Source organism: Urocitellus parryii, chromosome 1 (assembly GCF_045843805.1).
Source record: "Urocitellus parryii isolate mUroPar1 chromosome 1, mUroPar1.hap1, whole genome shotgun sequence".
Classification (NCBI taxonomy): Eukaryota; Metazoa; Chordata; class Mammalia; order Rodentia; family Sciuridae; genus Urocitellus; species Urocitellus parryii.
In genome coordinates, this window is record NC_135531.1 from 135,446,346 (window position 1) to 135,516,561 (window position 70,216).

Consider the following 70,216-nt stretch of genomic DNA (forward strand, 5'->3'; position numbering starts at 1 on the left):
TAATACAAGTCTCAGGAAGACTACTCAGGTTAAGGTACTTCCTTATTTCTGTCTCTTCTTCTAGGTACGCAAAGAGAACCAGTGGTGTGAAGAGAAGTGAAATGTTGTACCTGACACTGTAACACTATAAGGATTGTTCCAAATACTAGTTGCACTGCTCTGTTTATAATTGTTAATATTAGACAAACAGTAGACAAATGCAGCAGCAAATCAATTGTATTAGCATAATATTGTCCTTATTGCATGTGTAGTTTGAGTACAGACTCCAAACCTATGGCTGAATTTCTTTTAGTGTGAGAGAAAGTTTCTTTTTTTCTTTACTCTGAATAAAACTGAACTGTGGGTTCTCTGTAGAAAGTGGCATTTTGGGCTTTCCCTCCTTTTGTAAAGCGATTTCTGCCTAGTTTATTGTCCAGTTAACTTTAGTGAGCTTTTAAAAGTTGGCGTTGTAAATAAAACAACTTGCAAAAAGTATTCTGAAATAGAATTAACAAAATATTATCTTTATTCATGAGTTGGAAACTGGAAAAAGGCTACTTGAAGTAAATGTCCTGAGTTGGGGTTGTTAGGATTTCTTCCAGCCTCCTGGAGTCGAGCAGTACCACTGGGATTGATTTGCCTGTATGTAGCAGGGTTCCCTTAATTGGACGGAAGGACTCGGGTTTTTTTTTTTTTTTTTTTTTAATCAGTTTTGAATATGTTGCCTAGAGACTCAGTTATTACCCAGTTTGTAGATTTGGAGGGGAGAAATGTAACTAGACAGTTTGATAGCTTTTCAATTAAAAAAGACACTTCATTCATGTGGTATGTCATCTTTTATAAATCAGTATTCCCATGTGGGGAAAACTATTCATACTACTTGCATGTAAAAAGTAACTTTTAACATTGAAATATGTGGCAAAATCCAGAAAACATCATAAGTGCAAGATACTTTCAATAAAAAGTAAGTTATGTAGTAGGTAGTAAATAGTTTGCTTTTGTGGACTTATATGTGTCTTTTCACTTACTTTAAGTGGGTTAAATTTGGTTTAGCTTGAAAAATTTTTTTAGGCAGTTCATGTTCTAGCTCACTGAAGGCTACTGACATAACCAGACAATACTAATGACTTCTGTCTCTTCTAATTGTCATTTATGTGATTAACTGGAGCCAGCGCTTCACTTCTTCACACAAAACCGCATGCCATTCCCTCTACAGTAGAAGGAAAATTTTTTGATGGCTTGAGATATTTCACAGATTTTTTTCCTTTCCTACTATGTTCCCTTTATCTTTACTAGTTATCATTATCTGTATTCATATGTAATTTTACTGTATTTTCTTCACACTTACTGTGAGTTGTTCTGGTGTAGGTTATCACGACAATAGCTTGTTTATTTCTCTTCCCACTTGTTCCAAATTCATCTTGCCTAATAAAATCCCATATGTACGCTCACGTAAGTTCCATTTGTTGTCTCACCTAATTCTCAGTTTATTTTCCTTTATCAGAGATCGAAAACTACAATAGGCATGTGGGTCATATCTGGCCCAGACTGTTTTGACCAAAAAGCCTGAAATATCTTCTGATATTTTGCAGAAAGTTGATGACCATTGCAATTTGTCTTAGGAAATAAACTTGTTTTCCATTTGCCCTGGGCAGTGGGAAGGTAACGAGTCCAGTCCAAGCTGCAGTGATCAACTCCTACAATAGATTTTACCATCTCAGGTAACCTTAGTAGTATCTTGACAAGCCCAGGTTTTCACTGAAGGTCTAAGATTATTACTAGCATATGCCATGTTGAATTTTGTAAAGGAATTTCAGCTTCTAGAAAATGGAAGCCTATTATCATTAGCTCTTGATCTGCATGCATGACACTTCAAGTTAGAATGACAGGCATAAATAACATCATTATTCATATTTAAAGGATAATGTAGTCTTTCAGAAAGATGAATGAAAAGACAACATGGTAGTTTAAATTATTGTTCCATTCTTGACTTTTAATTATGGCCCTAAGTCTTTGTGTGTGCATGTATATGTATGGTATGGGGATTAAACCCAGGGAGGCTCTACCCCAACCCTTTTTATTTTTGAGACTGGATCTGGCTAAGTTATGAGCTGGTTTTGAACCTGTGATTCTGCTGCCTTGGCCTCCCCATGATATAGGGGTGATTGAAGGCGTGTACCACTGTGCTCACTCAGCAGATAGCTTTTTGTGGTACTGGAGATTGAACCTAGAATTTATACTTGCTAGGCAAGCATGCTACCTATAACTGAGCTACATATCCAGCCACTCTCAACATTTTTTTTTTTTTTTTTTTTGCCTCCTAGTCTTTAAACAGAAGATCCTGGTAATCTCACGGATTAATGAGAATATGATAACTCATCCTGGGAAAAAATAGGGTATTTGTGGATATTTATCCAGATAAATCCTAGGCATGGTATTAAGAAACCCTTTTCAATCTGGCTGCAGTAATATTTTCCTAACCTTTTTTCCCTGTTCCTTCTATATGCTCATTATTCCTTTAATTTGTCTACCAGGAGTGTTCCAGGCTCACACCTGTAGTGAGTACCTCTTTCCTATTATCTTTAACAGATATACCTCAGTCTTCAAAGGTATATTCATGGTTATATTTTTATCTATTATGCTAAACAAATGTGGCATGAAGATTATACTTTAAGGTTGGAGTCTCACCTCTGCTGCTTAGTGCCTACATGGCCTTGGACAAGTTAAAAATAGTAGCTTCTATGAATTTCAGTCTGATGCAGTCTGCTTTATATTCATTGTTCCAGGACTTAATTACAGGCCCTTTGCTGGCAGGACTTACCTTTATTTAGCAGCACTGCTCCATGTATTTCTGTATAAAGAACATTAGTGATAAAGAGTCCCATAAAATGCAGGTATGGAGCATAAAGAAATTGAGCAGTTTCAGTGCATGAGAGAGGAGAACTGGTTAATAGCTTTGGTTTGGAAACTGGTTAGTGGTGATGAATCATAAAGCCGTTCTTCAATTACTAATATACATAGGGAGAGGGGAGAAATCCTTTCTTGGTTAACCTCAAGGCTTAACTTATTTTGTCAGGAAAGAGAATGAGGGGTAGGTATTTGGCAAATTTGGGTGACTGCCAGCTAGTACCAAAGAACTTTGTCAATTTTTTTCTGTATCATAGAAAATGCCTCCTGCAATATGATGTGCTTTTTTAAAGGTAATTATGATTCCTCTGACAATTCTTGGGCTTATCAGTTTTTCATTGAATGTCTTTGTCACTTAGGATCTAAAAGTAAACGGTATCCTTTCTGAATGTTACTTTATAACTTTCTCCCTAACACTGTCATAGTAAGGATATACCCCCTCAGATTTAATAATTCTTATGTTGTAAAAACAAGTTATTTCTTTTGATGTGTTGTATTTTATTGGCTCACTTTCTTGTCTGTCCTTAATGTACAAAGTAGGTATTGCTTTATAATTTTTATACTTCAAGATTCATGAAGGCAAAAAAAGATTCATGAAGGTATCTCTTTAAATGAGAGAATTCAGGAGCCTGAATTTTTTAAAAAAAGTTCAAGAAGACTAAGAAGAGAGCTGGGATTTTGGCAGTTCATGCAGCTCGGTGGTAGAATGCTTGCCTAGTATGTGCAAGACCCTGGGATCAGTTATCAGCACTGATAAAAAAAGAACTCTGAAGAGACCTAAGAGTCAGTGCAGACTTTCTAAAACTCAAAAGCAAAGCCAACTTGGCTTTTATATAATTAACTAGTTTTGGGTTAAAAAATTTTGGCAAGCAGGTGTTTGACATGGCCTTGTTACCTTTGCCTTTCTGTTTTCCTAGAAATGGATACAGAAACTGATTCCTTCCTTTCTGGAACAGAATGTAGAGACCATTCATTCTGCTTCCTTCTGGTTGTGGCCTTCCTAGCCAGGCTTATTTTGCACAGAGCTGGGAAGCAGTACTTCTATGCCAGCCTGGGACTCTGCAGCCAGAGAACTTAAGACCACAGGAGTCCTTCAAAAGATAGTTATAAAGATTGGGAATGTAGCTCAGTTAGACTCCTTGCCTAACATGCATGAGGCCCTAGGTTATGGAACCAGCCCCGCCCCCCCCCCCAAAAAAAAAGCTCAAGGGTAGTCACTGGGCTAATTAGAAAAGAGGAAAACACCTTCAAATTGGGAGACATGAGCTGGGTGCAGTGACACACTTGTAATCCCAGTGACTCCAAAGCAGGAGGATCTTAAATTTTGAGGGCAGCCTGGGCAATTTAGCAAAACCCTGTCTTTTTTTTAAAAAAAAGTGGGGGTGCTGAGGATGTAGCTCAGTGGTAGAACAGCCCTGGGCTCAATCCCCAATTTAAAAAAAAAAAAAAGATGGGAATGCCCTGCTTAACTTGCTAGGCTGAGCCTTCATTGAATCCACTTAGCACAGGATGGGGGGCAGTTGCAGTAAATGGGAGCAGTCAATATCTGTTTCAAGAAAGGCTTAAGTCTGTCAGTTGTCTGGGAATGTATAAGGGTATCCTGTCCTGTGATGTCTCAGAAAACATGGTTGATTCTTGGCTAGCGGTGAGGGGAAACTGGTATGGTATTTGAAGTTGAATTTGGGTTTGCAATCTCAAGTCATTCTCTGGCTTCATAGGAACATGGTGGAGTGAGTTAGGATTTGAATTTCCTTTTGGAAATCAGGTGGTTTTTGTGTTTTTCTTTTTTCTGGTCTAACAAAGTTGCCAAAGGACGCCCCCCCCACCACCACCACCACTATACAAAGGGTGCATTGTTTATGTATCCAGTGTACTCTAAATAAGACACCAAATCAGATGCAACAACTCAGGCTTGCAAGAAGCCCTGTTTAGAATGTATTTTTTGAAACAACTAGGCCAGTAGCCAGAGTGGAATTCTTTAAAATGGGACAGATGTCCAGAGAATGGTTGGTCTCCTGTAGCACCCCCCACAAAGAAGTAAGACTGGGATTACAGCTTCCAGTGGCCTATTTTAAAGAAACACTACTCTAGAAGATGGCTTTATAAATATTTTTAAAATATAAAATCCAAAAAAGTTAAAAGAAAAAACAATGCATAATGGTGGCTTAGTGGCTGTGCCTTGTGAAATTTTTTGCCCAGCATTTATGTAATGGCCAACTGATCAGAGTGGTTTTTATGATCTCTCACATTCACAGTAGGTCTTAGGAAGTTAGCAGTGTATTTTAGCATGGTAATTGCCTTGTAAAAAGCATACTATAGATCAGCAATCAAACTAAACAGGTATTTTATGAAAACAGGAAAAATCCTTTTTTTTTTCTTCTTTTTTTGGTACTGGGGATTGAACCCAGGGGTGCTTAACCACTGAGCCACATCCCAGCCCTTTAGAGACAGGGTCTCAGTTGCTTAGGGCCTTACTAAATTGCTGAGGCTGGCTTTGAACTCTGTGATCCTCCTGCCTCAGCCTCTTGAGCCTCTGGGATTATAGGCTTGGGCCTACCACACCCAGCAGGAAAAATACTTTTAGTACCCTAATAGACATAATCGTTGCCAGCAAAGAGTGCTATTAAAATCTTTTTTGTAGGATTTTATGATGGACAGTTGTAAGAGATTGATCGCTTTTATTTTCCTTGAAAACAGGATATCTTTTTTTCTGCTCTCAGGGAAAATGCCTAGTGTTCATATGCAACCATTTTGTTTTCAGGGTCTATAGGATAGCAGTTTCCAACTCATCACTTTTCATAAGGGCACTGGAAAACAGGCTTTGCTGCATCAGTTGTGGGGTAAAGGTCTGTAGTCTTAAGCTTATTCTCAGCATGAGCCCAGCCTTAGGGGTGGGAGTCCACGTCCTTATAGGGTAAATGACAAGGGTGATCTCTAGTTTCTGTAGGTTGGAAGTCTTGGGAATATGTACACCATATTAGGCAATTAACCCCCAAGTTTTGTGACTGGAGAAGGAAAGGTAAATGTCATGCTGTTACCCAAACATCTTATTCCTCAGGGTCAGACTCTGAAAAACAAACCCAGTAAAAAGTATCTTTATTCTCATGTTAAAAAAAAAAGTTTTTCTTTGATGATGCATTAACAATACAAAAATATTTTGAACACTACATTGGTCCTTTTTTCTCAAGACTTTTTGCAACACTACACAAGAATAGGTGATCTTTGGATTCTGAGAAACCAGTGGCTAAAGTATGTAACTAAAGGCTTTTTGTAAGGGTGTATATGAGTACACAGACAGCCCTTTTTCTTTGGATTCAGGCTATGTACAATGAGGAGAATGCAAAAGGAAAAAAAAAAAGTTAAATTAAAAGACTTGTTTCTCAAGGCTCAGGGTTGAAGCTTGGCTCAAAAATTGATTAAAGTAGGCTGTGGTGAAAACCTATGTCCACCACTAGAGGTTTCTGGGCTCCTTTAGTTTTAACAGTCCTCTTTCCTTCAGCCCCAAAGGGAAAAAAAACACGCTGGCCTGGTCTGAATGCTAGAAGGCAAGCTCTGGCTATTGGAGGAGGTTTTGGGTTTACTCTCTTTAAATTGCCCAAGAGCTGGCTCAAGTGACATGGATGAGTTGGAAATGGAACTCTGAAAAAGACTGAATGGAGAGGGATACATACTAGATTTGGGCCATGACTTCTTTGAACTATTTGCCTGCATCATCTGGTGCCTGAGCTTTGGTGTCAGGGTTTCTTAAGTTGCTCAGGAACCCACATTTGCCTGATAAGTTGTTAGGCCTAAACCTATTCTATTCCCTCCTCCTCTTCTAAGCTCCTGAGAATATACTAAGAGGCTTCCTCTGGTCCAGCTTATGAAGAGCAGCTGGTTTTCTGTAAACAGCTCCTCCATTCCCTTTGGAGAAGCATAGTCATCTTGAGCTTTGTGGTTGTGATCATGCTCAGATGTTGTTTGATAAAACAGGTTATTCTTGATCCATGGAAGTGTCTGGTGTGGGAAGGGTGTGGCAGAGGACAGATGAGGCATTTCTGTAGAGAATGTAGCTGAGCTTAGTCCTGCCCTTCTGTGACCTATAGCAGAAAAGCAAGGGAGACAAGGGTATCTGGCTAGTAAAGCACATGGTTTGGAGCAGGGTGGGGGACACCACAATGTAGGCTGCCACAGGCATCAGGATTCCCTTAATGAGACGACACACTGGCATTAATATGGTCCCACCACTTGAGAAGTTTGAATTGATGGCCTCACGTTCAGGCAGAAGTTTTTCAGCCTCTGAAATCTTCAGGGCATGGACCCTACATGGAGCATTGGGAGGCCTGCTGGCCAGTTTCCATATGACTAGGGCTTCTTCTGCTTTCTCTAAAGGGTTAGACCTCTGGAGGAGGCCAGGAGTCCTGTGCATGCTAGGCCGCCTGCCTCTGAGATTCCTGTTGCTGTACTTGTGTGTTCTGCAGGGTGCTGTGAGGGGCCTGTGGTGGTCCAGGGGCAGGGAGACTGAGAATAGTGGAGAGACATGGGGATGTTGGTGCCGACTCCACTGGGCTAGCAAGCAGTTCTGTGGGGAAGAGGGGCAGAAGGTATGAGGGTGAGTCTTGGGGAGCTGGGGACCTAGGGCAGCCTAGAGCACTGTCATCGGAAGGAACGGGGCTGGGGCAGCGGCCTTCTCCGGGTAAGTACCGAATGCATTTCTTTTTCCTCCTAGGAATAGTGAAGAGAGTTATCTGTAAACAGAGGGTGAATTCACAGTCATACACCAAAACCAAAAAATGCTGTCTTTGTACAGGTTGGCTGACCTCTTGTCCTTTCCCATGACTTGGGTGATGGATGTGCTTATGTCCTCAAACCTGAATCAGCCCTGCAACTCTTGGGTTTGGCCCAGACTAGGTCAGGTGCAGTTTTCAGAACAACCACAAGGTGGGGACCTTGGCCTGTGGGGGCCCCCCTCCCCCCAAGGAAGCCATCTCCTAGTGTGGATCTTTAAGCTTCTGTTTCATGTTTGTGGGGACTCAGATCTACATTAAGGCAAAGGACTGCAATGCCTGTAGTTCTTGGCTGAGCAATCCATGTCTTCAGAGCAGGGCTAAGGGGAGAAGTAGTGGACTGGGACTCTTGTATATTACAACCTAGAATTCTCAAAGCCACAGTTGGTCTTTTGAGTAGAACAGAATGAGGAGGACCTCATGTATGCACACATGCCTCCACCCTCAAATTCCTTTCTCCTTGCCCTTGAATAGTGACAATGATAGGCATACCAAAGGGCTGGACAAGTGTTCCATAGAGCCAGTGACCTTACTGTCTGAGTACCCTCAGCCTTGGCTCTGTCAGGTATGGCCTAAAAAAGGCATCTTTAACCACTTGGTGGATGAAACTTTTCATACCCATGATAAAAAAACAGAAGTTTAGTGCCACAGGGCTCTCTGGGTAAGACAGTCCAAGAGTAATGCTGCTTCTCTCTCCTAACCTCTCCAGCCCTCTGATCTCAGTAGGTATGAGAGAAGAAAATCATAGGCTGCCTGGCGACAAGGTTGTCTAGGTGGTTGTCTGATGTTATCATTTCGTTTTTCTCAGATTTAAGGGCTTGGGATCGAACAGGCATGGGTCCCACTTTGAAGAAGTGGAAAGCCATAATGATTTAGGGGCTTAGGCTTCCTGAGTGATAGGTGACAGATCTGTCTGCTAAGGACCTACTAGGCCTGACTGGCACCAGAGCAATCTCTTTAAGTCTGCTTTCCTTTCTGGAACATTCTGCATGTCCTCCTCCATTGCTTCCACCTAGACCCAAGTGCTGTCACAATCTGTGTTCAATGTTCCCCTATTTATCTCTTGGGTATGCCAGGGGGCTGAGGGACCAGAGGGGGCTGCAGGCCCAGCAGAACATGTGTAGTCAGGGAAGCAGCTTGAAGCAAAGGGAGAATGATGGTGGGGACAAACCCACCTGCAGGGACCACACCAATCCGTCTGCTGGTTGAGGCCAAAGCGAGCACGACATTTCTTAGGCGAGCCAGTGTCTGCTCACAGCCATGCCAGAGGGGCAGAGCAGGGCAGAGGGCGAGCAGGCAGGCAGCAGGGCAGAGCAGGGCCCAGAAAGAAGAGGTAATATCAGTGTTAGCCAGTTATAGACATCCCACAGCCCCCACAAGCAGAATGGACCTCTCCATGGCACAGCCCTAGGCCCCAGAGCAAGGTTTCAGGAAAGGAGGTAACCCAGCTGGGCAATAGAGTCAGAGGGAAGAATGGTGAGGTGGGGTAGGGGTCCTCAGGCTGGCTCCTCTCTTTTGCTTGTGGGAACCCTTCTAACCTGGAGACTGCAGAGAAGCCCAGGGAGGCTCTTGGGATCCAGCCTTTTCTGCACTGGGGCTGTCCATCTCTTTCCCGACTGCCTTCCTATTTTATCCAGTTTTTCTTCATTCTTGCCAATGCCCAGTCTTTCTGACCCAAATTCCCTTAAGGGCTAAGGCTACAACTTACACTCTGTGTAGCCTCAGAGAAAGAGCTACAGACTTTGTCTGCACAGTCCCAATCCTAGTTTCCAGCTTCCCACTGTAGGGGCAACACAGCTGAGAAAGTCACGCATGTGAAGCAGGAATTCACCCACAGGAAGGAGACCTGCAGAGTGTGGGTTTCCTGGGATCTCTACACAGAGCACTTTGCATTGCCATGAGAAACCAGGGTAAGAGATGGGGATATGATGGTGGAGAAATTGCCAGGCACTAGCTAGCAGACTGTGTGACCTGGGCTGGGCCTGGGCCTGGGCCTTGGTCAGCTTCTGCCCAGACAGCCTGCTCCTCCTCTCAGCAGAACTAGACAGCCAGCATACTCTGGCTTATTCCTGGAACCACACTGGTAGAGTTTAACCAAAGGTAGGGCTGACAAAAGTGGAGGATATATCACCTGCTAAATGAAGACCCCTCTCCCCTGGGTGTCAAGGGGAGCTGGTCTTCCCTTGGATTTAGTATAGCTGTTCCTTGCTTGGGAATTTGACTTGTGAAATGCAGGCCTTCATTTCCAGAGGGCCCAGGCCCTGAAGGTTCCTGGCTGAATGCTCTGCTAACCCCTCTGGGCCAGAGCAGAGCTGCTCTTAAAATGGGAGCATGGAGAGGAGACTACTGTTGAGGCAAGGCCTCACCTGTGGTAGATTCTTGATGCTTTTCCCTTGACCGCCTCTTCTTTTTCCCCTGCAGGGAAAAAAGGAAGGATACTTAGATTTGGGAGGTAGACACTGGGCTATCTGCAGCTACTGCCTAGCCTAATTACCCCTGGAATTCTGGACATTCACGCTCCTCCAACCTGGGGGTCCTATAGTTTCTTGATTGCAGTTCTTGCTAGGCTGCCATGGAGTACATTTAGGGGTTCTTCCCTCTCCCAATCTGGTCTACAATTTGAATGGCCCCTTCCCCTTCTTACCATGTGGCCCAAATACTGGCAACATCCCATGTGCGAATGGATTCTAGAGTGCAGAACAGGATGTGTGGGCTTGGCTTTAGGGTAGCTCCCCAGGCTTGCTTCTTCTGAGCCTTGGACTCTCCATGCCCCTACCTCCTCTATACCACATCTGTACTGGTCAGGACAGTAGCTGTTTTCCCACCTGAGATTGAGGCCTGAGACACAGTATTTTGAAGGTTCCCCTGCCCACCCTTGCTGGATGTGTTTGGCCACTCACATAGTTGTCCCGCGCTGACCAGCCTGGGTATAGTTGCATGTGCAGCTGCCTCTCTTTACGGGCCAATTCATAATACTTGGCCTGTTCTTCCCTTGACAGTGCATGCCACTGCAGGGGTGGGGGAGAATGGGGTGCATCACAGAGTCAGCAGGGTGAAAGGGATCAGAAGTCCCCCCAACCCACTTGCCCCATGGCCTCACCCTGCGACCTAGAATCTGGTTAATGGCGGCGCTCTCCTTGAGTGTGCACTCTGCAATGACCTTGGCTCTCATCTCCTTCATGTACAGCATGAACGCGTTGAGGGGCTTCTTAATGGTTGGCTTCTTAGCCTCCTTCTCTGCCTTGGATTCTGCTTGTGTCTTCCTAAGGGACAGATATACAGACTGCTCAGGACCAAATCCCTCCCCGCTAATCATTGAACACCTTCCTTGAGTGTGGGTGCGTAAGTGTATGATCCTCTAAGGCTTTGTAAATGGACTCTTTTTAGCTGACCCAAATGAATGAGCAGAGAGCTAAAACAGTGGTCAGTAGCCAGAGCCACAAGAAGGCTTAGAGGGGCCACCAGGCAGTTCTTGGGTCTGGTGGGAGGCATATGTGACCTGGCTGACAGTAGATCTGTTCACTTGCCCATCTTATACCTTCTTGTTCCCCTTCACCCACAGAGTGTGTTTTTACTTACAAGCTGCGGTCATAGGGCTGCAGCTCCTGCTTCCCTGAGGTGGGCACAATGGCCGGGTGGGGAATGGCTGCTGGGTGACCAGGGACACCAGAGCCCAGCATCAAGGATGGGTGGGTAAACCTGGAAACAGGAAGAGAATTAACACTGAGCCAGGAATTATGGGCAGACCTTCAGACATACATGGAGGCCCATGCACAGTAGACAAGGACACAGAGGAACAGATTCCCCATCCCCACTGACCTAGACACACATATACAGAGATACGTACAAATATCTGCTCCTCACACATTACACAGACACTGCATGGATATGCCATTCGGGTGGTTACTAAATAGTCCCAAGTAGCTTTCAAATGTATCATCTTCTCCCCACCTGCTGCCACCAAGTCAGGCTGAAGAGCTGGGGGCTGCCTGTGGGCCTCCTCACTCCCACTTGACCCCCTCCAGGGCCCTTTCCACACACAGCTAGCGTGACCATTTAAAAGAATGCTGAAATTTTCCCACTGCCCACAGAATAAAATCCAGATTTTTCCCCAAGTCCTGCACAGCCCTGCTTAAGCATCCATGCTGACATTTCTAGCTTTATTTCTACACCATTTCCCAGCACTCTCCACCCATAGCTAAGCCCTGTTACAGCTGTTCCCTTTATCCCTGTCAGGAAATGTTAACCCTTTCCACGAGGCGCTCTCTGACCCATCAAGCCTGCTTGCAGTCTCCTTGGGGGCTTCCTGATTACCCACTGGCCCACTTATAGCTGTGCTGTATCTATACCTCTCACCCTGAGCTGGGAGCTCCAGTGGAACTGGAAATGACTGCTGAATTCCTTGCTGTTACATTCTTGACACCAGGTCTGTCACTGAGGGAATAAGCTAAATGAAAGGACACTTGTGCACTCACCTCCCAGCTTACTTCCTTACTGTTCTGTGGAGATCACTGTGCCCCTTGCTGCTTGCACAGGTATAGGATCCCTGAGCAGGCAACCCCCTGAAGGACAGAGGCTGGGGACACTTAGGTAGAAGATGCTGCCTCAACTTGGGCAGAGCTCACGGGATGCTCCAGTAGGGATGCAGAACAGAGGTGAGTGCACACACATCTGCACACTGGCTGAGCTATGCATGCACTGCTATCCTAGCTTCTTTGTTGCTTTATTGCACATATAGCCTGGACTGGGGCCTCTTACACTCCTACCAGTTTTGCTGTCAGGCATTAGGGCAGCAGGGGGCTGCAGGATGACAGGCAGACAGATGGACAAACAACTAACACGGGGTAAGCACTGGCCTGAGCATGGCCTTGTGTGGGCACTTAAGCCTGGGCAACAGGAAGCAGGAGCCTGGCTGCAGGGGTAGGGGACTCACCTGGGGTAGGGGGTGCCAGGGGCTGCAGTGGGGGCAGGGAAGTGCTGTCTATATCCGCAGGAAGGGGACAGGGGGTAGAGAGGAGGGCTGGGCCTGTGGTTGGGAGAGACAGCTGTTAGCAGTCTGGCTGCCAACCAGACATGGGGAAAGCTTTTGTACCTTCTTGGTCTGACCCATAGTCTTTGAAACAGATTGGCTTCTGCTGGGATTACTTCTGGCATCTGCCACCAGGGGGCAACTTGTACTTCACCTTGCCCTTATTTCACTGGACCAGCTTGTGCTTAAGGGCTGGAACTGCTATTCTCCTGGGACCCAGCTTAGCAGGCTTCCTGAGGCCCCTTTAGCCTGTCTCCTAAATTTCCTTGATAATATAGGGCTGATACCTGTACAAGGGCCTCTCATCCTCTACTCATAATGTCTGGATTATTTTTCTGCTTCAATTTGCTTGCTTTCACTATTTGTTTATCCTTTGGGTCTTGTTTGGCTGTCACTCTTTTCTCCAAAAGCCCAGAGATTCCAAGCTAGATAAGGTACCCCTATGGGCTCCTACAGCCCCCATCCAAAGAAATGCTAACAGTGTACTGCAACTGCCTGGCTTCTTGCCTGGATCACTGGGCAAACTGAGTTTGGAGAAGTCAGGGACCTAAGGATCAGACAGCTGAAGCAGTGCTTCCCTGATACCCATAACCTTACCTGGCACACAGTAAGGCTCAGTTCAGAGTCTGGCAGCCAGGTGCTGCCTGGTAAGAGCTAAGAACATAGGGCTCTCCCTCCCTGTCCCTAAAGACTTTCATTAGAGCCTAACTGGGTAAATATCCCCTCTAGGCTCAAGTCTCTTGGCCTTGGAGCTACTAGCCTACAGTACTCTGGAGAGTTAACTGGGGATTGAACTCAGGGGCACTTAACCACTGAGCCACATCACCAACCCTTTTTCTGTATTTTATTTAGAGACAGGGTCTCACTGAGTTCCTTAAGGCTTTACAAAGTTGCTGAGGCTGGCTTTGAACTCGAAATCCTCCTGCCTCAGGCTCCTGAGCCACTGGGATTACAGGTGTGTGCCACTGTGCCTGGCCTAAGCACTGTCATCCCACCTTTGATCCTGAGGATAGTCCAGATTTGTATTTATAATGGCACTTTGTCCAAAGAGAATCTGGGAATGAAGGAGTGTGCTGAACATGGGTGCAGGGTAAGGGAAAGGGGGCATGCTGCATCTTTGGCCTTCCCTACCCTTCCTGGGAAGCCAACTTTTCCTTCTGCTGGTTGACTGCTCTCCTCCAGGTAACGTTATGGGTGACAAGTAAATGACTAAGTGGCCTGCGAAGACCCCATTTAAGCTGAGGATAGATCCTTTGGCCCACAGTCAGGCCTTCTGACTTGGGTCCAGGCTGGCTTTTTCTAGCCTAGCCTTAGTACACCCTCCAAGCAGGCTGGTCAGGGGCTTGAGCTCAATCAGGTACCACAGGGACAAGGGGAACCTGCTATTCAAGCAGCTCAGCCATGGAAGAGACCAGCCAACAGCAGGTGTTGAGGTTAGTGGGAAGTGTCCCCCTGCCCACCAGGCAGCTGAGAAGCAGCACCCTCTCTGGTGGCTATTCATGCTGTCACCTCCTTGCTCAGGCCTACCTTTTCTTCCTCACATACTCATATGGCTCCAGAGTTCTCCCATGATGGAGAGTTCAGGTTTCATAGGGCTGGAACCAACAGCCAGCTCTCTGGCCTCTCTAGAGGAAATATGTCAAGCTCTCTGGGGAATGCCCTGGGCCAGGGAACCAACCACAAGAACCCCTAGCTCAGAGCAGGTTGGGATACAATTGCTGGTCATCCTATGATGTTTGTAAAGAACATGGAAGGGCAGGCAACGTTCAACCACCACACAGTGCCCCCTTCCCCTTCCCACTGGGCCCATACTCACCAGCTCACAGTATGAGGGAGCTGTCCCATGCTGCTTGAGGTCAGAGAGTAGAAGCCAGAGAGGTCAGGGGTCTGCAGAGGCCTGTGAACTCCTGCCATGGAGAGGAGCCAAGTAACTGGGCTAGCTTGATCTGGGGGTGACTTCAGCAGTTCCTGCATCCTAGAGCAACCTCTCTTTGCTAGAGGTCCAGACAAACTGGTTTGTTTAGGACTATCCCAGCATGAAAACAGTGGCCTTCTGACAGGCAAGGGAATCAAGGGCAGAGGGGTTGGGTGACTTGCCAGAGGGCACTGGTTGACCAGTAGGCAGTCCTCAGGAGGTGGCGGCTAGGCCTCACCATTCCCTGGGCCACTGAAGCTCTGCAGTTGGAGCCTCTCTGCTGGGGGCTCTGCCTGGCTTTCTGACCAGGAGGTAGGCCCTAGTCGAGAGGAACCTTACCTGGGATGCTAGGCCTCCCCCCTACTAACCAGTCCCTCAGGTTTGAGTCAGCAGGTTTCCTACAGCTGACAATAGATTTCAGAATGACTTTGGCTGAGGGGAGGTGAATCAGCCATCACAACCACCACTTTCCATTTTCTCACTAGGACAGGAAGCTGCTCATAGTGATCAGAAGCTCACACTGCCACTGGGGCAGGCTTCTACCCCAACTTTAAGGCTTCATATTCTGTGACCTGGCACCATCTACCCAGTCCTCTGGTTCCCTCAGACTCCCCAAATTATCTTTCTGGCATTTTCTTTGGACCCTTGATTTGCACAGTCTCAGGTTCTCTCATAAAATAGAAGGCCTTAGGCTGTTCACATCAGACCCCTCCCTATTCCAGGCCCATACCTTGTTTCTGGTTGATGTCCGAAGGTGCAGGTGTGGGGTGTGGGCTGCTGAAATGTTCGTAGAGAGGAGACAGTTGGGGGACACTGTGGGTTGGCTGATTGGCCTTGTTCTGAAAAATTAGGAGGGCAGGTGAACCTGGGGAGTCCTGAAGGAGGAAGTCATGAGGGTAGGGACATGCATATAGGCAGAGCTGCAGTGAGCAGTGTGGGCAGCTCAACTGTCAAAGAAGTGGTGCTAGCCAAAACCACAGGCCTCAGGGAAGAGGGCATCCACCACTCAACCCACCCTGTGTCCAGCAGTGCAGTCTTCTGCCCTTTAGCCCCCACACTTTGCCCAGGTAATCAAAACCTCTTGGATTTTCTGGGCACTCAGTTCCCAGAGGCATCTCTCTCTGGGAAATCTTCCTAACCTACCTTTCCCAGAGAATATCCAGCTTGTTTGAGAACCAGTGGCTTGTTTATAAGGGCTACTCACAGCCACCAGCCCCAGGCAGCAAGGCTTAGAGCTTTTCCTCTTCCAGCCCCTAGACTGGGGGTCCTAAGTCTGACCCTTAGCCCCACCTCAGTGCTAACTGGATATGGTGACACCAGGCAGGACCTCCCCCCCTTGGTCCCCTAACTCAAGAGAGGTGGGGCCAACCTGCCCAGCCCCCAGTCTTCCGGTTTCCTCAGCACTCTTACTTTCCTCAGGACTCTCACTTTTCACACTAGGCGCACAGCTCTTTGTCCTGAAATGACTCAGTCAGCAGGCTGGGGGAAAGGGCTCTCTATATAACCCAGCCACAGGGAGTCACTGCCATGCCCAAGGCCCAGCTCTGCATGTCCTCAGTGCACACCTACGCAGACCAGAGCTCTGGAGACTCATCATCCAGTCAAGGCTCAGCTTCCCACTCAGAATGTTTCTGGGGATGCTGCTGGCTAAGAGTACAGATGAGTGATCTCAGACCCATGGCACAGAAGAAAGAGGGGACATCTTTTGGGGCAAGACAGTAATGAGAAGGTGGTTGTATTCTGGCCTCCTAGGATAAAATTCCCTGCCGGGTGAATTTAACCAGATTCTTTCAGATCTTCAGTTTCCTCTCCTGGTAAAGGCTGGAGCCTAGCACAGGTTCCTTGGTACTTGTCTATTGGGGGTCCAGGGTAAGGATGTAGGGAAAGCTGGGTATGAGACCGAGTATAACCAGGAAGTGAAGCTCCCAGCTGGGCACAGGCTCCCACCGCTCTCAGCAACACCCCCGGCCTGCCATCTGCCCCTGCATTCCTGCCTCCAGGCTATAAGCTGCACCAGTTCTTTTGCCCCAGGCAGACAGGAGCTGATGTCCTGATAGATGGCTAGCAACAGGTAAAGAGGTAGGCTGGGGCAGGTGTGGGATGTGTGGACACATGTGATATCCATCAGACACTGAGTACCTACCACATGCCAGGCACTGTGCCAAGCACCTCACAAGTCCAATTTCATCCCTACCAAAGTGCACACAGGCTGCCACTTCTATCTAAATCCTCCCCTAACTACCAATTCATGTCTCACTCCCTTTTATAGAAACCCCAGCAGGCCTAGCCTCTAGTTCTCAGCTCTCACTCTTCCTTCAACCCGTTCCTCTACCAGAAACTACTATCAAGGTCCCCAATGACTTCCACAATTCTGAACTCTCAGGTCAATTCTGTCTTCATTTACCTGATTTCTTAGCAGCATCAGACACAATTAGTTTCTCCTTCCTTTTTGAAGCAGAGTTTCTTCGCTTAGCTTTCAGAATGCTACACATTTGCCTAATTTCCCTCCAACTCCACAGGCCCACTTTTTCTGACTCCCCAATACCTTTCTCTTCCAGGCTCTTGCTTTAAACATCTTCATCCAATGACTCCACATTTATATCTCCAGACCCACTTCTCATGTTACTCCACATTCCAAATGCCTATTCAACTCTGCTTGGAGGTCTAAAATGCCCCCCAAACTCAACATATCCAAATCAGAACTTTTGACTTTCTACTCCATATGCTCCTCTCTTCCTCAGTTGATAACTCCAACCTGAAGAGTTGCTCAGACCAGAAACCTTGGAGTCGTCCTTGATTCTTCTCTTTCTCATACCCCGTGACCAACTTTCTACCTCAAAATCTAGAATCTGCCAGGTGCAGTGGCATGCACCTGTAATCCCAGCTACTCATAAGGCTGAAGTAGGAGGATCACAAATTTGAGGTCAGCCTTGACAACTTAGCAAGATTCTGTCACAAAAGAAAAAAAGCTGAGAGAGTACTCTAGGATTCAGTTTCTGCAAAAAAAATAAAAATAAAATAAATCTAGAATCCACCTACTTTTACCTTCTTTCCTGTCCCCTACCTAGTCTAAGCTGTTGTCACTTCTCACCTGGACAATTGCAGCAGTCTCCTCCCTGTGCCCTCTGCCAATCTTTCCTCCAATAGCCAAATAAGTCAGGTCATGTCACTCATCTGCCTAAATCCTCCAGTGGCCTCCCTAACTGTTTTCTTCACCTGGGGCTTGCAAAGCTCTGTGTGAGGCTCCCTCTGGCATCTTCCACTCTTATTCTTGCTTACAATACCCAGGATTACCCATAGGTGTTTCAGCCTCCAGCATCCTTCTCCATCCTCTGATATGAAGTCAGTTGGGAAGCAGAAGCTAAGCATCTATTCAAGTAAGAAGCTTCCTAGAAATCCCTGAGGTCTTTTTGTCCTAACAGGTTCCCAGAACAGCACTAACCAGATGGTAGGCTTTGGCAGCTGAGGGCAGGGAAACTGGGCACAAAGGAACATTAGACCCTGGCAGAAAGCATTCCACCATTCACTATCTAAAGGTACAAACGCCTGGAGCCTCAGCTCCCCAGGTGGGATGACACCTCTACAGTTGCCTCCAGAATCAGGAGGTTTTCAAGTCTACACTCCTGCTTCAGAGAAGGCGCTACCATCCAAACTTGGCTCTGGCTCCTTAACCCTTAGGACTGAGGAGGCCTGGGTAGCTTAGAGGGAAAGCTGGGTATGGACAGCTCTGACCCTGAAAAACCTTAGGAGCAGGGCCGGGAATCCAAGGTGCCAGCTTTAGGAAGACAGTCTTATGCACTCTGCCCAGAGCCGCTGCAAGGCAGCAAGAGGGTGGCTTGCCCCAGGTCACAGCACAGCTCAGACTGGGCCTGTGGAACCTCAGAGAAAACAGCTCAAACTATAGCTGCTGGCCTGCTATGTATGCACGTGACAAGGCAGTGGAATGATGAGAGTTCTGGGGGAAATGGGTTTGTCCTATCTACCAACCTTCCCTGGGAACAGGGGAAAAGCCTCATTAAGCAGGAGCCTCCAGCCAAGCCACAGAAGTGCTGGGTGGGCAGGGTGGGGCAGAGAGCTTACTGGCGGTTGGAGGGCCTGGGGTGGGCAGTCCTTTCCATGCTCATGCAGGCTGCCTCCAAGCCTCACTCCCCAGCCCTCTCCGTATCTAGTGGTAGTAGCCAGAGGTGAACCGTCTAGCACAGGGCCCCTTGTTCCCCCTGCCCGTTCCAGGGCTCCAGCACAAGACTGTCCCAGGGTCAGGCTTCCAGAAAACAGGGTGGGTTCACTTATGGTAACCATGCCCAGCCCCCAAGGGAGGGAGGCAGGCCTGGATGGACTATCCCCACCAGGCCCTGAGTGCCTCAAGAGCACAACCTCACCTCTCTTACTCTGAGAGCAGAGTACATAGTAAGGGCTTAGAGCATGATGGGATGCATTAATACATAAGTAATGTCTGTACTCTTCTCTCAAGATACCCCAGGTCCCTGTTCTTTGCCTTTGCCTGAGCCCTCATGGCCCCTCCCACCAGCCTGTGGCACTTCAGGACAGATCCAGGACTCAGACCCTAAGGCTGAGAGTCACCCATCAGTCCCCACCAATACTGTCCAGCTTCCTGCTGGATGCTTGGATCCGGCTCACTCCCAGAAGAGGTGGTCCTTCCTGATGCTACATTGTTCTTACTGCTCAAAGACCTTTCTCCACATCTACTCAAGTCTACCATCCCAAAGGTGCTCCTCCCTTTTAGGGACACTTTCCATAGCAGATGGCTAGAAATTTCTCATCTGGTGCTCTAGTGTGTCGTCCTCTTTTTTTGCAGGTTGGAGTCAGGAAAGGGCCAGGCAGAGGGAGGTGGAAATGGGGGACTCCTGAGGTAGGTGTCTGCTATGGAGTCGATCTTGGGTCTGGCTGGGCTGCCCCTGCCTCCTCCCAACCCCCCCTCCCACTTCCTGCAGGCTCAGGTGAAAAATAAACACAGTCGGCATTTTCCCTGCAGACCGCAGCGGTCTGCTGTGCTCACAAGCTGTGTGCACGCTGAGAGCCCCTGCCACCACCAGCAGAGAAACTCCCTCGCCTCTGACGGTTGACTCTGAAAACCCCCAAACACTTGAGCCCCACAACACTTTCCCAGCGAAGAAAGTTGCTGTTTCCTCTGGGCTCGAGCCTAAGAGGTTAGAGGAGCATGATCTGCCTAATCAGGCCCTCCCAAGAAGGCCTCCCTATGGCAGGGACTGCAGGAGAAGAACCTCTCACATACCAGGATCCATCAGCATGCATGATTGTTCAGGTGTACAACTGAGCTCCTACTCTGTACCAAGCAAAAGACTGAAGCCCGGAAGAGCATTTACTAGTGGCAGCTGAGCTGAATGACAGGCCCAGTCCTGAGCACCTTAGTTTAACTAGGATATTCCTAAAACAAATCTATGACATGGATAGATACTATCCTCATTTGATTGATAAAGAAACAACTTCAAGGTCACACACAGTGGCAGAGCTAGGATGTCACCTACTGTACTGCTGGGGCCTTGTTGTTGTGGACAGAATAAGCTGGGGGGATGCAGTGGGGGGGGCACTGTACTAGTCCTAGAGCCAGTGCTCTAGTACCGAGCCAGTGCTTTCCTGACCCTAAAAATGCTCTAGAGGTCAGGGACCCTTGATATGAGTTCTGGCCATACCTGCCTGCCAGGGCCACTGGCACTGGGAGCCCATCTGATGGTGATATTTGGATATGGCCCTAAGGTCCTAGCCATCACACCCCAGTTATGCCGGCCTGCTGTGGCATAGTAGGGGTGCCTCCAGCTTGCCAGATACCTCTGCTGTCCAGGCTCTGTACTCAGCAGACATTCACTGAAGATTTGTGGGATGAAGGCCTTTAGAATTCTCAGTGCCCCCCAGACCTTCTGCATGCCCCTGTGTACTCATCTGCCACTGTGACTTCAAATATTTCAAGCTCCTCAGTCAAAAGGCTGTTCTTGATGCATGCCATGGAGCTGGGGAGAGACCCTTGGGGAAAAAGTCTGTGGAAGGAATGGCAGAGCCACACCTCAGGCCTTGTGCTCCTTCCAGGGGCAGACACTGACTAGACAGAAGGGTGGGTATTGCTATGGTTATTGTTCTGCTTGGCAAGTGCACAGAGGTGAAGCTGAGTAATATAAATGCCAAATGTGACAAGCCACGTGAGGCTGGCATTTTATATTCCCATTTCAACACGTGGGAAGTGAAGCTTGGGGAGGTGAGAAAATTGCCTGTGTCATACAGTACTCCATCACCCTGTTCTGAGTTCTTAGGTCTGCAAGGATGCCAGAGAGCCACACCCTCTCCTTTGCCCTCCTCTTACTCCATGCTTTAGCCATGGAGGACTACTGGCTCCAGAGACCATGCTGTGCCCTCTGCCCAGGGCACTCTTTCCCAACTCATCTCGGCCATTCCTATCCATCTTGCAAGGCTCATATAAATGAGATTTCTTTCTGGAAGCCTTTCCTGTCCTCCTGTCTAAGGAGAGTCCTCTGCTATACCTCCACTGCAACACCGACCACACCTTGTTGTAGTTGCTTGTGTCCTTGTCTGCCTCCTGCCCCTCCTTAGGTCTGGGATTATACTCTGCATTGTTTTTATTGAAAGAATTAAAGCGAACCCTCAAGGCTGGGTCTAGCAGTGTGGAGGCATGGGGGTGGGATGGTGCTTCGGGAAACATGGCAGCATTAGGTACAGCAATCTAGGCTGGGACTGGGCATAGTGTCACAACAGCACAAAGGTTTGGAGGCTGGGAGAAGCTGGGATCACTGTTTAGGGTCAGGGGACATCCCATCTAGCAGCCAAGACTCCTTGGTCTCCTCCCCATCCCCACTGGCTCTGGGAGTTAGAATGACCAAAGGCTAGTTCATACAGTGCCTATGTACAAATTAGAAAACACCCTTTTCTTGTGGAGAGAAACCAGTCCAGTTCCTCTGGGGTATCCCAAGAGTCACTCTTTCAAAAGGCCTCCTTCAATTCTCACTTCTCTTGCCTGTATTGCCGGGAACTAGGCTCCAGGGACTGACCCTGATCAGTTCCAGGTGCTCGTTTCCTGGCTCCAGGCAGCCCTGCAGCCCTCTCAGGCCTGTGTCTGGAGCCACCATCCAGAACCAGTGGTGCTTAAATGCTCCAGTCTGGGTAGTTGCTGGGTAGGATGCTCTCTGAGGCCTGGGTCATGAGAACGAACTTCCCAGAAGGTGGCAGGTCCCCTAAACCTTCAAAAGATTCTTGATTTGTGGGCTCCTGCAGACCCCACCTCTGCTGATATTCCCAGCGGGGCCTGGAGGACCAGGCTGCTAGAGCCCTCACTCATGCTCTTTTATCCTCAGCCCCCGCTCCTGGCCCTACTGCCCAGGACATGGTGCTCCAGAGGACGGCCCGAAAGCTTCTCGCCCACAGCACGCTGGACGCCCTGTGCCAGACGCCCACCACAGAGCAAAGAGCCACGGCCATGAGGCCAGCTGACCTGGAAGGGCTAGGGGATGGCTAGGCCACACCCTCCTGGACCAGGAGGCTTCAGTCCCACCTGTTGAAACAAGGCTGTTGCCATGGTAACAGAACCCTGCCAGGTGTGTGTGGCCAGTCCACCAGCAGCCTGGCCTTCACATCAGATAACAGGGCCTGCCACAGCAGAGGTGAGGACTAGAGTCCCTACACGCAGGGTTGGCAAAAACCACAGGCCAGCTCTAGAGGCACCCTCAAAGCTAGCTGAATCCTGCTGAGCTGCCTGGCCTGGCCCATGGCCTCTCGTGGTTTCTATGCATTCGTTTACTTGCATTTTCCTTCCTCCTCTTTGAGGTGAACGCCCCTCAGGACAGGATGTTTTCAGAGGAAAATATAAGCTTCCGGGAGCTGCTGCAGCTGAGCTGCTAGTTGATGCTAGCAACATATTGTTGGGGACTCTAAAGCAGCCAGGCAATGGGCATCCCCCTAGCCCAAGTGGTTACTCACCGAGCTCCTCCTCGGTACCCTGCCATCCAGGAGCCTGCCATGGACCAAGGCAAGCCAGAGCACTGCCTCAGCCCAGCCTCGCCTGAAGGAAAGGAAGGGGCAGCAGGGAAAGGAACCAGGGCTCTGGAGGGAGGCACTGAAGCAGTTCAGAAGCTTTGTATCCCTGGGGGCAAAGCTGAAGGTTTTGCAGAAAGTTTGGCTTTGCAGAAAAGCAGGAAGAGAACAGAAAAGGCAAAGGATTAGAGATGGTGATGCCACCAGTAGGGGCCTACTGAGTGCCTAGCAGTCTACAGCTCTCTACCCCACCCTGGAATCCCACCAGTCTTCCCAACTTTGCACTTTGCTGTGCAAATTTTGCAGATGAAGAGAATGAAGCAAAGAGAGGTTAAATTACCCTCTTACAGAGGGCCTGTGGCCTTCCCACTCTATATGCGGATGGACGATGGATGGGAAGCTGCTAGAAGCTGGGGAGGCTCTCACCAGGGCTTATTTATGCCTGTGATTGAGAGTCAGGAAAGTCCAAACAAGACCCAGAAAGGCACGGGCTTAGGAGGACAGTCAGCAATGGCTCAAGGGTGGGAGAGAAGAAACTTGGAAATCTGCCCAGGATCAACTCTGCTTTCTTGCCCCAATTCCATCTTGCCATCCAGGAGCCCACATCCTTCCTCCAGCACTTAAAAGGTGCAAGTCTCTCCACACTGACAGCTTTGGTCTCCAGTCCATCATCTCATGGGGTTGTGGTGAGGGGAGGTGATTTAATATTTGTGTGGGCTAATATTTTTTATGTGTGCTTAGTTAAAAGCAAACTAAAAGCAAAGGAAAAAAATAAGAAAATGCAAGCAAAAACAAAACAGGAGTCTACATGTCGCATGTACCATTCAGCTGCCTCTTACCCAAAGAGGACAGTTCTACCCTGAGGCCACATCTGGAAGTTCCCTGGGTCTAACCCTTGCAGCTACTGCCAGTTAAGGCCCTTGGGGCTCTGAATGGACTCAGTCTAGCAGTTTATCCACAGGGGAGAAAGGCAAGGTGTGGAAAGAAGCAGCTGGAGGTTTCTGGATTCAGAATGCTGCCACCCCAGCCCCTCTCACTCAAGGGGCTCACACCCAAGCAGAGGGAGGGGGGCTGGACTACTCCAACTACCCTAGGGGCCATCTGAGACACCACCACTAATGAGGCTGAGTTAGGGATTTCACACAAACCACACCAAACAACTCTTCCAGATGCACACCTGGTGTAACAGTGTGTAGATATAGGGGAGTGGGTGAAATACCAAACTCCTGGGGTGAGGAGTGGGAAGGAGTGGGATCGGGGAGCCAAGAAGACCCAGCTATATGTAATTCAATTACATGATTCCTATGGCACATAATAGGAGGAACCAGGAGCATGCCTGGGTTCAAATCCTTCCTCCAGCACTTAAAAGATGCAAGTCTCTCCACACTGGCAGCTCTGGTCTCCAGTCCATCACCTCATGGGGTTGTGGTGAAGGGAGATGAGTTAATATTTGTGTGGGCTAATATTTTTTATGTATGCTTAGTTAAAAACAAACTAAAAGTAAATGAAAAAAAAATAAGAAAAAACAAGCATGTCCCTAGACAAAGACTTTTTAGGAAAGCCAGATTTGTGCCAGGTCCGGGCTGCTGGTCCTTGGTTTCCTTTGGACGGCAGCCTGATTACCATGGACCAGATTGCTGAGCTCCTGACAGGCCTGTGATGCCAGAACTAGGGGGTGGGAGGCAGCACTAAGAAGAATCTGCCCTCAAAACACCCCAGTGAGGCTGAGAGCAGCTCTGGCTCCCAAGCAGCTTTTCCCCTGGGTGTCACAACCATGCCCTGGGACTCCCTCTGTTTCCTCAGTCCAGCCATTTGCAGTGACTCAGGGCCTATGAAACCCATTAGCCCAAACTGGGCTGCACACAAGGAGGCAAGAGGTTGGGCCCAGAGAGGGCTGAGTCAGGACTAAAACTGGAGAAAAGAAAGAACCCATGACAGGCAGTTCCTAACCATGCTTCTGTCATGTACCAACCTGAATCAATCTTAAAGGCCATTTTTAATCATTGCATTTTTTCCTAGAAGCCCCAGGATCCTGCCTCCCAACTGAAAAAGGCAGCTCTCCCAGTTCTGTAAGGACTCCCAGAAAGAAAGGGAGCCTTGACCAGATTCAGAGCTAGGAGGTCACCTAAGGAGGGAAATGAAAAGCCAATGGCACATAATAGGAGGGACCAGCTCACAAACCCAACAGTATATGGGGTTAACTAACACCTCATTGGCCTGCAATGCTCTCACCAACACACAAGCTAGAGCAGAGGGAGCAGAGCAGCAAGGAGCATGGGCTCCTTGGGCAAAAGAGACCAAGTCCAAATCCTGACTTCAAGGTTCTAGCATGTTCTTAACCTCTCTGGAGCCTCAGTTTCCCCATCTGAAGAATAGGGCTAATAACAGTAGTTACTTTTTCAGCTTCTGGCACAGGCCTGGCACTGGGAAAGTTCTAGACACAAGTTATTGTGACTGTGGTTCTTTCAACTGCTGTTTACTGAGCACCTACTATAACTAGGCCTGTACTAGGCTCTGAGAATCTAGTGGTGAAAGGAACAGATGTAGCCTGGGCCCTATGGATGCTCTCCAGCCCTTTCTGATCCAGATTACCATCCCAGAAAGCCCTCACTTCAACATGGCCGACTCTACTTTCCCCACTCCATCTGTTCACATATCTCCACCCACAGGGTTGTCCACCACAGCTGGGCGGTCCCCAAGGCCGCACACTGCTTCAAAGCCTGCCAGTAAGCTCTGGGGTGGCTGCCACAGCCAAGCACACACCAACTGGCCAGCTCCCTTGGACCCCGGCTGTATCCAGCAGAGATCTAGCTGCAGCCACAGCCCTCTCCACAGGGTGCCTCTTAGCATCTGAGGGCCCACCCACCTTCTGCCTGCCTGGCCACTGAGCCAGCCACAGAGCCATCTGATTTGAATGAAACTTCAAACTTAATGACTTTCATGCTGGTTATTTAAAACGCAATGTAATTTTCTTAAACACCCTATTATTTCCTTTGATAGCTACAAAGCTTCCCCCAATCCCATAAGCATGTTTATTTTTAGGGAAAAGAGTGGTTTGCAGTTGGTCACAGAGACATAGGGAGAGAGAACCCACAGAAAGCAGGGCAAAGAGTCAGCCTTGGCAGCCTGGAGGCCCTCCTGCTTGCAGACTCTCCACCAGACACCAGGGGACCAGGCAGGGCCTGCCCTTCTCTCACCAACATATCAGCCAGTGGCCCTCCCGTCCCCCACCTGACAGTAGCCAGGTAAGTATAAGGTCCCCCTTCCCATGCTTCCCTCAATGCTGCTGGGCCTCGACGTCCTCATCTGTAGGGTGCCTCAACTAGCATTCCAAGGAATCTCCTTCCCATGGGCATTCCAGGCATGGACATGTCTGGGGAAGGGTCCTGAAGCTACCACCACACCCTCAGCAGCTTTCTCTTGGCTCCTCCAGACATTTTGCTCTGGGTGAGGCCTCAAGGGCTGGAGCCTTGACCAGCTGGGTGAGATCTGTGCCCTGATAAAGCAGCCTGAGGCAGTGGCTGCCCACACTGGGTGTGTAGGTGTGGCCCTGCCAGTTGGGGCTCCCCAGCAAGGGAGCTGGCATGGTGGTGGGTGTGCGTGCATAGGTCAGCTGAGCTCCACCAATGCAGGTCGTCCTCTGGGAGTGGCTATTTTTAGGTTCCAAGCTTTCATGTGGCCAAATGATGTGGAGTTTACAAAGCATCGGTAATGCGTTTCAGATGGCGGCCCAGCAGGCCAGGAGGCTGGGCCCATGGCCACCAGAGCCAGGTCAGAGTTACTCAGCGTCCCCACTATGGACTCCCATCACCTGTCCCTCCCTCTGCATGGCCTCTGTGACATGATTGCGAGGCTAGCCTTGGTGTAGTTCCTGCAATGCCCAGCTAATCCTAACTGAGGTGCAGGTGACCAGCAGGCCTCTCCAGTCCACCTTATGAACCTCAGAAATCCCCGTAGCCAGGAATGCCCACCCACTATAAGGTAAGAAACTGAGACCTAGAGAGGTGAAACCATTTGCTAGAGGTCACACAGAGGGGAGGAGGTGGCTTTCTTCCCCAGCAAAGTCCCCTGCTCCCATGGGAAAACTGGATTTTTGGGGGAGGGGTGATTTGCCACCATTGGCACCAGGCCAGCTCAGACATGGTGGCGTAGGGGAAGCCATACCAAGTTAATCCCCAAGCCCACACCCCTGTTTCCCAGGGCCATGTCCTGCCCACCCATGCCTGGAGCCTCCGCTGTACACATGTCATCTGGAAGCAGACAGTGTGGGGCCCAGACAGCTCCCTTGCCCTTGGAGAGGGCTGTTTTAAAGGGGGGAAGAGGAAGGGGGGGCAGGAGGAAGCTTATTTGGCAGTGTGTCTGCTTCCTCTGATCTCCAGGGAGTTCTGGCTGTGAAGCACAGGCTGGGTCACCAGGCTTGCTCTGGGCTCCGAAACAAAGTCTGTGGGTGCAGCTCAACAGACAATCTCCATGGGTGGGACAGCCTCCCTGCAGGGAAGCACCAAGCTCACACCCCTCCTTGCTGTGCCCCACGCCAGGGTTAGTCCCCCATTCAGCAAGACAGATACCCTCCACCCACTGGGGGACTGAGCCACGAGAAGAACCATGTTCTAGCTGGACCAGGGGCAGGGGAGCAGGTGCAAAACCTCTGACAGGACAAACCATCCAGGCAGAAGGCTGCTTGCAGGATGGGGCTGATGCGGGCCACACCTTTTTAAGAGAGGGAGGTGGTTTCCCAGGTCCAAACCTCAAGCATGACAGGTCTTTGAGATGAAGCCACTAAGTGTCTGAAGAGGCAGCTGACAATGTGCTGGGTTCTCGAGATCCTCTCCAGTCCCTGATGATCTCGGAGCCCTGCTGGAGGAAATGGGGGGCAGAGGTGCTCTCTGCACCCTGAGGGGCCTAAGCAAGCAAGCCACTGACCTTTGGGGTGTGGCTCCCCAAGTAAACAGGGGACCAAGCCCCTGGACTCAAATGAACTAACAGTAAAATGGCAACTGCACTATGAGGGGGTACTCTTGCCTTGATTAGCCAGTACTTTGAGTCTCTCCAGTCCAAAGCCACCCCTCCCTTAGCTCTGCTCTCATTCCCCCAATCAAATACCCCTGCCCCTCCCAGCACCCAGCCCTAGCGGCCTCCCTGGCCCTCCATGTCCAACTCAGCCCATCTGCAGTGGACACTGCTCTGCCCTGTAGGATGCCAACACACTGCATGTGCCCTCCAGTCTCTCCCAGGTTTTGGAACCAGCCTGCTAGGCATCGGCTCACATGCTGTGGCCTTAGTGACAACCTTTCTAGCCTCACCTCACGCCCCTCTTAGACCCTGAGCTTGGGACTGCCCTTCAGGGATCAGGAACACACTTATCTCTGCCTCTCTCCTGCTTTGCTCAGCTTCCACCCAGAGTGTTCTCCCACTATCGGCTGTACAAACTCCTCTCAGGAAGCTTCCTAAGCTGCTCCCATGGCTCCTCTTGCACCTCTGTGTCCTATATCCAGCTCAAGCAGTACTTCAGGGCTGACATGGGTCCTCCAATGAGGGTCCTCTTGCCTTGCCAGGACTGAGCTCTGGGAGGGCAGGCATAGCCTCCCCTTGTGCAGAACCAGATCAGGTACACAGAAGGGGCTCAATAAATACAGTTTGGACTCAAGATTCCAGCAGGCTCTGGGCTGAGCCCAGCTAAATGCCTGAGGACCAGGAAGGCTGAGGGTGACCCCTGGGGGAGCTGGCTTCTCGGCAGGGAAGGGAAAGCATCGAGGGCTCTGGTCCAGCCTGAGCTTCAGCAGCACTGGAGCTTCTGAGTTCTTTATGCAGTGTTAGTCTTTCAGCAGTAGCCTATACGTGGGCACCACTTACACTGTGCCATGCCAGTCACCCAAGAAGGGTGGAACCCTCATTAGCCTCATTTTCAGATGAGGAAACTAAGGCCCAGAGGGGCAAAGTAACTCGCCCAGGGCCACGCAGCCAGAGTAGCAGATGCAGTAGTAGACTAAATGCTTTCCCTCCCTCCACTCCTCTAAAGGGCCTTGACAAGCAGCCTTCCCTAATCTGACATCACTGTCTCCACCTGCAGAAAAGAGGTTGTTCTTCGAGGATTTGTGTACTGTACCGTTGGGTGGGGGGTGCTCCTGTGACCTAATAAAACACCTGTTTCCTCCAACAGAGCCTTGTTTGTACACAGTGGCAGGAAGCACCAGTCACAAGGTGTGAGGGGGTGTGACTTTATGGCTTTGGGACCGCAGCAGCTGGAGGGGGGCTCAGAGATGCTGTGGCTCTCCTTGACCCTCAGGAGGCTCTGGGCCCATCCCTGACCCAACCTGACTTCAGTGGTTATGTGATTTTTTTTTCTTTTTTTCTTTTTTTTTTTTTTTTGGCAGCAGGGATTGAAACCAGGGTACTTAATCACTGAGCAACATCCCAGCCCTTTTTTCTATTTTATTTAGAGACAGGGTCTCACTGAGTTACTTAGGGTCTCACTAATTTTCTTAGGTTGGCTTTAAACTCACAATCCTCCTCCCTCAGCCTCTCGAGCCACTGGGAATACAGGCATGTGCCACCGTGCCTGGCTAATTATGTGATTTTCAATAAGCACCCCTGAATCTCTGCTTATAGCTCAACTCAATCTCCCTTTTTGCAGAGGAAGGGGATGGACTGTGTTCTCAAGAGTCCCAGAGGGGCCATGTTCAATCCTTCTTTTTTTTTTTTTTTGGTATGGAGGATTAAACCCAGGATTAAACCTCTACCATTGAGCTACATCCCCAGCCCTTTTTATTTTTTTGAGACAGGGGGTCTTGCTAAGTTGCTTAGGGCCTCACTAAGTTGCTGATACTGGACTCAAACTCCCAGGTCGCTGGGATTACAGGCATGCACCACCACGCTGGGCTTCTACCCTCCCTCTTTTAATTCCCCTCACACCCAAGTCTCTGCAGCTGGGGAAGTAGGCAGAACTGGTGTAAAGATCCTCATTTGCTGGCTCAAACCAGCTCACTGGAACCCAGGAAGAGCTGGGAACTGGGTCCTAGCAACCGATCCAGAGCTCTTTGTCAGCCTCGGGGCCTTGGGAATGCCCCCTCTGTTCTGCTGAGCTAGCTTGCCCTACCCTTCCAAAGGGGTCAGCAGGCTGCCCTAAAGTTGTAACAGTTCCTCCCTGCCCCAGATGGAGCAGGAAGCCTGGCTCTCACCAGGGTCTGGAGGATAGGCCTCCTTTATGGGGCTTCCCTGGCCCACTGTAGGCAGCAGTAGGGTGGAAGCACAGTCTCAGCTTGGGAGCAGCAGAAGAGGGTCTACAGACTGTCCAGATCCCACAGCTAATTCCACACAGCCTCTGAGTCAGGAAAGAAATGCACTTCAAAACAAACTGAGGTCCCACTATCCACCATAGACTAAATGAAGAGCGACAAAGACAAGACTCCATATCAGTCATGTTTAGGCACTTCAAGGGCCGGGGAACAGTCGCAGGCTTGGAACCCACAAAGAACAGGGGCAACAGGGCTGCAGAACACTGTGATTCTTCCTACTTCTTGACACCATAGTTCTCAGGGGGTATTATGCTCCAGGAAAATAATCAAAACAGAAACCAAGGAGTGGTTTGTCCAGAGCCTCATCCTCCTGATAAAGAAGGTGGCCTGTGAGTGAGCCAGGAGCCACAGGAAGGATGCTATGAATAAAGATGATGTGCATGGGCATTGCTGGAAGCCTGCACCACACACCAGGGGAAGCATTACAGCAAGAATAAGGGGGTGTGTTTAGGGGTGACCATGTGAGCAAAGGTCCAAGGGTGGCTCCAGGCTAATGACCATGAGGGTCATCTCCCTTTTTATTCTTACAAAACAGCCTCAATTCCTCACACCTTATATAAGGGCTTTAAAGGGATGAGGAAGGAGAGTCTCTTTCAGATCAAGTTTTGGGGTGGTGAAAAGGGATTCTCAGGATCGAGCAAGTGGCTGTGGCTCCCATGCTGGTCCCAGGGATAGCACTTCCCATCTGAAGAATCCCTGGATGAGGTCAGGCAGGGAGTAGGGGACACATACACCTGAGTCCCCAGTCCCAGGGTTCAGACCCCCGTAGCCCAGAGTGGAGATACAGCCCTCCAGATGGGAGTCCACATGGGGCCTAACCCGCTAAGCCACCAATGGTCCCACGAGAACTAGGATAGCAAGGGAGAAGGGATCAATCATGGACAAAGCCTGTCCCCACCCAGCCCAGGCCATGCTGGCACCTCCCTGGGCATCTCTCTGGCAAAACTGCTAGTCCTCACTCCAAAAAGTACAAGGAAGGCTCATGAGCCCATTGCAAAAATGCAGGAAACAAGGTCCAGGATGCCTCTGCAGACAAGCTCTCTTTGGCTAAGCATGGCGAGTGTGTTAAAGCTATGCTAACCACATCATCCAGAAGAGCTGCTGGGGTGGGCAAGGCAGCCAAGGCCCAGAGGCAGGATGAGGGAGGATCCCGCTTGAATGATCGGAGGAGGAGACAACTATCTGAATTAAGCCTCAAATGAGGATTAAGAAGGTGGGTGGCACCTATGCCAAGAGCTGGGGAAGAGAAGTGCAAGCTGAGGGAACAAATGTAAAGGTCCTGAGGTGGGAAGAGCTGGCCAGGTATAAAACCCACCAGGCTAGAGGGGCTGCTGTGAGGGAGAGGAAGAAGGTAGTGCCGATAATGAGGCACTGAGGCTGTGGTAAGTGATTTGGACTTTCCTCCAAGACTAATGGGAAAGGCCCTGAAGTTTAATCAGGTGAGAGACGTGATCTGATTTGTTTTTAAAGGACCTCTTTGGCTGCTACATGGAGTCTGGACTGTGGGTTAGGGTGACAGGGATGCAGATGGACACTGGAAGAGGCTACTGTGCCATCTGGATGGGAAATAATGAGGGCTGGGAGTGCTCATAGATGAAGTGGAAGATCTAGGATGCACCCAGGAGCATGCCAGTCCCTGCTTTATCTGTTAGACAACCTGCAGCCCTCAGCATGCTGCTCAGGGGACCCTGGTTCACAGCCCAAGTTGAGGCCAGTTCTGTCCAGACCCCTCAGCTAGGCCTACTTGACAGTACTTCTCCAGACAGAATAAATCCTGTCTGGATTTATTAATTTGTGCTCTCAGCTCAGCTGGGCACTCTTGGGGCTGAGCCTGGTTCTGTTTTGGGTTCCCAGAACCTGGTAGCAACCTGGTACCAGACTCCCTTCTCACAATCCTCACTCCAACCTGGGCTGGTGCTCAACTGCCACTAATATCCCAGAGCAAGCCCACTGTGCCCCTCTGTCAGGGCGGAGGGCTGGGTGGTGTTCCTACACATTCTCTCTGCACAGCTCCCCAGATGGGGGACCGTTGTCAACAGCACTTCCTTCCTCTGCTAGAGTCAGGTCTTGCTCATAACCCTCTCGCTCCCTCAGGGCTTGTTTCCATGCCCTCACTAGGATCTCAATCCTGGAACTCAGTGGTGAGCCCTATGGCCAGGGCCCCACACATAAGTCTACCATTTCCCTTGTGCGCCTCACACTAGAGCTGCCACTTGATCCCCGGGCTGGAAGGATGCCCAGGTACTAGGATAACTATGGGATCAGGGACAGGGAGTGTGGCCTAAGCCTCTGCAACAGTCAAAAGCCACAACTTTTTTTTTTTTTTTGTCATTGAGATGTAATTCACATTCCATAAAATGCACTATTTTAAAATGTACAATTCAGCGATTTTTCGTATATTCACAAGGTTGCAACTGCCACCACCATCTAATTCCAGAATGTATTCGTCACCCCAAAGAGAAATCCCATGCCCATTGGCAGTCACTTCCCATTCTTCCCTTCTCTCAGCTCCTGGCAAACCACTTTCTGTTTCTATGGATCTGTCAATTCTGAGCAAAAGGCTCAGAATCCTTCCAGGCCACAGACTCCAAGAGGGGCCTGTAGAAAGGGCCACAGAGCAATGCTTCCTCATATCCTTTTTGGATAGAACCAGACTGGTGGTCTTGTACATCTAATCGCCTGAGTTTCCCTTGGGAATGCTGCCTTATTATGTTAATTTCAGAATCCCCCCAGTCTGGCTCAGGACCAGCTCACTACCCTACCTCTCCACTCCTACCCCATTACAGGTCTCAGAACTGAGAAGAAAACATACACACACACACACACACACACACACACACACACACACAGAAACAACAGTTATGATCTAGGCCAGTTACTGCCTGCAAGCCTATATTAGATGCCTGGCAAACAACTTGCATGGAAAAAGCTTTGACTTAACTTTCCCCTTCCCCAAACAAAGCTTCAAAGAAACCAAATACCAAAAAGCAACTTTTTTTTGGAAAAAAGTGTCTCTCTGCCCCATGGCAACTGGTTGTCAGTCAGACATTTGGCTCCTGGCAAGGTTTAAGTCTGCTTGTTTGGAGGCCTTCAGACGTGGTGGCCACATGAACATCCCTCCCACACGTGAGTGGAGATGGTCTCTGATGTGGGTTTGCCCTGCTATCTATGGAAATCCAGCAATTCATCTTGAACATCTTAGATCCTGAGCACAATTTTTTGTTTGTTTTTTGGGTACCAGGAATTGAATTTAGGGGCACTTGATCACTGCACCACATCCCAACCCGATTTTATATTGGAGATAGGGTCTCACTGAGTTGCTTAGCACCTCACTTTTGCTGAGGTTGGCTTTGAACTCACAATCTTCCTGCCTCAGCCTCCTGAGCCACTGGGATGACAGCATGTGCCACTGTACCCAGTTTGAACCCAGTTATTTAAAAAAATTTTTTAGTTTTCAATGGACATTTATTTTATTTATTCATATGTGGTACTGAAGATCGAACTCAGTGCCTCACACATGCTAGGCAAGCGTTCTGCTATTAAGTCATAACCCCAGCCCCTTGAGCAAAATTTTTGACCACCTACATGTCCTCAGAGAGGCTGGACAAAGGATGAGAAGACCTAATTCTAAGGCTTGCTAACAGGGCTTGGTAGCATATTTGGTAGTCTGTCCCCCACAGATGGGCTTGATAAAGACCAGCTTTGGAAAAACTCCCATGACAGTTTTTCCTCAGGGCCCTTTCTAGAGCTCCCAACCAACTACAGAAGACTTTTTCCTGACTCCAGACACATTAACTCTTTTTTGTTTATTTGTTTGTTTGGTACTGGGGACTGAACCAGAGGCATTTACCACTGAGCCACATCCCCAGCCATTTTTATTTTTCTTTTGAGACAGAGTCTCACATTACTGAGGGCCTCACTAAGTTGATGAAGTTGGCCTCAAACTGTGATACTACTGCCTCAGTCTCCTCAGTCACTGGGATTACAGGCATGCACCACCATACCCAGCCAGACATATGAACTTTGAATCGGATGATAAATATGCTCCAAAGATATGAAGCCAATCTCTTTTGCTTTGTAAAACCCAACCATATTTGAAGTGTCCATACAATTTTCTGCATAATTCAAACAACTACTTTTATTTGCTATGTGTTATAACTATCAAGTTTGCTTAAAACAGGCTCCCCTATATTCATGTACATTTCCTCACCCTATGTCACTCTAACATAGGTCCCTGCCTTTGTCCTTGTCCCCAGCCCCAAAGAGCAGCTGAGGCCAGGACACAGAAATTCAGTGCCAGAGCCTGTCCTCCCATGTTCCCAGAAACTAGGAGTGGGGGCAGCAGCTGGGTGGGGAGGAGGGTGCAATGCATAGACAAGCATCTGCCACAGCTTGGGAAAAAACTGGAAGCTGAAAAACATATGCCCCAAGCCAGGTAAGTGGTGCTGATCCTGACTGTGGGAATCCACCTTCTGCCTACTCTTTGACCAGTGTAAACCAAAGGACACCAAATGGTCTTATGACCCACACCCTTATAGCAGAATGAAGCCCTTCCTGCTCTGGATACTCTCCTGCCACTTGCTCACACTGTAAGAGGAACCACTGCCTTCCCTCTGCTCTACCATGGAGTCCTGGGAGCTAGCCCTGCCAGGACTGGGGCCTAGGCCTCTTGTCCAGTCACAGTTACTATGATGACCATAGCCCCAGTCCAATCGATGCATGCCAGTGACTGGGAATGGTGGGTTATGCCAACTGGCCCCAAATCAAAGAGTTTACACCTTGCACGGAATCCAAAAAAGCATCTGTTCCTGCAGGATGCAGGGCTATGGGGACAGTGGCTTCATCAGGTGGCAGGGTGGGGAAGAAGCCCCCTCCCTCATAGATCTGGAAAGAAGAGAATTACCCTTTATATCACAGAGCAGAGAAGTCAAGCAGACTTCTCAATAGCTAACGTGCTTGGTGTACAGAGATGAGAAGGGGTCCAGAGGGCAAAGATTTCATTTCTCAAGTCAGCTGTCTACCAGGTTTTTAGGTCTGAGCTTCTGGAGAGCAGCCTGCATCTGTCTTCTCACCTCCCGCCAGCTTTAACAGGAAATAGCTCTCAGAACCTCCTTCCTCACTCCTGATCTGAACCAGCCTCACAGTCATCCTGTCCTCCTTCTGGGTGGACCCTGCCTGTGGCCCCATGCGCTGGGTTTACATTTGCACCCAATATCAACCTACCACAGACCTCCCCAAGCCTTCCATGCACCCTCACCCCCAACTTGGGTCAACTGGAGACTGTCTGAAATATTAATGTGAATTTTTTTTTTAAAAAATGCAGCTTTAAAAGCACTCCAAATAGGCTCTTCACACTTTATCTGGACCGATGGAAAAAAGCATGGTTTGTAATGATCATGAAATCTTTTCAGAGCTCTAGGTACTTAAAGGATTTAACTCACAATTCACTGAGCTGGTCTCTTACTGATACCACTGATTTGCAATACATCTCTGCAAACCTTTCTTAGCAGGTAAGAGACCAAGTATGCCTCCTCAGAACTCACCTGGTATGTAGGGTTCTCCTTTGGCACAGGCACACTCATGCCAGTAAGAGCACACAGTGGAGAACCTTTCTTCTGCATAACCAGAAGATCCCATCAGGTCTCCTTTTCTGCCCATCCCTCCAACACCCAGGCTCAGGGCTTCCCAGGAGAAAGCTAACTGCAGAGCTCTGAGCTCAAATCACATTAAACACACCAACCTCGAGAGGAAGGTGATCTCAGCTCAAAAGTTGTTCACCCCAGCATCATGCAGCACAAGGACCAGGCCTGCACCTGCTTATGAGTGTGCTGGGAAGACAAAAGCCAATAGCTCCAGGGCAGGGGATGATCCAAGGCAGGCCCTCCTTCCTCCCCCTAGAATTCTCCTCTTGGTTCAGATCCCTCTGGTTGTGTACGAGGAAAAAAGACAACCACAGAATGCTCACATACCTATTTCTTCTAGGCAAAAGTCACTTCTTGCCCATGCCTCACCTACCTGGTCAACGGAAGAAGCAAGCGCTAGGGACACTGGCTGCTGGGGTCACTTACCAGTGGAGGCTGCGGCTGGGGATGCTGCCCTGCTCCTGAGGCGGGTGGGTAGTGCATGAGCAGATTGAAGGCGGAGTAGACAGTCTCTTTGTACATGCCGCTGGAGCACTCTGGGGCCTTCAGGCCTGGAAAAACCACAGCTGGGTCAGATACCAGCCCAGGCAGCTGCTCAGGCTGAAGGCAGTCTGCTCTTGAAAGAAAAAATAAGAATTGCCAAGGGGTCTCCTTCGAGTTTGTGACTTGCTAGGGAACGGGATGCGGGTGTCTTCAGTGCCAAGTTTTGTGGGAAGACCCCGAATCCAGGTCTTCCCCTGGCGGCCCCGAATAGAACCCCCACTCAGTCCTCCAGCCAAGGAACCTTGGCCAACGCTTTCTCCTCAAGGCTGGGGATTAGTCAGTCACCTGGGCAAGAGGGGAGGCGGAGATGGAGGGGGTCTGTTTACTCCTATAAAGGTCAGGGCACCGGAAGTGACTCGAGCCCAGCAGCGCCCGGGAAACCCGCCCCCCACTCCCCCACCCCCCGCCCTGGCTTCTATCCCCTCCCCGAGCAGCAGCCGGGGGAGGCACCCCCAGGATTCGCTGTTTCCCTATCGAGGCCAGGGCCTCAGCGCGAGGAAGAGGAGCCAGGCCGTGCAGAAACTCACCGTCCTCCAGAGACTCTGGAAGTTTGTCCGGGAAAAGTCTCTGCGAAGTGTGCTCCCGTCCCAGAGCCTAGAGGGAGAACCAGAGAGGCCGTGAGCGGCGGCGGGGACCACGGGGCTCAGGGGCTCAGGGCCGGGGAGGAGGGCTCTGAAGGATGGAGACCCGGAGGGCCGCAAGCGGGAGGGCTGGTCAGCTCGAGCCGGCGCCCGGCGGGGCGACCCCGACACAGTGGGCGCGGGCAGACGCTCACCTCGGCCCCGACCTCGGCCTCGCTGCGTGCTCCGGCGCCGGTACCCGGGATCCCAGAGCCTTCGGCCGCGCCCTCGGACTCATTCACGAGCGACGACTTGAGTTCTGCCAGGTCGCGCTCAGGGCCCGCGGCGCTGTCGCGACTCTTGTCCTGCTCCTCGCCCTCGTCCTGGAAGGCCAGCAGCTCGTCGGGCGCTCCTAGGTCGTCGCCGCCGCCCGCGCCGCCCCCGCCGGAGTCCAGCTGCGGCATGGTGCCCTCCGCCCGCCGGGGCGCAGGGAGCGCGGGGCGCGGAGAGTGCGGGGCGCGGAGCCGGCCCGGGAGGCGGCGAGCCCGGAGTCTGGACCTCCGAGCCCGGATCGCGGCGGGCGGAGCGCGGGCTGACTCCGCCTGGGCGGGCTGTGGGCGCCGGGTAAGGGCGCGGGGCTGAGCTGCTCCCGGAGCCGGCGGGTCGGAACATCAAAGGCGCCGCCGGCGGAGTGCCGGGGGCGGGGCGGGCACTCCGGGGGCGGGCCCCGACGGGGGCGTGGTCGAGTAGTCTGGGTCCGCCCCCTCCTCTCCCCGGAGAGGCCGGGACGCACCCACTAGGCACAGCCTTAAAGGGCTCGCTTTCCGTGAGTGAATCCTGAGTGAGACGTCGGAGCAGCTTAAAGATTGTCACTCTTCTCCTGTAATGTCAGGACCCTAAAGGAAACTCCTGACCCTGCTTTCTCCCTACAACAAGATATTGTCATCCTGCGTCCAGGTTTCTTTTCCACTTGCGTAGGGTGAGGGTGCCTTGGGACTTGGGTGTGGTTTCAAGTCGCGGCCTTAGCGTGAACTGCCTCTGGGCCCCAGGCCCAGTGTGCCCTGTGCTTTGAACTGGGGGTGTTTTAGAGCTTGGGGCCACTCGGAACCCAGGGAACCGTCAAGATTAGGAATTCTCAAAGGCCCATTCTCTGCCCCATTCTCCATCTCTATGCCAATCTGGAACTTCCTTCAGGGTTGCCCGCCCACTGTGAGAACAAGTATACAATCCTTACAAATTTATTGAGCATCTGTTGCATGCGCAGCTCATACATCACACATCTGTAACAAGCCCCTCAACCATGTGGCGCTCCAAGGTGCGAACACAAGACTAGGAGGAAGGAACCCCGCCGCCGAACTCCAGCCACCCCCCACCATGACTTTCCCAGCTCAGTTACACGCCTAGAATTTCTGTACCCCAAAGACTGGTTTCCCAGGGACTGTGAGCAGCCACGTGGACCACGGTTTCCGACGTGGGGTCCTTTACCCGCAGCAACTCGATCTGGGAAGTTGCTTTCTGAAGCCCATTAACGATGGTCGGTGCAGAAGCTTCCATCTTATCTACTTGGCAGCTGGAGCCTTATTCACAGAGACCTCCCGTGACTTGGTCTCAGCTCAGCTTCTGCATCTGCAAAAAGAGACTGGTTCTTTGGATCGCGGTTTTTTGGGTCTATCAGGGACGAGTAAACTGCAGGTCCCCCAGCAGGTTTCTGTACTGGATTCAATGTAGACACTCCCGCCTGTTCTAGAGCAGTTGAAACCGAGGGTATTTGGGGGAGGGGGCATTGAACGCCTCGCCTCTCTGGCTCAGGGCCCCACAGGACCGCTGGCAGCAGTGCAAAGCCGGGCCGGAAGACAGCCGCGCCGCCCCTCCGGGTCCAGGCCCAGCCTAGCTGGCTGCGGATCAAAGAGCTAGGGCCGTCCTTCTCAGTGTTCAGATGCTATCTGCGCCCGCCCAGGGGGGAGCCGCGGCCCCCCACCTCTGGGCTAAGGTGTCCTGCCCGTTGGGTCTCTCCAGCCTGCTTCCCCAAAGTGTGACCAAGTGCTCAATTGGATCCCGGTCCCTCTCTCTTGCGGGGAGGGGCTCCAGCCAAAAGCCGCCCTGCCTGGAGAGCACTGACACATGATCTCCCGGCCCCTCCACCCCCATCAACTACCCAGGTTGTAGGGTCTGGCTTTAGGATGAACCTCCCCTGAAAGTTGAACGGAAATAGGTATCTGCCTAACCCTAAGGCGTTTGGGGTGGGGTTAGGGGGGCTTCTGTGTTTGTGAGTGACTACAGCTTAGGCAGAACCGCCTCCTGAACAATTGGTAAGATCCATGGGGTCTCGGTGGACACAGGCCGGTGGGGACTGAAGTTTTCTCCAATCCAAGGAGAAAAGAAAGAAGTCAGAAGGGGCAAGTGAAGTGTGTCCTTTTTTTTTTTTTTTTCCTCAAGGGTAAATTTTTTTCAGTTTGGTATTAGCCTTTAATAAAAAAAAAATTACGGTTCTTTCTGCTTTATTGGTGTGAAAGCATCCTTTCTTTACTAAAATGATGGTGAGAATATATTTTTTAATGACCTAATTTGGCTAAAGAAAAATGACATTTTTTTCTGATCTGTTCACTCCCCCACTCTCAAGTTTTTTGGGATATTTTTATAGGGCTGTGAAATCCCTAAGCCTGGGAACCTCGACCCTCTGATGTCCTGGCTTGGACTCCTTGCCTTGCTGGGAGGAACAGGGGAGGGGGAAGGAAGAGTAGGGGTGTGAGGAGGGGTAATGCAGAGAGGAGGGCTGAGTCACAGGCATTCACAGCCTCGCTGAGATCAGTCTGAAAGCTCACTGAGGGATCAGCTACTGTGCTTAGCCCTAGGCTCAGGCTGAGGAGGGGGGGGTGGGTAGAAGTGCCTTCTGGGAGCCACTGGCTGCTTTGAGAAGTTGAGGACTTGTCAGAGCTAAGCTGGGGGCTGGATCAGCCTGCCTGTACAGAGTTGAGTGGCAAGAGTTCCAGTGGGCTGGGGCAGTCAGGGTGGCCTCCTAAAGGTGGTTTCCCATCGGGCCTAGAATGCCAAGGAGGAGAACAGGAGCTTAGACTTGTTTCCCAAAAGGCAGGTACATCCCCATAGGAGCCCTTGGTCAGCACCGGTTCCTTTATCATTCCCTTATAGTCATTCAAACAATGACCCCATATACTGAGTTAATACTATGTGCGAGGCATCCTGCCAAGTGCTTCATACACATATCTCATTTAATCATCACACCAACCCTGTGACATGAGGACTATTATCCCCATCTTACTAATGAGGAATCTAAAGTTCAAAGAGGTTAAGTAAATCCCCCAATATCTCACAGCTTAAAAATGAGGGTGTCAGAACTCCAAACTCAGGCAGTCTGACTCTTGAGCCTACACCCTAATGACCACACTCCAGTATTCCATTATGGCCCTAAAATTCCAAAGGAGTCCTTATCTGCTGTGTGGTCTTGGCAGACAAATGATGATGAATATAGAATCCTAACTTTCTGGGTGGCTCTCGTTGCATGGTGGGGCCATCAAGAAGATTGGATAATCCCCCAGATGGTATGTATGGGTGGCCCCAAGCCCTTGTTGGGTTAGAGAGCCCAGAGCCTCTCCCTGAGCCCAGACCCTCGCCTGTGCCATCTCTCCTGGCTGCCCTGGGCTACCTGTCCTGGTCAGTGACTTAGATCCCAAAGACCGTGGGCCCTGGAGTTCCTCCACAGTGTGGTGGTTGAGACCTGCTGTGGCTGCCCCCTTGGAGGTTACAAGCAAGTTTCAAATCCACCCAGAGTGGTCTGGACTCATTAGTCAGGTCAGAGGTGTGTTTTATTGAGGCTTCATCTTTATGCTAATTAATCAGGCAAACCTGACCTTCCACTGATGTTGGATAAAGAACAAAGTCAGGGGGGCTGGGGATGTGGCTCAAGCGGTAGCGCGCTCGCCTGGCATGAGTGCGGCCTGGGTTCGATCCTCAGCACCACATACCAACAAAGATGTTGTGTCCGCCGAGAACTAAAAAAAAATAAAAAATATTAAAAATTCTCTCTCTCTCTCTCTCTCTCTCTCTCTCTCTCTCTCTCTCTCTCACTCTCTCTTAAAAAAAAAAAAAAAAAGAACAAAGTCAGGACCCTCAAGGTTTGAAGGTCTGAGAAAGAAAGCTCCGGCTTTGGATCTGGGCAGACGGGTGTTTCTATCCCTGCCCTGCAATTTACTGGCTGTGAGATCCCAGACAAATCACTGACCCTCTCTTAGCCTCAGTTTCCTCCTGTGTGAAATGGGTGTTGTATCTGCCTTTGACTGTTGGCATGAGGTTGAGGCAAATCACCGTATCCTAGTAAAGAGCTCAGTATAATGTCTGGCACATTTCAAGGGCTCTAATAAATAGGTGCTCTTGAGCTAGATATTTTTTCGGAAGTTGTTAGGCTAATTGGCTCTTCATGTAACGTCATGTAAATCATCTGAATGTTCTCATGGCCTAAGCCCACTTAATCATAGCTAAAGCTGAAAATATACATTTCCTTTCCTTTCCTTTCAAGTTCCTATAACATGAAAGGCCCCCATGAACTCTCTGACCTTTTTTTAACAGGGAGAACCTTGAAATGTGGCATTTCCAGAAAATGTCTCAAAGGAGACCCAGATGGATTTAGTAAATTACAGCAGGGAGAGGTTCCTAGCAGCGTCTCTTCCTGCCTGCCAGCCTGCCTGGCATCCTGTAGGGACTTGCCAAAAGAGGCCTAGAGGCCCGGCTGTAGGCTCCTATAAGGCTTCCCGTGGAGTGTCTCTCTCAGGGCAGAGTCGGGTCACAAGTCCCAGAGTCAGTGTGGTTTGTTGCTACAAACACAGTTTGCTCTCTAGAAACTGTGTGTTTGAGTGTGTGTGACTGTGGGTGGCTGGGACCCGTATGTCGGCAGACACACGATGGCTTTGATTGCAACATCCAATGACCATTTCTTCCTTTATAAAGAAGAAGGGAAACCTCTGTAGGTCTCTTCTCCCCCTCCCCCTGTCCCTCATATTTTATGCAATACCAAGACTTACTATCAAAATTAAAATATAACAATGAAGCTAGGGTTTCCAAATGAAACCCCAAGAACATTTGGCCAAATTGGCTTGAGGAGAGGGGGAATTACAAGGAGATCCACTCTGTAGGTTCAGAGAGCTTGTGACTATTTCCCACACTGTACCAAACATTGCCCAATGAATGGGCCTAGGGTTCACTTACCAAAAGGATAAAACATCTTTGATTTCCACAGGAAGGGGTTTGGAGTCGGAGACTCCAAAGTAGCTGGCGTAAAGGTGGTCCGGGAGTGGCTGTCAGGTGCCAGGCCATCAGTGTTCATTGGTCACCCAAGAACACTCAAACCACCACTGGCTGTGGTGCAGCTCAAGTAAATCCTCTGCCTTCTCTGGGTCCAGAATCATCTAGAACTGCAAGGCTCCCTTACCTAGTTCCGGGTGAAGGATATGGAGAATAAGTCCAAGGACATTTTCCCTATCTGCAGCTCTTCCCTTATCCGCAGGGTCCAAGTAAAATTAAAATCCCAGGCCTCAACCAGAGTGAAGGAACACAAAAGGTTCTACACCTAACTGGCACCTTGACCTCGCCCCACCCTAACAGGTCTGCTGACCCCAATACAATAAGCCCCTGGAAATTTCCTATTCACATTCCTGTTCTACCCTAATGGATCTGCCGGACCCTAATACAATGAACCCCAGGAATTACCTTCCACCCTAACGGAAGCCTATATAACCCAGACCCTTGCTTCAGCTTTTTGCCATTTTCTGCCCCCAAATGAGCCATGCCAGGTGCTTGATCAATGAAGAAAAGCTTGCTGATTTGAAGTTTGCCTTTGCTGTGTTATTTGTGCTAACACCGGGCATGCCAGGAGGAGCCCACAGCCATGAGACCAGAGCTGAGGGTGAAGAGACATCACAGATGCAGTAGGAAGTGGGGTGTGCCAAGCCCCTGTGTTGATGTGGGACCACCTGCAAACTCAGAGGAATGTGCCCACATTAACCCCATTTGGGGCTGCTCCAGCCCCTTGAGGTAGGAATGTCTTACTAGGAAAGAGACACCAGTACATCTTTTTTCTTGGGACAGGGTTCTCTGCTTATCCCTAGGGCCAAACCTGGAGCTAGCAAACTGCAATGATCGGAAATTTTTGGATGGACCGCTGAGTGAATGGTTAGATGGATCATTCACAGCAGTGATCACTTGGAATCTGGGGAGGAGTTAGCAGGTCTAGAACATGCTGTCTGGAACTTGCCATGTAGCACACTGACATCAAGCCAAATAGAGGTCCTGGGAGCCAGGGGTTCATGTCATGGCATGCACTGTGGCAGTTAGGAAGGCAGGTGGGATTTAAGACAACAGAGCCTATAAATATACATTGGAGAAAAGATAGCTTCTTCAACAAATGGTGCTGGAAAAACTGGAAATCCATATTAGCAGAATGAAATTGAACCCCTATCTCTCACCCTGCACAAAACTCACCTCAAAGTAGATCAAGGAACTAGGCATTAGACCAGAGACTTTGCACCTACTAGAAGAAAAAGTTGGCTGAACTCTCCATCATGTCAGCTTAGGAATTGAATTCCTCAACAAGACTCCTAAAGGACAAGAAACAAAAGCACAAGGATCAATAAATGGGATGGTATCAAACTAAAAAACTTCACAGAAAAGGAAATAATCAAAAATGTGAAGAGAGAACCCATAGATGGTAGAAAATCTTTTGTCACCTGAACCTCAGAGCATTAATCTTCAGGATGTAAAAAGAACTCAAAAAATTTAGCACACACACACAAAACAAACAAACAAAAAACCCCAATCAATAAATGGGCAAAGGAACTGAACAATTTATAGAAGAAGAAATATAATTGGTCAACAAATATATGAAAAAATGTTCAATATCTATGGCAATTAGAGAAATGAAAATTAAAACTACACTGAGACTTCATCTCACTCTAGTCAGAATGGCAATTATCAAGAATACAAGTAACAAACGTTGGCAAGGATGTGGGGGAAAAATTACACTCACACATTGCTGGTGGGACTGCAGATTGGTGCAACCACTCTAGAAAGCAGTATGGAGATTCCTCAGAAAACTTGGAATGCATGGCGGAAGGGCTGGAGTTGTGGCTCAGTGGTAGAGCGTTCCCCTAGCACATGCCAGGCCCTGGGTTCAATCCTCAGCACCACATAAAAATAAATAAAGTAAAAATAAAGGTATTTTATATATATATATATATATATAAAACTTGGAATGGACTCACCATTTGAATCAATTATCCCATTACCCAATATATAGCCCAAAGGACTTAAAATCAGCATACTACAGTGACTCAGCCACATCAATGTTTTATTTTTTATTTTTTTTATTTTTATTTTTTAGTTCTTGGCGGACACAACATCTTTGTTGGTATGTGGTGCTGAGGATCGAACCCGGGCCGCACGCATGCCAGACGAGCGCGCTACCGCCTGAGCCACATTCCCAGCCCCCCACATCAATGTTTAGAGCAGCTCAATTCTCAACAGCTAAGCTATGGAACCAACCTAGGTGCACTTCAGTAGATGAATGGATAAATAAAATGTGCTATACATACACAAAGGAATATTACTCAGCCATATAGAAGAATGAAATTATGACATTCACAGGTAAATGGATGGAACAAGAGACTATCATGCTAAGCAAAATAAGCCAATCCTAAAAAACCAAAGGCTGAATGTTCTCTCTGATATGTGGATGCTAACATACAATGAGGATGTGGAGGAAAGAATAGAAGTTTATTGGATTAGACAAAAATGGAATAAGGGAAGGGGGATGGAAATAGGAAAGACAGTAGAATGAATCAGACATAACTTTCCTAAGTTCATATATGAATACACCACCAGTGAAACTCCACATCATGTAGAATCATAAGAATGGGAAGTTATACTCCATGTATGTATAATATGTCAAAATACATTGTACTGTCATATATATCTAAAAATAACAAGTAATTATAAAAAAAGACAGGGCCTTCTTCAGGTGAGGTTGTAGCCCTCTCTCGGTGTTGTGGTGGACTTTGACCTCATAGGGTCTGAGGCCCAGTGAACTGGCATCATTGGGAAGAGTTTGATTTTTCATTAAGCTTTTGTCTAGACTGGCACCTCTTCATGTCCCAGTTCTGCAGTCCCTCCATCCTTTCTAATGGGACAATTCCTCCCAAGGATCCCCGCCCCAGGACCCCGACTCTCCCTGTTTATTACGTCTTCTAGAACAGGCCACTTCCCCTGTGCATGGCCCACCATCTCACAAAGGGCGACAAGACTCTCCTAGCTCAGGGCCCTGTGAAGAGTGCACCTCCTTTCTAGCTTCGTTTGTCCTCCAACCCAGGGCAGCTGGGGTGTGGGAAAGGAGCAACTAGGACCTGGTGGGCAGAGAGACCTGTGCCAGATTCTGTCACCACTGCCTGTCCCAGTGTCCACAGCCAGGAAAGGGTCTGGGAAGTCCTGGGCAAGAGAGACCTGTCTAGCCTCCATCAGGCAAGCATCTCCCACAGTGATTTGATTCTACAACTATTGTTCCCTCTGTGTGTGTGTGTGTGTGTGTGTGTGTGTGTGAGAGAGAGAGAGAGAGAGAGAGAGAGAGAGAGAGAGAGAGAGAGAGAGAGAGAGAAACTGGGATTGATTGAACTCAGGTGCTCTACCACTGAGCTACTTCCCTAGCCCTCTTTTTTATTTTGAAACAGGGTCTCCTTAAGTTGCTAAGGCTGGCCTTGAACATGTGATCCTCCTGCTTCACCCTCCCAAGTATCTGGGATTACAGGCATGTACCACTGTGCCTGGCTCCATCTATGATTTTCAAACCAATACATTTCCCTTGAAAGTTTGGGGAACGTGGATGCTGTTGGTTTCAGGGGGCAGTGAGGAACTCTCCTTATCCAAAACATACAGGAATTCTGAGGGAGGTATTCCCAGTTGGTGTTCTTGTGGAGGAAGTTAGTAAGAGCTGAACCCCCAGAGTGCTCCTGACATTTCTAACCAGTCTCACTCCTGCCCTCCTGGATTCTCACTCAGCCTTTTGGGATCGTGGAACTTTCATCTGTGCCTAGTATTAGCATGAACCAAGCATACTGTGGCATTTAATAAATGCTCACTGCCCAAAGGATGGAGTTGTTGAATTAAGATCTACTATGGCCCTTCACATTCCTGGGCTGGAGGGATTCCATTCTTTTTTTTTTTTTTTTTTGCTTTCATTGGGATTTCCGCAGTGTCTGAGATGTCTGTATTTTCAAGGCCCATCTCTGGTCTCTGCCTAATCCAGAAAGTTCCCCACCTGTCCAGGTAGGTTCGTGGGAATCCTTCCCTCCCTTCCAGACTCCCATTGCCCTGAGAACTGAAGCCGCTCAGCTTATCCTGAGCCCAGGGGCTGTTTCCTGGGAGCGAGTCTCCTGATCTTCAGCTGCTGTCTTTGTCTCCTGTTGAACAAAAGCGGAAACTCCCAGTCGTGTGTGCAGTTGGGGTTCTTCACTTGCTCGTTGTGACCTAGACCTTGGGCATGTTACCCGCCTCTTGAGCCTTCTTTTTCTCATCTGTTAAGTGGGTGTAGTAATAATACTTACCTCCAAGAGTGGAGAAGATGGGATGATTCATGCTTGTAATGACCTTAGCACAATGTCTAGTGCAGAGCAGGGAACTGCTAAGTGGCAACCATTGTCAAGTATTGTTCCCAGACAGCAAGGAGGAGCCAAGCCCAGAGAGGTGCTTCCCAGGTGCTGTCTAAGCAAGCGGCTGCCTCTGTGATCCTGCAGTGTTGCTGGTCACTACTGGACAGCAGGGACCCGGTGGGAGGGCACCAGGAGCCCCGCCTTCTGAGGCCTGGCTGTTCAGCCTGAGTGGAGACTCCTCCTGCCAAGAGATGGCCATCTCCAGATGTCTGCGGGCTGGAGGAGCGGCTGGCCCTGTGGGGCCTGAGGGCAGAGACAGGGCTAATGGGAGGAAATTACACAGAGAGATTTCATCTCGGCTTGAGGAAGCACGTCTACCAGTCCGAGCTGGCCAACCGTGGCCCGCCCAGTCTGTGACAGAGGCAGTGAGCTCTCTGTCCCCAGAGGTGTGCGAGCAGAGGCTAGGGGCTCTCCGGAGGGAAGCTGCTGCGGGTGTTTCTACCTTCCTGGTGCCTCCAGGGCTGTGGGCAGTTCCTGCTTCTTTCTAGGTGGCCCTGTCCCTCCTTGGACCCAGAGGAGCCCATAGCAAGGCCTCTAACCATCTGCAGGCACAGAGGTGAGTTCGAGGGCAAAGGTTTGGACTCCTCTGACTCCACACTGGGGCTGGAGGCTGGGAATGAGTGATGGCTGTAGAGGCTGGTCTGAAGGGATCTTAACCAACAACCCCACCTTTTTTGAAGAGGCAACTTAGTGCAGTGGTTGGTAGCTTGAAACCTGGAGCCCAGGTACCTCCCTCAGACCTCCTGGGGTTAGGGAAGGCAGAGATTGAGGGCTAGGGCTTGTTCTTAAATCAGCCTCTCCTCACTTGCTTCAGTTTGTTCTAAAATCCGGGACTGGAAGGAGAAAGATGGGAAGACACAAAGGGAGACAGCTGGGCTCTCAATTTTAACTCTGCCACATGGGTAGCTCTGTGACTTTGGGCAAGTTGCTTAACCTCTCTGGACTTTGTTTTTCTTACCTACAGATGGAATGATGATACTACCTAGCTCTTGTGGGGATTCTTGTGAGGATTAAATGCATTATTGTTTGGAAGAGTTTGTAGTTCTGTGCTTGCTAAATAGATAAAAATTTTAACTGTGCAACTCAGCTATGTCTAGTACTATCTATACAAGAGGCTTTACATCAGTCACCTGTTTGATCTTCACAACAGCCTAGTGAGGTTGGGATTGCTATGATTAGGAAAAGTGAATCCAAGGAGGTCAAGTTCCTTGCCCAAGGTCACAAGTTGGTGAAAGGCAGAGCTGAGGTCTAAACTCAGGGCCGTCTGTCTCAGGGCCTGAGCTCTTTGCTGTTGGCCTCTTATGGGAGGGAGAGTGCCTCCAAAGCAGGGTGACAATACACCAGCAACCAGGGGTCAGAGCAAGTCCCCTCCCCTCCCCTCAGGCGGAAAGATACCTCTCATTTGTGGACTCACTGCTGAGTGACTCTGGTTACAAATTGGAGCCCTGATGAGTAATCTCCACTGCAGGGACCTGGACGGAGGGGGTTTCTGGGCTGGGCAATCCCAAAGTCAGAAGGGGGCTGGTTATGTTTGCCTTGGTGGTGACACTGCTGAGGGGGTGGGTCACCCCACACAGCTTCAGGGGAGACCTGGGTTCCCTGCACAGGCTCTCTGGGTATGGGTGGGGACTGTGGACCTAGGGTGTCCTGCTCACCCACTTTCTCCTCTTCCCCCACAGGACTTGTCTGCCTTGTTCATGGCTGTTCCTGGGCAGGGCCAAAGCCTGGCCCAGAGCAGATGGCCCATAAATACTTTCTGGGCTCCAGACACATTCCAGGCCTTCGCTGTTCACAGGTGCCTTCCCGTCTGTTATCTCATCCCATCCTCATAGCAACCCTGAGAGGTACAGTACCGTCTTTTAACCCTCTTTTACAGATGAGGAAACCGCAGCTCACAAAGAGGAAGTGACTCGTTCAAGGTCAAACAACTCAAACCCCCGTCTTTGGGCTCTACGTTGACTTCAGCTCTGCAGCCCATAGAGACATCTCCCCCTACCTTGGCTGAGGAGAGTGGGGACAGCAGGAGCCCTCAATTGGTGGAAGTTCTGGGGAAATGGTGCTATTGGCTACCAAGCAAACGGAGCCACAGCCTCCAGGGCTTCTGGATGGGTGATGGAGTGTCTCCGATGCAAATGGTTATCCACTGGTGTAGCAACCTCTTCCTTATTTGCCGGGGAAAGCATTCTGTTTCCTGGAGACAGAATGTCAAAGAACTGTTTGGGGTGCCCCTGTCCCCATGCTCCAGCCTCCAGTGGGTCTGTCTGTGAACAGAGTGATGGGCTAGGTCCTCGGAGCGGTATCCGCTCTGATGGTGAAAGTGGGTCCTTCACCTTGGGGTCACTGGTGGGCCTCTGCTGGGGATTGCGGTTTTCCTCGTCAGCATTGCTCTTCTTATTTTCGTTCACAACTCTATTATTACTGACATCTGAAAGGGTTTCCCCGTCCCGGTCAAACTTTGGTTTTTGTTTTTATAATTTTAGAACTTCTGTCCATTCCCTCTTTTCTCCTCTTTCTCTTCTGAGTCCATCCATGGTTTTTGGAAGAAATTAAAGCAAGAGTTACATCCAGGGCTGGGGTTGTGGCTCAGCGGTAGAGCACTCACCTAGCACATGAGAGGCCCTGGGTTCGATCCTCAGCACCACATAATAATAAATAAATAAAATAAAGGTGTTGTGTCCAACCATAACTAAAAAATAAAATATTAAAAAAAAAAGAGTTACATCCATGTCGCTGTCCCCAGAAGGGCTCAGGGACCCATATGCGGAGCCAATTCTGATGGCAGTGTCTAGGAGAAAGGATACTTTTTTTTTTTTTTAATTATTTTAAGATGTTGATGGAGCTTTATTTTTTATTCATTTTTATTTATATGTGGTGCTGAGAATCGAACCCAGTGCCTCCCACGGGCTAGGTAAGCACTCTACCACTGAGCCACAATCCCAGCCCCTAAAGGGTACCTTTTTAAACTAGGGATTCCTTTTGCTGCTGGATGCGGGCACTTTGGTGCTTCTAGCCCCCTTTGAGCAGTGACCCATGCATTCTTCCCTCCAACATTCTCTCCCTTTGGGGGTGCTTCTAGCGGCCCAGAACCTGCTGACTGCTGATTAACCCCCTTTTATCTTGAATGCATGGCAGAGACAAGGTGAGGGATGGGAAAGGCGTCAGCAGGGCCCCTCTGCTCATCCTGATTCATAGTGGGACTGGGTCTGTGGCAGAAAACTCCCCTTCTGAAATTCACAGGTTGAGATGGGGGTTTCCTCAGCTGCAGAAGCCTGGGCCCCAGAGACTGGCCTGTTGTGGTGGATTCAGGCTCCAGGCTTGGGCCTGAGGTGGGGCTTGGAGCTTTCTGCCATCTGGACCCTGGGGCCAGTGCTTGGTCTTTGGTTTCTGGGAAGGCAAGAACTGAGAAGCTGAGGAGCTACTGGGTCCTCAGAGATCAGTCTGAATTTCTGCCTCTCTGGAGTTTGAGAAACACTCCCTGTCTCTTGCTCAGCCCTGCTTCCTAGGACCCCCAAACTGGGGAGGGACAGAAGTCCGAGGCTTCTTGCCCCAGCTCCTCCCAGGCTGAGGTGGGATCTGGCTTGCCTCTGAACTGCGCATGCCCACGCGGCCCTGCGGCTCTCGGATCGCTCTGTGTTTGAGAGCCAGGTGCTGCCCTGAGCCAGAAAGCACTCAAACCCCTTCAGCCCTGGGACTTACAGTGCGTGAGACAGACTGCGTCTGTCAGCGTGGGAAATGTTCTCTTGGTCTTTCCTTTGCACCCACAGAAAGTCCCAAAGGCGCCCCAGGTACCAGCTTGCAGGCTGCTTGGGGAGCTAAACTGTGAGACTGGTGCACGAAGGGCCTGACTTTTCACTGCTGCCGCCAGGACACCCAGAGAACCAGAAGTTAGAGAATAACACTGTATGAACAGGGCATGGGGTCCTTATGTCTCCTGATGGCAAACTGCGCTGCACATGCCTCAGAGGGAGAACAGCGGAAGATCAGTAAGGTCAGAAAGGGAGGTGGCACACGCCTGTAATCCCAGAGGCTCAGGAGCCTGAGGCAGGAGATTCACTCACGAGTTCAAAGCCAGACTCAGCAACTTAGAGAGACCCTGTCTCAAAATAAAACATAAAAAGAGCTGGGGATGTGGCTCAGTGGTTAAGTGCACCTGGGTTCAATTCCTGGAACAGAAAAAGAAAGAGAGAGAGAGAGAGAGAGAGAGAGAGAGGAGGTGTGTGGAGGGGGGAGGGAAGGAAATCCAGGGCCTTGTGGGGCAAGGCTGGGGGGTGATTCTCCCCATTTCACTTCTCTGGAACCAAAGCACTGAAGAGACTGCTAGAACTCTGAGAGACTTAGGGAGAATGCCATGACATCCAGACATGTGCCCAGGGGAAAATAGGACCCAGGGTCAGGGATCTTCCTCTACCGGTGAATGGAGTAGCCACCTGCCCGACGCTCAGGAAATCTTGAAACATGTACCACTGTAAAACAAACAAGTCTAAGGCACCCATTTCATGTATGGGGCTTGAGTTACTTTTGTCATAATGAAAAAAAGATCGACCATTTAATATTATTATAGAAAAATGGAAATGGAAATAAAGTTTTGGTGTGTGGGGGACAGTGGGGATGAGGAAGTTGCTGCATTCACCAGCCCTGGCCCAGCATGAACAGGTGGCCCCTTCCACAGCCTCTCCTCTTCTGTTCACTGGAGGCTGGTGATCCCACCTGCAAACAGCAGGGGCTGCCCACGCCCCCTGGTGGTTGGCTCTGGAACAGGCTGAGTCTCAACTGTAGGGGTGGGAAGTAAAGAAGGTGAAGTCTGGACACCAGGTCCCTCAAAAGGAAACCCCTTCTCCTCCTTGCCTCCCCCTACCCTGCTACCATTACATACTGGTGGTGGATACTCTGTCTCTTGTCACTCACCAGGGCGCTGTGGAAGCATGCTCACCTGGACTCTGAAGTGTGCCTACTGACCAGACGTCGGTTTCACTGACTCCAGAAAGGGTCTTTTGGAATGAAATGCTAACACTGGCTTAACAGGAGTGACAGGCCAGGTCAGAGCCCAGGCAATCACTCAGCTGTTCCCAAGTCTCCTGCCTTAGCCCCACCTTCAGTGTTGGTGACAGAGCTGTGACACATGGCTGGTAAGGCCCTGGGGGGGAATAGTGCAAGTTGTCCCTGAAAGTGACCTGACAGCTAGAAGTCCTGGATCAGTGGCTCAGGCTGGTTGGATAATAACAATGATGACAATAACAGCATTAGTGCACGTTTACTGAATACCTCCTGTGTCCACTTACACTCTCAGACACCCAGCGGAGTCTCAGACCTGCTAACAGAAAAGGATTCTTTTTTTGGGGGGTTGGGTACTAGGGATTGAACTCAGGGGTACTCGACCACTAAGCCACATCCCCAGCCCTATTTTATATTTTATTTAGAGACAGGGTCTCACAGAGCTGCTTGGCACCTCGCTGTTGCCGAGGCTGGCTTTGAACTTGTGATCCTCCTGCCTCCGCCTCCCGAGCAGCTGGGATTACAGGCGAACCCGGCCATATCTTTGAGATTTTAACATTAAAAAAAGAATCTCTGGGCTGGGGTTGTGGGCTCAGTGGTAGAGCGCTCACCTAGCATGCATGGGGCACTGGGTTCAATCCTCAGCACCACCACATAAAGTAAAATAAAGACATTCTGTCCACCTATATCTAAAAAAAAAAAAAAAAAAGAACCCCTGCCCGGTGCAGTGGCCCATGCCTGTAATCCTAGTGGCTTGGGAGCCTGAGGCAGGAGGATCACAAGTTCAAAGCCAGCCTCAGCAACAGCGAAGCACCAAGCAATTCAGTGAGACCCTGTCTCTAAATAAAATACAAAATAGGGCTAGGGATGTGGCTTAGTGGTTGAGTGCTCTTGAGTTTTATCTCTGGTACACCCTCCCCCCCAAAAAAAATCTCAAAGGTAAAAATAATAATATAACAAGCCCACATATATTCCATCATCCCAATCTAGCCATTATGAAGGTTTTGCCATAATTATTCCACTTACTCCTCCTTTCTCTCTCTTTCCTCTTTTTAATTAAATATTTTGGAGCAAGTTCAAGAATCACATCATTCCATTCTTACATGCTTCTTGATGTATTCCTAAAAATATAAACAATTTTCTTTTACATAATGACAATGCCACTGTCACATACCTCAAACTTAATAATTCCTACCTAGTATGTGAGGCAGGCACCCATATTACAGATAGGTAGAGACCCGAAGGCAGAAGTGACCTGGCCCAAGTTCACACAGCTTGGCAGTGCTGGAGATAGGATGTGAACCCAGAGAGGCTGATTTGGGAGTCCACCCTCTAAATCACACTCTGGGCCTCAGTCTCTCTGTCTGTGAAGCAGGAATGATAATGAATGCTTTGCCACATAACGGGGTGATGCATGCATGGACCATGTTATTCTTGCTTCTAACAACAGCATCAATAACAATGGAACAAAGGAGTCAGGAGATAGAGTTAATAGAGAATCGGTATACTCGGAATATGACAGGAAATTAAGGCTGGCTGAGTCCTCATCCGTATATTAGCTTTTCTTTTATCTCATTTAATCTCTACCCCAATCCTATGATTTTAATTAACAGCTTCATTTTACAGGTGAGGGAACTAGGGGCTCAGGAGAAGGAAGTGCCCCAGGTCAGGCCACTGGTAGCTGGCAGGAGCAGCTTTTAAAGCCAGGCTGGTCTCTTGGGGGTGGCAGAAAATCCTAGGGTGTGTCAGGAGCTTCAGATGGCCTTTGCCAAGGGCTTCAGGGCATCCTGCCATCACAGGGAATGTGTGTTCTAGAATTACTGCTTGTAAGCAACAGAAATTGGCTCTGGTGGTCTTGGGTAAAATAGGAATTTATTGGAAGCATGTGAGATAGCTCACAGAGTGGATTAGGAAGAAGCCAGGTTGAGAAAAATGTGGGCTTGGAGCAGTTGTGGGGCCTGGGCTGAATACCCTTCTGCCTATTTCTCTGCTTAGGGGTACTTTCAGAGACTGAGACGGGGGGGGGGGGGGGGGGGGGGGGAGAGAGAGAGAGAGAGAGAGAGAGAGAGAGAGAGAGAATATGAATATGAATATGAATCAAGGGACCTGGCCAGGGATGGGGTGTGGGGCATACCCCTACCCATCACAGATGGGAGGTGGACTCTTTCTTGCAGGGTTCTAGAGTGCTGGACCTTGGCCAGGGCTTTTTAAAGGAGCAAAGCAGAGCGGGAGCTGGAGGGGATTCCCCTAGGAGTCTCAGCCACTCTGGTTTTCACACTGTAACTTTGCTTCTGGTCCTCTGTGTGAGTCACATGTGAAAGTATCTTGTTTTGCTAGGCCTGTGTCTGTTGCTACCACCACCTTCACAGTAGCTACCACCTCGAGGCGGGGGGCCGTGGGTTGGGTCCCAGGCTGCATGTGGGGAGCCCAGATCTAGAGGAAGGGCAGAACCTCCTGTCTGCCACTGGGTGCTGCAGTCGTGAGAGCAAAGCAAGTGTTGGGGGATTTTCCATCCTTTGTGTCACATATATTGAATGCAAATGATATGCAAAGAGCTGGTGCCCTGGGAGACTTGAAAGGGGATTGTGTAGCTCTGGTTGGTTTGTACCTTCTGTTTCCTGAAAATACTCAACATAGCTGCTCCCAGGGAGAGCACTGGCCCCCACGCCTCCTCCTGGAGACCTGCCCTGACCCCTCTTGGACACAGCAGTACAACCTGAGGGCCCTCAATAGAAAATCTAGAAAGTCTAGATGAACAAATAAAAGCATTCCAGCCAGGTGCAGTGGTGCACACCTGTAGCCCCAGTACCCTGGATGCTGAGGAAAATCACAAGTTTTGAGAAGGCCATCCTGGGCAACTTAGCGAGTCTCTGTCTCACGAAAAAAAAAAAAAAAAAAAAAGAGCTGGGGATGTAGCTTAGTGGTAGAGCACCCCTGAGTTCAATCCACAGTGCTTCAAATTAAAGAAATTAATTAAAATAAATAAATAAAATCATTTTGAGCTGTGGCTGTTCTCAGTGAAGTTCTCGATACACTGATTTTAAGAAGCTTTTTCCGACCCTCAGGGAGTAGCCAGAGCTCTCCATGGCAGAAACAGCTGGCGAGCTGGTTGGGTCTCTTTTGTTCCTCAGTGTTTTGCATTCTGACCTCTAATTAGAGAGATTAGTGTGGACTTTTTTTGTGTGTTGTATGTGGTGTTGGGGATCGAACCTAGGGCCTTGGGCATGTAAGGCAAGCACTCTACTGACTGAGCTATATCCCCAGCCCCTGGACTTTTTCTTTTATTGTGAGTTAATTTCAAAACCAAGTTGTAAGGTTAAATGATAATTGTATTTGTTAATCAATCCAACCAGAGTTTCCTTTAAAAAAGCGAATCCAAGTTGTCATTGTCAAAATATTGGAAATGGGCTGTTGGGGACCTTGGGGTTTTGTTGATTACAGCAATGTTCAGGATCCTGACAGTCAATGATAATAAAAGGCGAGGTCGCTTATTAGACTGGATGTGCCTTGGAAAGAGGTGAAACTGGAGATGTTGGTGGGAATGAGTACTGAGGACCATGAGCCTCTAGGCATCGGCTGGGTCCCATTTCTTGAAAGGGGGGCTGCATGTCTCTGGGTAGGCCTCAGGGTGCCTGCTGGGGAGTCCATAAATACCTATCCTAAGATGGTGGGGGTTGGGGGGTTGAGAAGAGATTGACACTCAGGCTGTGGGACAGGCTGGATCTGCTTGCAGTGCCTCATGCCTCTTTGCCCTGGCTCTCTGTTAAGCAGGTTCTGATGTCTTTCTGTCTTGGCACTATCAACATTTGGGACCAGCTAACGTTTTATACATACAGCTATCCTGCGTATTGTGGGATGTTTTGCAGCATCCCAGGGCTGGACCCTTTAGATGCCGGCAGCACACCCATAACATACCCCTCACACCAAAAGTGACGACCCAATGTGCCTCTGGACATTGCCATATGTCCTCTTGGAAGCAAAATTACCCCAGTGGAGGACCACCAAGTTAAACATAATGTGCATTCATTGTAGAAACAACATAGACAAGTATAGAAAATACGATAAAAATAACTAGCAACTCCAGTAACTAGAGAGGTAACTAGAGGTAACTCCTGCTAAGCTTTAGGAGGACTTCTTTCTGCATTATCTTTTCAGTGCATTTTTGCTTTTTTATAAACCTGAGGCTGCCCTGAGTGTGCCAGGTGTGCTGCCTGTAACTGGACAGCGGACATCTCCCTTCCCCGCCAGGTCTGCTCTGCTGTATCTCTTCTTGAGCTCCATTGGCAGAACACCTCTTCAGTGGTGGCTTGCTAGAGGGCTGAAGAGAATGGTGAAAGGAAGCTCAGCAGGACCTCATCTTAAGGACAAAAGGCCCAGGAGACCAAAACCATCATTCACCCAGAGGTGATGTTGCTCTGGGGCTCACTCACACTAGAGCATCTAGTGACCAGTGTCCATCCATCTTCATCTGGCCTTGGTTTTGGGTGGTCAGGCCTGGTGGAGAGTCCACCTTGCAACAGGGGGCTGCAGCGTGGACCAAGACAGTCAGAAGCTCTCATGTTCCAGAAAGGAGGTAGGAGAAAGCGCTAAACTCGTGAGCATCTGATGTAAGTAGGGAACTTGCACTAGGAAAAAAGGCCCACATCTGCCCAGTTATGTGTTCCACTAGTTAGCAATTTCTGGGTACCAGGATTTTCCTGAGAACTTCCAGTGATCCAGAGACTTATTCCTCTCTTTTCTAGGAATATTTTACTAGACCTTGGGAAGGCTCTGACCTCTGCCTTTCCCTGTTACTCAGGCAGGGCCTTTTCTATGGCCAGTGGTGTCAGTCCTGGGCAATGGCTAGGCAGATGCATGCAAGCATGGAGCTGCAGAACTGGGGTCAACACCCAAGGATAAAAGGCACAGGAGACCACTTGGAGCCAATTGGAGACCACTGGAACTTCTCCAATGATAACATTGATCAAAGCAAACTTTTACCAGCAAAGGACATTTGCTGAGCCTTACTACAGAGAGGCTACACTCCTAATGTACTCTACTATTGCCCAAGCCCAGGGTGAGATAGGCAGAATTATTTTAATTGAGTTTCCATTTTTTCAAGCTGGAAATAGGCTGAGACTTGCCCAAGGTCACACATCCTTGTGTGTACTTCCATTCTCTCCTCTAGGACCAAACACAGGCTGTCTGTGCCCTCAGCCCTGAAGCTGCACTGCCTCTAGGAAGGATGGATGTGTTTGCCTGGGCCATGAAGGACAGGCATACACTTTGCCAGAATGCACTGGGATCCATGGCCCTGGGCCTGCCTTCCCAGCAAGATGCAAGAATGCTTCTGGCTTCTGGCCTTACTTCCTTCCCCAGAAACTGGGCAGCACCCCACCTGGGTGCTTCCCCAGCCAGCCCCTTACACCTCAGAAGGATTGAGGCCAACCTCTACTGGGTTGTCTCCATGTCATCTTCAGGAAGCTCCTAGGGCCAGAAAGAAATGGAAGCAAACTTGGGGGACATCTATATATCTATGAGAGGGTGAAGCTTGCCCCATGAAAATAGGCAATGTGTACCTCAAGGGGCTTTAATTATATCTTATCATATGTATATGCTGAGTTCAAACCCAGGGCTTTGTGTATATAAGGCAAGTATTCTACCAACTGAGCTATATTCCCAGCCCTCATTTATATTTTGGGGGGAAAAAAAACAACCTCTACAGGTACATGGGACAGTGTTCAAAAGGTGTAAGCAAACATGAGTAAAAATCATTTCCATTCCTTCCCTGATGCAGTCCATTGTTATTACTTTGTCTTTTTTGCAAATATCTGCAAACACAGGCCTCCCCATCCCCTCTCCCCACCACACAAATAGCACATTAAACATGTTGTTCTGCACTTTGGTCTTCTCACCTCACACTGTATCCTGGAGATTGCTTCATAGCAGTACATAGGTGTATCCCCTTCTATGTAAAGAATGTCATAGTATTCCATTGTGTGCATTTAAATTACCTACAATTAAATTAACTGGCCCTCTTTTGGCTCTCCTACAGGTTTTTTCTGACATGTGGGGCAATAAAAAATGCCACCATCAATGATCTTAGACATTTATCATTTCACACATATGCAAAGTCTACCTGGAGCTAATTCCTAGCTGTGGAATCGCTGGGTCAAAGAGGATGTGCCTTTGATTTGTGATGGTGATAACCAGGTAGGGAGCTCCCAGCCAAGGGGCTCATGGTTCACCACAGCCTCACCAACAGTGGGTATTGTTGCAAAACACGCTGATCTTTCCCTTCTGATAGGAGAGAGACTGTGTTTGCATTTTCTTTATTATACTGAACATGAGAGAGTCTTTTTTTTTTTTTTTTTTTTTTTTTAACTTTCAATTCCTCATGTCACCTCTCTGGGTCCTTTGCCCATTTTTCCTTTGGTTTGGTAGGCTTTCGTGTTTGTAAGGGTGATGAACAGGAGTAAGCCTATGATTCAAATGGCTTTGTAGAGCCACAACGCCCAGACCCTTCCTGCTGGAGGCCCTGTTGGGGACTCACGCAGAACTAGGGAACAGCATGAAAATGTCCTGGGGATGCCCCCTCTGGGTTGGCTCTGGATTGGTGCAGCAGTGAACTGGTGGGGAGAAAGGTCAGACTTGCTGTCGTGCAATCTGGAAAGCAAGACTTTCACCCCAGGAGGTGTCATCCCATCAGCCTGGCTCCAGGTTGCTGCCTATGGCCACCTGGGATCACATGGCACACTTACAGGCAATGCCATTTACAAGGGCTCTAATGTGAATGGCATCCTATCCCCTGGAGTTAGGTGATGTGGTGGCCCAAAGGCAACTCAAATGGACCCAGCTATGTGCAGCTAGAACTGGTCTCTGCTTTCTTGTAATTGCTGGTCCTATGACTTCCTGAGTATCTGGGTCTGGGCAGGGTCAGTGATGAGCTGGGTGTGCTTTGAGCTACATTTGGGCAGAGCTGGACAGCCCACACAGAGTGTCTGTGTTGGCCTGGGCATGGCTTCCTACAGGGACTACCTTCCCAGGCTACTAAGTGTACCTGGAGGGGGAATACCCAGGGTCTCTTGCCTGGGGCAGGGCAGATAGACCTGGGAGGGAAGGCTTATGGGGAGCCTGAGGACAGGTGGAAAGAGGACCTGATCAGGTCTGCTGGTCCATCTTTGGATGGGACCCAGATCCCTAGGGAGCTGAGAAGTGGGGTCAGCTCATTCAGTTCTTGGGCTCAGTGTCCCTATGCAGAAGTCCAGGGGTGCCTGGTCCCTCCACAGGAGCCCAAGCTGGGAAGAGCAGTGGGCAGGAGATTTTGGCACTTCCGTGCCAGAGGCCAGCCAGACAGGGCCCCAGCTGCCCAGCCAGCTGGCCTCAGTGCAGAGCTGGCCTGGGCAATAAGAAGCCTGGGGGTCTGTGGGGAAGACAGGCCCTTTCCTGCATCTCCCAAACAGGCAATTGTGGCATCTGCCTGGAAGAAGACAGGAGAGCAGAGTGGAGACTCCTTGGTAGGTTAGATGAAGAAGAGGATGGGGTTGCCTGTGGCCTCCTTCCCCAATATGGGGATTTGATAAGCTGAGAGCCCTGGCAGGGACAGCTTCTGGATACTGCCCAGAATCCCACAGCTGGGGCTGCTCAGTCAAGCTAAAGCCAAGGGGCAGATGCCTTGTCCCTTGGCACAGAGGGAAAGGGCACTCTGGGACTGGGACTCCTCTGAGGAACATAGCAGAGGGGAGTATATCCCCTCCCTCTTCCAGGACCCACCTCTCCTTGTAGTAGCAGGAGGCCTGGGGAGGTGCAGGGAAGGAATCCCTAGTGTTCACCAAAGTGTGGGAGCATGGGGCTGGCCAGCTCTGCCCTGGCACTGGGGAAAGGAAGCCTGGGTATCTAGGTGCGATTTCAGTGAAACTTGTCTGGTCTGCTGGGCAGAATCAGACTTGGTGTTTGATTCCCTGTGCTTTGGGCTCAAGGGAGGTTAGTTCTAGGATTCCAAGGGCAAGGGTGGGAGGGTGGGACTGGTCAGCCCTTTCCTAGAATCTGTGTGTGTGTGGCTCTGGGCTTGTCTCCTAGCCTCTCTGAGATGCTAGATCAGCATTTTCCCACAGAATTTTCTGCAGTGATGGAAATGCTCTCTCTGCTGTCCAATATGGTAGCCCCTAGCCATGTGAAGCTATGGAGCCCTTAGAATGGGGCTAACGTGGCTAAGAAGCTGCATTTTAAATTAGCTTTAGTTGTAATTAACTTAAATATAAATAGGCACATATGGCTAGTGGCTACTGACATGGCCTCTGCAATTCTAGATCCTTGTGTTTCATTAGCCTCTCCCAGTTCTCTAGGTTCCCTGGATGGGAGGTGATAGGAGCTTCAGGTCTAGAAGCAGTTTCCCTGAGAGATTCCAACAAACCCTAGTCTTGAGATAAACTCCATTGAAAAAAAAAAGTTTAGGTTAAATCTGTAAATACAGCCCACTGTGCCCTTCTCTTGGATTTCTGAGATGCATATTAACATGTTTAATCAAGGCACAGATATTCTTCCCACGGGAAACTCACTTAGTTTTATTTAATCACAAATTTTCTGAATGTGTTTGACCATAGTGCCCCTCTTATTTGGCATCTACTGGTGTTCTGTGGGGCTCCCTTTGGGAACACCCTGGGAAAGGAAGCCAGACACCTGGAGGAAGCAGTGCTCCCTCCAGGGTGACTTCTGGTTCCTGCAGCATGTGTGTAGGGACTCCAGAGCTCCGGGTTAAATTGAGGATATTTCCTTGAGTTTTCCAGGCCCATCCTGGCCTGGGCAGGAACCCAGCAATGCCCTTGGGAGGCTCTATCACTGTAGGCTCAGCCAGGGACAATGCAGCCATGCGGCCACAGTAGCTCCTCCCGGTATCAGTTGTCCATTGGCCTTAGAGTTTGGGACACCAGCCTCTTAGTGTGGAGCAAAGAGGCAGCTGCCCCATTTCATGTCTTTTAAATTTTCTGCTGCTTTGGCTGACCAAATAGTTAGCCTGCCATTGTACCATCAATGTATATAGCTCGATCCTTCTAGTATCTGAACTGGACCCTGATGCGAAGAAGAGGCAGAGCATATCTGTCAGGTGTCCCTCTGTCTGCCCAGGTAGGCAGTTTGGAGGTTAAGGCCCAGAACTGGCTGGGACACCAGTGACCAGCTTTCCCGCTGGAAGGATCCAAGAGCTCCAACTGCATGGGCTTCATGCCTGCTGGGATGAACAGCCCAGGCCTGTTGACTGCATTAAGCCAAGTAGCAGGCAGCTGCAGCCACCCACCCCACTGGCCCCACTGAGCTGGGATGTCAGGGCTCTGGTCTCTGGAGGCACTTGAGTGGGATTGGTGCTGAGGCTGGCAGAAAAGTAACAATTACTCTCAGGAGAGGCCAGCAGGGCATTCACAGCTGGAGGACAGTTAGGGATAACCCACAGTGCTTTCCAGAATAGGGAATGACCAACTGGGGAAGGGCTGCCCTGAACGCTTTCTGTCCTTCTCTGGAGGGTTTTGACTCAGCGACCTGTTTCTGGGAGAAGGTCTAGGCTTCCCTGGACAGCAGGGAAGTGTACCCTCACTTCTATACCCCCCAGGACTCTAAGTACCTGTGCAACCCTGCAAGCCCTGGCCCAACAGGCCTGTTCTTCCCTACCAGCCCATCGCTTTGAGCCAGAGACATGAGCCTTGATGGAAAGAAGATCTGGAATGCTTCTCTCTGCTGACTTGGGCTCTTGGCACCAGAGTATGTCTGAAGTCACATCTGGGAATCTCTAGTCAGACCCCATGAAAGGACATCATCAGTCAACTGTGCAATTCAGGTCTGCAGGGCTTGGGCTAGGCTGAGATCCTCAAATCTGCATCCTGTAGCCCCAACCTGCCCCAGCCTGGAGTCTGGTGGCTTGGCATGTTTTCTTACAGAGATGCTGTACATACGTGCAGGGCTACCGTGACCCATAGCTCTAGGGCACCGATCACATGGAGCACAGCATGGGCTGTGTGAGGACACACACACACACACACACACTTAAATGCGTGACTATCAAGCTTTACAGTGCATACCTTCCCCACCCTACCTCATACTCCCAACATGGGCTGTATTTGAAAGGCCAGGCAGTAAGATGATCTACACTAGGATGTATCCAACATTTCAGGACCACATCCAGCTCTCTCCAGTGAGGTGCACCTGTGCCCAGATGACTCATGAGTCTGCACAGGCCTGCCAAGGGCCTGGAAGCTGCTGTTCCTAGTTGCAGCAGGTTGCTAGTGATTTATGACTCAAGATCATGAATCCATAAATCACATTTATGCCCCTGGAAGGATGATTGTGCATTAAGCTTGAAAGAGACCTTTGCTGTAGGAATTTCTGGTAAACCCTGGTCAAAGTCATGAATCATTAGACAAGGAAATTCTAGAAGTCTTAGAAGCAGCAAGGGCTGCTATGGAAAGAGAAGATGTGAATGAAAATGTATGGTGGCCTAAATAAGCCCCAGTGGTGAGGGGACTGAACTGTATACCAGTGCTACAAGTATGGTACCTCGTTGTTCCGGTGGACATGGGGCTGCACTGGGTACCTGGGGGATCTGACAAGAGGGATGCCAGAATCAGTGTCAGAGGGTCCCCCATCATTTCTAGATGAGAAATGGATCCAGAAGGGTCAAGAAGCTACCCTATGACTGAGCAGCACAAGAGAGGCAACGGGGAGACCCCAGCCTTGATCTTCTAAGCCTGGTTCGTTCTCTGCAGCCCACCCACACACTTCACTCTCCCAACCAGAGAGAAGCCCAAGACAGTGACTCAGAGCCCCCTTGGTCGTTTTGCTGATAATTTTTTTGTTTTGTTTTGTTTTGAAGTGAGATGTTCTGCCTCTATTAAAGTCTTTAGGAAATTATAGTAATTTAGAGTTTTTCAGACATGTTTGAATTACTCACAGTCTGGAATTCCCAGGCAGGGGGTGAGACTGAGAGAGGCAGCAGAGGGCAGAAATCAGGGACACAGGATTTAGAGTCAAATTGGTTTGAGTTCGAATCCCTACTCGGATAATTAGAAACCGTGTGAGTTAACTGCTCTGAGCCTTGGTTCCTCTTCTGGTTTTGGTAACAGCAAGACTTGGTTCAAGGGCCACTGGGGGACTGAATGAGGTAATGAACAAGGCATGCTTGGCCCCCAGGAGGCCTGAGAGGAAAGGTTAGTCCCTGGACACCAGATTAATCAGTCAGGCCCTGAACCAGCCCGCCGGAGGCCTCAAGCAGAACCAGCTCAGGCTTATGCATCAGAAGCTGGGCCCAAGGACTTCCCTTCTCTGAGGCCTCATTTCCCACAATCTGGATTGTGACCATTCTGTTGCAAGGACTTGCACATTCAGTGCTTAGAACAATGCCTGGCATGCCATCGGTGCTCCTAGATGATCATTTTGTCACTGTTCCTGTTCTCTCTGCTTGGTCCAGCAGGGTAGCCACAGCTCATGTGCCTGCAGAGCTACTAGGAGAGTTTCCATAGCTCTGTTTTTGCCAAATATGGTGTGTATTTGTGCTTTTCTTGATCTGTGCGTGCCCCCAACCTTTGCCCGTGCTGTCCCCTTAATCAGGAAATCCCTTACTTCTCTGTCCCATCTACTAATATCCATCCAAAACCCAGCTCTCAGGGTGATGGGAAGAACTTCCCTGACCTTGCCCAGTCTGAAACATTCACGAAGAGTTCAACCAACATCTCTTGAGCGCCTGCTCTGTTTGAGGACATGCTTGAGTGGATCCTCCATTCTTTTTCTCCCGGCCCTTCGCTGTTGCCCTGACTTCTAGAACTAATATTTTTCTCACTAGAGTCTATACAGTAAAGGGCCTTATAAGCTTGCATGAGGCCCCATGACCAGTTTGGGGCCCCGAAGCCTCTCTGTCCGGGACTTTCTCCCTGACCACAGACATCCTCCCCAGGGGGCAGGACAAGCTGTGTCATTCTTAGCCAGATTCAGATAGATCTGAGCATGCTCAGAAGGTCCAGGGGTTACCACCATTCACTGGAGATGCAAAGACCTCGAGAGGTAGCCCCCAAAGGAAGATGAGGACTTCAAACTGTTACTGAGTCTTCTCCGTGGGTTGCATGGAGATCAAAGTCTGAAGGAAGTAGAAGGTTGCTCTCTGACAAAAACATCATATTTTTAGAAGCGTTCAGTGGTTTAGGATGTTTGCCCCAATGCTGCCTTTCAGTGGAGGGGGTGGAGCTGGGGGTGGAGGCCGAGGGCTTCAACCTTAGCAGAGGGCTGGTGGGAACGGGTTTTCTGGTGCAGACCCAAGGGAAGAGGCTGAGGGTGGGAGGCTGGCCCATCATTGCTTATCCTTCATGAAGATCAGAATGCTTGGGCCACAGCACTTCAGAGTTGAGAGGCAGTGGGGCTCTGAGGCCTCGGGCTCCATCTCCTTCTTTCAGAAATGGGAAAACTGATGGGGCTGGGGATGTGGCTCAAGCGGTAGCGCGCTCCCCTGGCATGCGTGCGGCCCGGGTTCGATCCTCAGCACCACATACCAACAAAGATGTTGTGTCCGCCGAGAACTAAAAAATAAATATTAGAAATGGGAAAACTGAAACCGGGAGTACTGGTGCACACCTGTAATCCCAGCAGACTGGGAGACTGAGGCAGGAGGATCGTGAGTTCAAAGCCAAACTCAGCAATTTAGTGAGGCCCTAAGCAATTTGGTGAGACCTTGTCTCTAAATAAAATATAAGGGGCTGGGGACGTGGCTCAAGCGGTAGCGCGCTCGCCTGGCATGCGTGCCGCCTGGGTTCGATCCTCAGCACCACATACAAAAAAAAGATGTTGTGTCTGCCGAGAACTAAAAAATAAATATTAAAATTCTCTCTCTCTCTCTCTCTCTCTCTCTCTCAAAATAAATAAATAAATAAATAAATAAATAAATAAAATATAAAAGGGCTGAAGATATGGCTCAGTGGTTAAGTGCCCCTGGATTCAATCCCTTGTAGCAAAATAAATAAATAAATTTAAAATATAAATAAATAAAAAGAAATGAGAAAACTGAGGCCCAGAGAAGAGCAGAGGCCAACCAACCTCCACCTTCCGCCTCCCAAACCCACCATCAACATACACACACCCTCCCCATCTGGGGGTTCGGGGCTTGTACACATGAAACCGTTTGAGAACAATGCAAGCATTCTGTAATCAGGGCTAATTGGTGTGGTTCAGAGGAGGAGGAATGCCAGGCGTTTGGGGGTAGGACATCAGTGGGTCTCTGAATAAACTGCCCAAGAATATTCCATAAAGAATTAGAATAGCCTTGGGGTCCAGGAGGGGGAAGCCCTGGGTGGATGAGAGGACCATCGGGCAGTATGGACAAAAACTAGGAATTGAGACCTAGCTTGGCCTGAATGTGGGGACCATGGGGGGGTGGGCGGTAGGAGTGTGGGCCATCCGTGGAGTGGACGAGACCAGGGGATGGGCACTTCAGAGTGCACCTCACTAGCTGCTAATGAGCCTTATTTGCAAAGGTGTCTGGTTGAGTTGAACTGGCTAGAGTCTATTCAGGAGCAAGCAGAGAGAGTTGTGTCAGGGGCTGCCTGGCCCTCCCCAGCTCTCCTCAGTGCCTCTACCTTATAATCAGGGTGGCCCTGTCTTAATGTTTATGCCAAACTCCCCAGCAGCCGGGCTGGGATGGTGAGCTGTAATTTATATCATTTTTCATATGGTTAAAGGCTCCAAAGCTCAGACTCCTTCAAATGGGAACCACATTGGAGAGGAGTAAAGTGAGAGGAGGGGATGTTAACAAATACGGTCCTGAAAGCCACCTGCTTCTCGTTTGGGATGTGCCTCAGTTTGTTGCTTGGATCCAGTGCTCAGCTGGTTTTTGGAAATGGCAGATCTGCTGTGGGTTACTCTCCTCGGCAGGCGTCTGTGCTTAGGCTGGGGTGAGCCACTCAGCCTCCAGGGTGCCCCCATGCAAAGCTCTATAGAGACTGTTGGGACCACTGTGCTCTTTGTCCTTGCCTGTCCCCACAGAGCAAAGACAAATGGAGAAAACCCAGTGCAGGCAAAGCTCAGAGCCTGTGCGAGGCCCAGGGCCCCTGGCTGGTGCCGAGCAGTAAGGATTCTGCTTCCTCTGACACTTCTTCTTGCAAACTTCAAATGAGCCACCAAAATAGGCAAGGAAGGCCTCTGTGCTGACAGAGTAAACCCTGGGAACATGCAACAACACGGAAGCCTTGGTGCTGTGGCACATGCCTGTAATCCCAGTGACTCAGGAGGCTGAGGCAGGAGGATTGCAAGTTTGAGGCCAGCCTCAGCAACTTATCGACACCCTCAGTCCTTTATGCTCTGTTTCTGGATACTAGAAGTAGCTACATGAGTGTTCACACTGTAAAAATTCCTGAAGCTATATATTTATGCTTTATGTTTTGCTTTAAATATTTATTCTTAAGTTTTAGGTGGTCACAATATTTTTATTTTACATTTATATGGTGCTGAGGATTGAACCCAGTGCCTCGTGCATGCTAGGCGAGCACGCTACCACTGAGCCACATCCCCAGCCCACTTTATGTTTTTTTGAATGTTATTTTTCACAATAAAAAAGGTTAAGAGGGGCTTGGGATATAGCTCAGTGGTACAGCAATTGCATAGCGCCTGGCATTTGTAAGGTCCTGGGTTCAATCTCCTGTACCACCAAAAAAAAATTTCAAGAAACAAAAAATGGAGACATTGAATCACTGGGCTCAGTACCTACTGCTCTCCCTAATTTGCCTCTTTTCTCTGTCTCATTTTCACCCCCTGGGATGCTCTCCTGCTCCTTGTCCATGCTGGTGATCAGTCCCCTTCCAGTTGTCTTACCTAACCTGGTTCAGGCCTAAATCTGTTGCTATGGTTTGAAGTGTCCCTCCAAATTTCATGTGTTGGCAGGTTGTGGTGGCTTAATCTATTCAGCCAGCAATAGTGGTGGCTCCCAGCTATTCGGATGGCTGAGGCAGGAGGCTCACAAGTTCAAAGCCAGCCTGGGCAACTTAGTGAGACTCTTGTCTCAAAATTAAAAAGTTTTAAAAAGGACTGGGGATGTAGCTTGGTTGTTAGAGCACTGCTGAACTTACTCCCCAGGACTGCAAAAATAAATGCATGAATAAGTAATCATATATTGCAAACTTAATCCTTAAACTCATCTGTTAATGATATTGGGAGGTGAGACCATTGAGAGGTAATTAGGATTAGATGAGGTCATGAGAGTGGGATCCTCATAATGGCATTAGTGGCTTTATAAGAAGAGGAAGAGCCAGGTGCAGTGGTGTATGCCTGTAATCCCAGTAACTTGGGAGGTGAAGGCAGGAGAATTGTGAGTTCAAGGACAACCTCAGCAATTAAGCGAGGTGCTAAACAACAGTGAGACCCTGTCTCTAAAAAAAAAAAAAAAAGAAAGAAAAAAGGTTGGGGATATGGCTGAGTGGTCAAGTGCCCCTGAGTTCAATCCTGTACAAAAAAAAAAAAAAAAAATAGAAGAAGAGGAGGAGGAGAGATCTCCAGCTAGTTAGTGTCTTGTCATGTCATGCCCTTACCATGTTATGATGCATCAACCAGACCCCCACCAAATCTTGAACAGATGCCAATGCTATACTCTTGAACTGTAAGCCAAATAAACCTCTATTCTTTATAATTTATCCAACCTTAAGTGTTTTGTTATAGCAACAAAAAAGGAAATAGACTAAGACAGCTTGCTTTGGGGTTGCTGGAATCATGGGCTGGTAGGGCTTCCTGCCCCTGAGAGATCCTGGAAGTTTAGGGGCTGATGGGAACCACCTTTCTCAGTAATTCCTGGCCCACCCTGGGCCTAGCCTGACACTTTGTCTCGTGAAATACAGAACTATCAAAACTGTGTGGCCTACATTCCCTCGCCTGGGTTCCTCAGGGACAGACACTGCCCAGAGGCTGAGTAAATGGACCCAGAGGTCCTTCATGCATAGCCTTCAGGAGGCCTCCAGTGGCGTGCCTGCCCAGGCAATGTCAACTCTCTCTGAGGGACACCCAGGAGGGCCCTGGCTGTGAGTGAAGGGCATATCTTTAGAACATAAACATTTAAAAAAAAAAAATCTCTGATCTTCAAAGTTCTGTTTGCTCTATTTTCTTCAAGAACTATTGACATACAAAGACAAGCATTGCCTTTTAATAGGTGCAAGGAATCCCTCACTGTTGAGGTTGAAGAAACCAAATGAGAAAGTGAACCGTGTGGGACGGGGGCTGGCCCCATAGGCTGGCTTCCCCCACGCTCCTTATTTTTCTGGGGCACATGAATCTCCCCGGGCCTCCTGGCTCTTCCTTGGCCCCATCAGGTGAGAAACTTTCCATTGTTGCCTTATCTGGTGGCAATCCGCTTCGCCTCCTTGCAGCAACCACAGGTGCACAAAGATCTGAGGCCCTGATCTGTTCCACTCTATGCCAAGCAGAGCCGGGAACGCGAACCCCAGCATGAAACGGCGCCCACAACCGCAAGGCCCGGTGTGCGCCCTCTGAAACCGTAGGTAAAGACAATTACCGGCAATTTCCATAGCATGGTTTGTGTTTTGTTCAAAGCCCATGGAGGCTTCTCAGCAGCAAGCCCAAAATATAGTATTCCCACCGCATGCCGCCTTCATAAACGTGCGATAAAAGCTGTGGTCGCTTTGTCCCAGCTCTTCCTTTCAACAGTCAAACCTTGAAGTTTGATGTTGAAACTGCTTTTTTTTTTTTTTAAGTGTACTTTGATGGCTCAGATAACGCTTCCTGATAAGGAACCCGCCTTCAAAACCACTCACTCACTGTACCTCGTGCACACCATTAGGGTGCACGTCACAAGGGAAAATCAGGCACCCGGAATTACAAGAAGTGGGATGGGAATGTGCTGAGTCTGTGAGATTGTCCTCTCTGCTGCACCGGAGAGTTTGAAGAAAAAGAAAGGAAAGAAGGAAGGGAGGGAGGAAGGGAGGGAGGAAGGAAGGAAGGAAAGAAGGAAGGAAGGAAGGAAGGAAGGAAGGAAGGAAGGAAGGAAGGAAGGAAGGAAGGAAGAAGGACAGGTACCTATTAGAAGGGGGTTTGGAAAAGGAGAATAGGGTGAGCAAAGTCCCAGAAACTACTGTTTTAGCTTCAGCAAAAATTGTCAAGATTCACAGTCATGCCCAAAGTGGCCCAAAGTCCCCACAAGTTTGGAATGTATGAACTATCTTGAATGTGTGGCCCATCCTTCAGCCACTGTGTCCTGTGATTGAATTTAAGCTCTTCTGTTCGGCTCATCAACGTCATGCCAACAACTGACCCTACATGGAGTCATAACAACACAGTAGGAATAGACCCTGTGTGTCTTCAACAACGATTGTTTTGTTTTTCTGGTGCATTTTGATGTCTGTTATCCCATCTCCCTTTCCGTGGAAAAGGCTGACACAAATATGGCAGCTCCACCAACCCCATCAGGTGTCCTGAGCGCATTTTACAAACGAGGTGATAGACTTAGAGAAGTAACTACAGAAGAAACCCTGAGACCAAGAGATGGTTTCTGGGCGAGGTCCCTTAGCTGTGTCTGTAGAGACCTGGCATTTTCAAAAACCTCCAAGTTTGGATAGGAATCAGTGGCTTCCCAGGTGTCTTAAGAGAGACTATCTTGGCTCTTGCTTTCATTTTCAGCTTCCTCTTGTGACCAGGGACCCCAGAGATCCTGTGCCTATGAGGTTGGGGTGAGAGCTGGCTTAGATCAGACAAACGGAAGCCTGAAGCCCGACTTAATAGCTGTGTGCTTTGGGTGAGTTACTTCAACTCTCTGCTCTCTGAGCCTCAACTTCAGCAGGAAAATGCAGGTTTCAAAAGTAAAAGTTTTATTTTTATTTTTTTAACTGGGGATCAAACTCAGGGATGCTTTTCCACTGAGCTACTGCCCCAGTCCTTTTTATTTTTTAAAAAATATTTTTTAATTGTAGATGGACATAATACTTGCATTTTACTTATTTAGAGGATCAAACCCAGCGCCTCATATGGACAAGGCAAGCGCTCAGCCACTGAGCCACAATCTCAGCCCCTCTTTTTATTTTGTTTTTTAAATTTTGAGATGGGGTCTCACTCAGTTGTCAAGGCTTGGACATGTGCTTCTCCTGCCTCAGCCTCCCTAGTTGCTGGGACTACAGGTGCGGGCCACCATGCCTGGCTTTAGTAAAGTTCTTTAGGTGTAACTGTCCTTGCCAAGCATGACAGTCTGTGAAACTGTGATTCTGAAGTGCCCTGGATTTGCATAAGCACAACTTAATCTTATAGGCTTCTAAGCACTTTTGCAAATCTTTCAGCAGCCCATTTGATCTCTACCACAGCTTTCTAGGGTGGGCAGGTATGCCATATTTTCATATTCCCATTGAGAAATGGAGACATTGTGGTGCAGAGAGATTAAGTGGCTATAGGAACCATGGCAAGCTGGCAGCTGGCCACTCTTTTGTGGGTGGTCCCACTGGTCAAAAACAAAAGTCGGTCAATCAATAAACTAAAAAAGTAAAATCCTGGCTCCAGTCCTCACCAGCTATGTGACTTCAGGCACGTGGCTGAGCCTGGTGATGGGATCCCTGGCCTCAAGCATGCTACACAAGCGCTTCACCACTGAGCTATCTACCCCGAGTCCTGGTGCCAGGATTTGAACCTTATGATTTAATTTAAAATCCCAGACTATATGCCCCATACCACACTGACTTCTTATCCTGTTCACAAAGCACTGGAGGACTGCTAAGGCCCTTAGTCACTCCTCCCTCACTTGGAGCACTCCCAGACTCTGCTGAGTGTGGGTGTGGTGGGTCTTTCTTGTTCCCTCTCTGGATTCTGAGTCCTGCAGATTCTGTTGATGCATCCAATCCAGCTCTGTCTGCCCCACAAACCAGCCTGGCACATGGTGGTT

The 70,216-nt window shown here is 49.3% G+C and overlaps 2 protein-coding genes across 8 annotated transcripts in view; one reads left to right on the forward strand and one right to left on the reverse strand.

Annotated features, from left to right (window-relative positions):
* Positions 1-800, forward strand: part of Skp1 (S-phase kinase associated protein 1) — a 16,194-nt gene extending 15,394 nt beyond the window's left edge. The window contains exon 6 of the mRNA XM_026400178.2: positions 65-800. Within this exon, the coding sequence (XP_026255963.2) occupies positions 65-100 (36 nt within the window). The 3' untranslated portion in view covers positions 101-800. The remainder of the gene's footprint in view (positions 1-64) is intronic.
* Positions 801-7,221: 6,421 nt separating this feature from the next.
* Positions 7,222-37,116, reverse strand: Tcf7 (transcription factor 7). 7 transcript variants are annotated; one of them, XM_077801705.1, is made up of 12 exons: positions 36,868-37,116; positions 36,620-36,686; positions 35,976-36,100; positions 34,860-34,862; positions 15,327-15,435; positions 14,498-14,588; positions 11,232-11,351; positions 10,753-10,915; positions 10,553-10,660; positions 10,019-10,067; positions 8,828-8,900; positions 7,222-7,590 (listed from the first exon to the last, which is right to left on the reverse strand). In XM_077801705.1, exons 1-12 carry the CDS (start codon positions 37,114-37,116, stop codon positions 7,296-7,298), a joined length of 1,452 nt encoding a protein of 483 aa, XP_077657831.1. In that variant the 3' UTR covers positions 7,222-7,295. The 7 variants fall into 7 exon arrangements, with proteins under 7 accessions (XP_077657831.1, XP_026255976.1, XP_026255974.1 ...); XM_026400191.2 differs by lacking the exon at positions 8,828-8,900 and adding an exon at positions 12,586-12,678 and having other exon boundaries at positions 7,511-7,590; XM_077801718.1 differs by lacking the exon at positions 8,828-8,900 and adding an exon at positions 12,586-12,678 and having other exon boundaries at positions 7,546-7,613.
* Positions 37,117-70,216: the final 33,100 nt, after the last annotated feature.

What these genes read in the sequence shown, in the direction of transcription:
- Tcf7 (XM_077801705.1), bottom strand. Translation starts at nt 37,116, where the DNA reads ATGCCGCAGCTGGACTCCGGCGGGGGCGGCGCGGGCGGCGGCGACGAC. An exon ending in TCCAGAGTCTCTGGAGGACG is followed by an intron (nt 36,101 to 36,619) that starts GTGAGTTTCTGC and finishes TGGTTTTTCCAG; the next exon opens with GCCTGAAGGCCCCAGAGTGC. An exon ending in GCATCAAGAATCTACCACAG is followed by an intron (nt 8,901 to 10,018) that starts GTGAGGCCTTGC and finishes GGCTGTGAGCAG; the next exon opens with ACACTGGCTCGCCTAAGAAA.